The 72,089-nt window shown below is 36.9% G+C and overlaps 4 protein-coding genes across 5 annotated transcripts; 3 read left to right on the top strand and 1 right to left on the bottom strand.

The window, feature by feature from the left end:
- Nucleotides 1-37,711: 37,711 nt before the first annotated feature.
- Nucleotides 37,712-47,437, bottom strand: LOC121174005 (uncharacterized). Its single transcript, XM_041011931.1, has 4 exons — nucleotides 46,776-47,437; nucleotides 42,058-44,018; nucleotides 41,573-41,650; nucleotides 37,712-38,141 (listed from the first exon to the last, which is right to left on the bottom strand). The coding sequence occupies exon 2, from the start codon at nucleotides 43,995-43,997 to the stop codon at nucleotides 42,999-43,001; it is 999 nt and encodes a 332-aa protein (XP_040867865.1). The 5' UTR covers nucleotides 43,998-44,018; nucleotides 46,776-47,437; the 3' UTR covers nucleotides 37,712-38,141; nucleotides 41,573-41,650; nucleotides 42,058-42,998.
- Nucleotides 47,438-48,613: 1,176 nt separating this feature from the next.
- Nucleotides 48,614-52,966, top strand: LOC100817824 (pre-rRNA-processing protein TSR2). 2 transcript variants are annotated; one of them, XM_003552038.5, is made up of 5 exons: nucleotides 48,614-48,745; nucleotides 50,395-50,641; nucleotides 50,786-50,874; nucleotides 51,497-51,610; nucleotides 52,617-52,966. In XM_003552038.5, the coding sequence occupies exons 2-5, from the start codon at nucleotides 50,458-50,460 to the stop codon at nucleotides 52,839-52,841; spliced, it is 612 nt and encodes a 203-aa protein (XP_003552086.1). In that variant the 5' UTR covers nucleotides 48,614-48,745; nucleotides 50,395-50,457; the 3' UTR covers nucleotides 52,842-52,966. The 2 variants fall into 2 exon arrangements, with proteins under 2 accessions (XP_003552086.1, XP_006602450.1); XM_006602387.4 differs by having other exon boundaries at nucleotides 48,653-48,745; nucleotides 50,379-50,641.
- A 7,892-nt stretch (nucleotides 52,967-60,858) lies between these two features.
- Nucleotides 60,859-64,986, top strand: LOC100803244 (uncharacterized protein At4g38062). The gene is made up of 2 exons (XM_006602388.4): nucleotides 60,859-60,980; nucleotides 61,738-64,986. Exon 2 carries the CDS (start codon nucleotides 61,770-61,772, stop codon nucleotides 64,854-64,856), a length of 3,087 nt encoding a protein of 1,028 aa, XP_006602451.1. The 5' UTR covers nucleotides 60,859-60,980; nucleotides 61,738-61,769; the 3' UTR covers nucleotides 64,857-64,986.
- Nucleotides 64,987-65,782: 796 nt separating this feature from the next.
- LOC100818356 (very-long-chain (3R)-3-hydroxyacyl-CoA dehydratase PASTICCINO 2A) lies at nucleotides 65,783-69,229 on the top strand. Its single transcript, XM_003552039.5, has 9 exons — nucleotides 65,783-66,048; nucleotides 66,129-66,240; nucleotides 66,391-66,409; nucleotides 66,525-66,613; nucleotides 66,724-66,777; nucleotides 68,190-68,260; nucleotides 68,354-68,435; nucleotides 68,753-68,849; nucleotides 68,956-69,229. Exons 1-9 carry the CDS (start codon nucleotides 65,978-65,980, stop codon nucleotides 69,024-69,026), a joined length of 666 nt encoding a protein of 221 aa, XP_003552087.1. The 5' UTR covers nucleotides 65,783-65,977; the 3' UTR covers nucleotides 69,027-69,229.
- Nucleotides 69,230-72,089: the final 2,860 nt, after the last annotated feature.

Genomic DNA, 72,089 nt, shown 5'->3' with positions numbered 1-72,089 from the left:
TACGGTTTTAAAAGCTCTATAGTTGGGCCTAGGCTTTAGAGTTTTTCCTTTTGTTAAGGCTTTGTGTCTTTTGTTTTTGAATTTATAATACAAGGATCTTTCTTCATCTGTTCCTGGTCTCTACCCATTCTCATTCATTTGCATGTTTACTTCTTTTTCTGAAACGGCAGATCCGATGACGAGTCCCCCGAAGGTACTAATACCTGGGACCCGCCTATCGACTTCGAGCGAGAAATGAATCAAACGGAAGATGAAGGAAATGAGGATGTGGGACTTCCCCCAGAACTAGAAAGAATGGTCGCCCATGAGGACCAAGAAACGGGGCCTCATCAAGAAGAAACAGAGCTAGTAGACTTAGGAATTGGCAGTGGAAAGAGGGAAGTAAAGATAGGTACAGGTATTACCGCACCTATCCGTGAAGAATTAATAATCCTGCTAAAAGACTACCAAGACATCTTTGCTTGGTCATACCAAGATATGCCCGGTTTGAGTTCTGACATTGTACAGCATCGATTACCTCTAAATCCCGAGTGTTCCCCGGTAAAACAGAAACTGAGAAGGATGAAGCCCGAAACCTCCTTGAAAATAAAAGAAGAAGTGAAGAAGCAATTTGACGCTGGATTTCTGGCCGTCGCTCGGTATCCAGAATGGGTTGCCAACATCGTACCAGTTCCTAAGAAAGATGGAAAAGTACGAATGTGTGTGGATTATCGGGACCTGAATCGGGCCAGTCCCAAGGACAATTTTCCTTTACCACACATCGATATCCTCGTGGATAACACGGCCAATTTCGCTTTATTTTCCTTCATGGACGGTTTCTCTGGTTACAATCAGATAAAGATGGCGCCCGAGGATATGGAAAAGACTACTTTCGTCACCCTGTGGGGAACGTTCTGTTACAAGGTGATGTCCTTTGGACTCAAGAATGCCGGGGCAACTTATCAACGGGCCATGGTAGCTTTGTTCCATGATATGATGCATCAAGAGATCGAGGTCTACGTGGACGACATAATTGCTAGATCTAAATCCGAGGAAGAACACCTTGTCAACCTGCGGAAATTGTTCGAAAGGCTTAAAAAATATCAATTAAGGTTGAACCCCGCTAAGTGTACCTTCGGGGTCAAATCAGGGAAATTGCTTGGTTTCATTGTAAGCCAGAAAGGGATAGAGGTAGACCCCGAAAAAGTGAAGGCTATCCTTGAGATGCCAGAACCCCGTACAGAGAGGCAAGTCCGAGGTTTCCTGGGGCGCTTGAATTATATTGCCAGATTCATATCGCAGCTCACCGCCATTTGTGAGCCGTTGTTTAAACTCTTGCGCAAAAACCAAACTGATCGGTGGAATGAGGATTGCCAAGAGGCTTTTGGAAGGATCAAAAAGTGCCTAATGAATCCTCCCGTGCTTATGCCACCAGTACCTGGAAGGCCTCTCATTTTGTACATGACAATCTTGGACGAGTCAATGGGGTGTATGCTGGGGCAACATGACGAATCCGGGAAGAAAGAGCGCGCTGTTTACTACCTAAGTAAGAAGTTCACGACTTGTGAGATGAATTACTCCTTGCTCGAAAGAACGTGTTGTGCTTTAGTATGGGCATCCCATCGCCTAAGGCAGTACATGCTGAGCCATACTACCTGGTTGATATCCAAAATGGACCCGGTTAAGTACATCTTTGAAAAGCCAGCTCTCACAGGACGAATCGCCCGGTGGCAAGTCTTGCTATCTGAGTTTGATATAGTCTACGTCACCCAAAAGGCGATAAAAGGAAGCGCTTTGGCAGATTATTTGGCTCAACAGCCTCTTAACGACTACCAGCCCATGCATCCGGAATTCCCGGATGAGGACATCATGGCCTTGTTCGAGGAAAAGTTGGACGAAGATCGGGACAAATGGACTGTATGGTTTGACGGAGCGTCAAACATTCTAGGTCATGGCGTTGGGGCGGTGTTGGTCTCTCCGGACAATCAATGTGTACCTTTCACAGCCAGGCTAGGATTCGACTGCACCAACAACATGGCCGAATATGAAGCATGTGCCCTAGCCGTCCAGGCAGCAATTGACTCCAATGTCAAACTACTCAAGGTGTACGGCGACTCAGCGTTGGTAATCCATCAGCTGAGAGGGGAATGGGAAACTAGAGATCCCAAGCTGATACCCTACAAAGCCTATATCAAGGAATTGGCTAAGACTTTCGATGAGATCTCCTTCCATCATGTTCCCCGCGAGGAAAATCAAATGGCGGATGCACTTGCTACGTTGGCGTCTATGTTCCAGCTAACACCGCACGGGGATCTACCCTACATTGAATTTTGGTGCCGTGGCAAACCCGCACATTGTTGCCAAGTGGAAGAGGAACGGGACGGAAAGCCTTGGTATTTCGACATCAAGCGATATGTCGTAAGCAAAGAATACCCGCCAGAGATTGCCGACAACGATAAAAGGACATTGAGGAGGTTGGCAACCGGTTTCTTCATGAGCGGAAACATACTGTATAAAAGAAATCACGACATGACACTCCTGCGGTGTGTGGATGCCAAAGAGGCAAATCACATGATCGAAGAAGTCCATGAGGGCTCATTTGGAACGCACGCCAACGGACATGCTATGGCCAGGAAGATCCTAAGAGCAGGTTATTACTGGCTTACCATGGAAAGTGATTGTTGTGTCCATGTGAGGAAATGCCACAAATGTCAAGCATTCAAAGATAATGTCAATGCCCCACCACACCCTCTGAATGTCATGTCCGCCCCTTGGCCTTTCTCCATGTGGGGAATAGATGTCATCGGGGCCATCGAGCCCAAGGCCTCGAATGGTCATCGCTTCATCCTCGTAGCGATAGATTATTTCACCAAGTGGGTCGAGGCGGCTTCATATACCAATGTCACGAGGAATGTGGTGGTCAGGTTCATTAAGAAAGAGATCATCTGCCGATATGGTTTGCCAAGGAAGATTATCACGGACAACGGCACCAACCTGAATAATAAGATGATGGCGGAAATGTGCGAGGAGTTTAAAATCCAGCATCACAATTCCACGCCCTACCGGCCAAAGATGAATGGAGCCGTGGAAGCGGCCAATAAGAATATCAAAAAGATTATCCAAAAGATGACTGTGTCATACAAGGATTGGCACGAGATGCTCCCATTCGCGTTACACGGTTACCGGACTTCAGTGCGAACGTCAACTGGGGCAACGCCGTTCTCATTGGTATATGGGATGGAGGCTGTGTTACCGTTTGAGGTAGAAGTCCCGTCATTAAGGATCTTGGCAGAATCCGGATTAAAGGAATCAGAGTGGGCTCAAACACGCTACGATCAGCTCAACCTCATTGAGGGTAAGCGCTTAACGGCCATGAGTCATGGGCGCTTATACCAGCAAAGAATGAAGAGTGCATTCGACAAGAAAGTACGCTTACGCAAGTTCCATGAGGGAGACCTTGTGCTAAAGAAAATGTCCCATGCTGTCAAGGACCATCGAGGGAAATGGGCCCCGAACTACGAAGGGCCTTTTGTTGTGAAGAGGGCTTTTTCCGGAGGAGCCCTGGTGCTTACCAACATGGATGGCGAAGAGCTACCTTCACCCGTGAACTCTGATGTCGTCAAACAATATTATGCTTAGAAGCTGGGGCAATTAAGGATGTCGCTGCATGTTCTTTATCTTTATGCGTTTTCTGGATTTCCCCCAGGGATTTCCTGTCTGTTGTATCTCTCGTTACAATCTTTCAAAGAAATGAACGTGGATTCGAGGCTTTTAGTCCTCACGTTAGTTTCACACCTTGCGTTAATCTGTGATCACCTGAGCCCTTCCGCTCAGTTCATGGGATCCCCCAAGCGCTTAATTAGAATTGAACCTGAACCAACTTTCCCTAAATTTGCTGCGTTTGAAAACATTCATACATACGCATACGCATGCATATTGTTGTGGTAAAAAAAAACAGGGGCAGGATCATCTTAGGCTACCTTCTGGGGGTAGAGACAAAACATGAACGGCAGAAACCAATCAAGGTAAGATAATGACGCTGTCAAGATTGGCCATACCTGGTTGTTTATTACTTGCAGGTACTTAAGGACGGATGCAAGTAGGGATGGGGTCACGACCGACCGATCGTTGCCCCTTCTCTGCGCGAGATAAGCAGAGAATGTCGCTGCGAGGCAGCCCCGTATCCTTTGTATTTTGCAGCTTTCTTTTACTATTTGTAAGAATAAGTAATCAACGCCTAATTCTAACCTAAGTAAGTTCAAGTTAGGCAAGATGCTAATCCATGAGAAGGGAGGGGACATGGTTAATGTTCCCCTCAAAAAAAAAAAAATGTAGGTTAGCTCGCCTGGGCGAGCCACCCCTGCACCAAATTATAAGAATGACGAAAGGGGGGGCGTTTTTACATTCAAAAACTTCTTTTCCCCCCTTTCAAAAGCCATACCCACGGGTTTGACGAGTTTGCAGCCCTAGGGTCATCCTTTTTCGCATTTTTTGATTCCGTTTTGCGCTTTTGTTCATCACCACCAAGTAAGTGTTCCATCCCTAAGCTTTCTAGCTTTTCATTGGTGTATGTTGATCTCCTTTTGGTGCTCTAAATTGTGGGAGTGTGCTCAAATATATGGGGCAATTTTGGTTTGTTTTCTTGCTTGATTAGGTTGAATTAGGGGTTGGTATGGGATGGCCCTAGGCCTATAATGCATTTTGAAACAATGGGACATGCCACATTGTCCCCGTTCTCTTGCTATTGACGCCTAAACGCGCGCCCACCAAGTGTTCGGTGAAATGCCTCAATGGCATTAGCGCGTGACTTTTGTAAGGAAACAACCCATGGGGCATTTTGGTTTGTACATATTTTCTATTTTTGGAATATGTATTCATTCCCGAAAAAGGCTAGAGTAATTGCCCCACATATATCCTAGGCCTAGAAACTAAAATTTTATGCAAAAAGAACACAAAAGGAGGTGCATATTGGGTAAAGTTACCCTTCTTGGCCAGCAATCAGCTATGGGCCACACTACAATATTTTCCCTACGCCTAGATGTTTAGGAATTTTGCTCGTCATGAATGTGTAGGTTTAGAATAGGTAGCAAGATACCTTTGGCAATTTACACTTTGGGTATGATAGCAAAATAATTGGATGTATGTATATATAATTTTTGGTAGTCAAAATGTCTCACAAAAAATATATATAAATATGTTGCATGTTATGTGAAGAAAACATATTACAAAAAAATATATACCTTCTAATTTGAATACAATTTTAGTCAGCAAAGGAAAATATGCTTGAATTTGCATGTGGCTTTAGGTAGCAAAAACTTGAAAAAAAGCATGAAAGGTAGCACCTTATTGTGTAGGTAGTCAAGATTCATCGTGAAGTTTGTATATGTATGGGTATTAGAAATACCAAGATGAGCGCATGTGCAGTTTTTGGTACCCCAAAATGCTTTGAGTATGCATGTATGTAAATTCAGCCAAGGAGGCGTGTGTGATGTAAATAACAAATACACCTTGGAAGTACATAATCTAGGTAATGAAGCTACCTTGATTGTATATGGGTGCATTTTTCTTAGTTGATAGGATGTCTTATGCAAGTGAACGTTCGTAAGGAAATATGCGCATAAGCTTGCTCTAAATTTACATTGATGTTTGTATTTATGGGAGGAGGTTGTACGCCATTTTTGTTTTAAGAGTAGTGTCCCACTGGTAAAACTAACTTTCCAAATTTTTGCCTTCGCAGGAAATGGCCCCGAGGAAGCTTGCCTCAAAGAGGTCCAGGAAGGACAAGGCAGCCGAAGGAACTAGTTCCGCTCCGGAGTATGACAGTCACCGCTTTAGGAGCGCTGTACACCAGCAGCGCTTCGAGGCCATCAAGGGATGGTCGTTTCTCCGGGAGCGACGCGTCCAGCTCAGGGACGACGAGTATACTGATTTCCAGGAGGAAATAGGGCGCCGGCGGTGGGCATCACTGGTTACTCCCATGGCCAAGTTTGATCCAGAAATAGTCCTTGAGTTTTATGCCAATGCTTGGCCAACAGAGGAGGGCGTGCGTGACATGAGATCCTGGGTAAGGGGTCAGTGGATCCCGTTTGATGCCGACGCTATCGGCCAACTCCTAGGATATCCGTTGGTGTTGGAAGAGGGCCAGGAATGTGAGTATGGTCAGAGGAGGAACCGGTCTGATGGGTTCGATGAGGAGGCCATCGCCCAGCTGCTATGTATACCGGGGCAGGATTTTGCCCGGATTGCTGCAGGGAGGCGGGTGCGAATCATGCGCACCAACATGACCACCCTGACCCAGATATGGATGACGTTGCTCCTCAGCAACATCCTGCCCACCGATCATAATTCCGACCTTCCCATGCCAAAGTGTCAGCTGGTGTACGCCATCCTGACACGGATGAGCATCCATGTGGCTCAGTTGATCGCTGATGCCAACTATATTTTTGCAGGTATGGCGCCCACTAGGCACCCTTTGGACCCAGATAAGTCCAACAGGGCCCTGGGATTCCCCGCACTGATCACAGGACTCTGCCAGTCGTTCGGGGTCCCCGTTGCACCTACCAAGGTGATTCGGCCGCCCATCACCCGGGCTTTTATTGAGAAGTACTGTACCCAGAGACAGGCTCAGGGTGATGCTCCACAGGCCGCGGGCGCGCCCCCACCACCTCATCAGGCTGGCCAGGCTGGGGCATTTGACATGGAGCAGTATTTACGGCATTTGGTTCGCCAGCAGGCGGCCAACCACCGAGCACATGTACGGACCCATGATTGTCTGTACCAGATGAGCCTTAGCATGCAGAGCCAGGGCTTCGCTTCTTTTTCATGCCCTACTCCAGACCAGTTCAGGGCAGAGGTTGCATGGCCCGGAGATTGGCCCGAGGCCCAAGCAGGAGAGGCACCCCCAGAAGCTCCCGGCGACGGAGAAGAGGCCCACGAGGATGAGGAGATGGCCGATTTGCTTGACTTCTTGGGAGGGAGTGGAGATACGTGACTGGGAGATCCCCAGATTCATGTTTTCTTTCATATTTCTTTTGTCATTTTTAATCTATGTTATTGTTTTGACTTGAGAGACTAATGTTTGTTTTTGTTGTTTCGATTGTCATTTGTACAGCGCATACGTTTTTGTTTAGATTGTTGCGTTAGTGTTTATATATCATTACTATTGATGATGTTTGGAATTCTGGAGCCGTGTAGAGTTCTTCGTTTAGGAACATCGTCCAAAGAATATATGTGTAAAACAAAAAAAAATCATGATAAAAATAAAAATAGAAAAGAGAAAATGAAATGAATGAAATGGAAAAGAGAACAAAAAGGAAAAGAAGAAAGCAAGTAAGGAAAAAGGTGGAAAAAGAGAAAATAAGTTGTCGAGCTGAAAGACCAACATGCTTTTGAAAAGAGACGATTTCCAACTTTTCTTTTAAAAAAAATTCATTCATCGATCATAACCGATTTTTGAAAGAAAAAAACGTGTCTACACCTGAAGGGTGAATGCTGTGAAAATTTCCCCGGACGCCCAAAATGACTTGGAGGAATGCACAAATTGATAAAAGAACATATTTTGGAAACATTGGGTTGACTAAAATAGAGGAAATGAATCCTGAGCCCTAGCATCACATGACCATAAAAATTTGACACTTGAGTGTCCGCATAGGTGCATGCATGACCAGTTTTGCATAAAGTTTCTAAATCATCATTTTTGCATTTGTGTCATGGAAATAATGTGGGGCATCCCTTTTATCCTTGAACCAAACCAAACCCCGACATGTATCATGTCTAGCCATTCTACAAACCTTGAGCCAAAATCCTGACTCACCATAAACCTTGACCTAGGGTGAGAATGTCAATCCTTACCCTCGGAAGCAAAAAAGAAAAGAAGGAAAATTTCCAATCAAAGAGAAAGCAAAAAAAGAAAAGAAAGGAAATTCCCAATCAAAGAGTGGGAGAAAGCAAAAAGAAAAGAAAGAAAATTCCCAATCAAAGAATGGGAGAAAGTAAAAAAAAAAAAAAAAGAAGAAGAAGAAGAAGGAAAGAAAGCCCCTGATCGGGGATCGAAGGAAAAAAAACAGAAGAAATGTGCAGAGAGGTCTTTGGACCGGACAATATCTGAACAATACAGAATTGTCACCAAATGAACGAAAAAAGAAGGAAAGGGAACCACGACCTAAAATAGTCTTCTCCCTTTGATTACCAACCAAAATCCCGTGCGCTAGTGACTTTTTTTTCTCGCCCCGCACTAAACAAAAAAACAGAAAAAGAAAAAGCCAGAAAAATCAAAAGCCAAAAACACACAAAAAGCCGAAAGAAGAAACCACCAAAAGAACCCATTCCCAAGGGAAGTCCTATTTGATCCATGATCACGCATGTAATTTTTGATTTGATAGGAAATAATTTGCAAAGTCAAGTCATGACATATCTATGGTTCGGAATTAGGATGAAACACTTACCTGTGCGAAATTGATACACTTTGAGTGGATTTCTTCTATTTTTGTCGAACCCAGTGTTTCCTCTAAATGGTCATTTAGAAACGAAATGCTAACATCCAAAATCTCATTTATGGTTATGGGAGATTTCATCAGCAGACTCTCCTTCCCCGGTAGACGCATTGTTTTTCACTCAAAAAAGCATATGCTGCTCTAAATCAGTTGGAATATTTGTCTCTTTGCTAAAGCATCTTTGCATTTTAGTGGAGAAAACACCGAGACTTTTTCCAGTCTCACAAGTTATCTAGAACTACGTAGGTCTGAGTTCCTCGTTGGGGGATACGTAGGAGCAAGAGCCTCGCTTTTGTCGGCCACACCGCCTTTTGTTGCCATGACCCAAGAGCTGGTAGCCCGCGGAGACACCTTACGGTTATCTGCACCCTTTTGTCATCCAGAGGCGGCGGGCCCGATGGCAAGCAGAGACCAAGTTTGGTCATTCTGCACCCTTGTATCATCCAGAGGCGGCGGGCCCGATGATACACGGAGATACCTTACGGTTATCCGCACCCTTTTGTCATCCAGAGGCGGCGGGCCCGATGGCAAGCAGAGACCAAGTTTGGTCATTCTGCACCCTTGTACCATCCAGAGGCGGCGGGCCCGATGATACGCGGAGATACCTTACGGTTATCCGCACCCTTTTGTCATCCAGAGGCGGCGGGCCCGATGACAAGCAGAGACCAAGTTTGGTCATTCTGCACCCTTGTATCATCCAGAGGCGGCGGGCCCGATGATACGCGGAGATACCTTACGGTTATCCGCACCCTTTTGTCATCCAGAGGCGGCGGGCCCGATGATACGCGGAGATACCGTACGGTTATCCGCACCCTTTTGTCATCCAGAGGCGGCGGGCCCGATGGCAAGCAGAGACCAAGTTTGGTCATTCTGCACCCTTGTATCATCCAGAGGCGGCGGGCCCGATGATACGCGGAGATACCTTACGGTTATCCGCACCCTTTTGTCATCCAGAGGCGGCGGGCCCGATGGCAAGCAGAGACCAAGTTTGGTCATTCTGCACCCTTGTATCATCCAGAGGCGGCAGGCCCGATGATACGCGGAGATACCTTACGGTTATCCGCACCCTTTTGTCATCCAGAGGCGGCGGGCCCGATGACAAGCAGAGACCAAGTTTGGTCATTCTGCACCCTTGTATCATCCAGAGGCGGCGGGCCCGATGACAAGCAGAGACCAAGTTTGGTCATTCTGCACCCTTGTATCATCCAGAGGCGGCGGGCCCGATGATACGCGGAGATACCTTACGGTTATCCGCACCCTTTTGTCATCCAGAGGCGGCGGGCCCGATGACAAGCAGAGATCAAGTTTGGTCATTCTGCACCCTTGTATCATCCAGAGGCGGTGGGCCCGATGATACGCGGAGATACCTTACGGTTATCCACACCCTTTTGTCATCCAGAGGCGGCGGGCCCGATGACAAGCAGAGACCAAATTTGGTCATTCTACACCCTTGTATCATCCAGAGGCGGCGGGCCCGATGATACGCGGAAATACCCGAGTGGTTATCCGTATAAACATTCTTTTGCTATCTGTAAGACAGAACGCTTGATAGCATGTAGAGGCTGACACAGTCTTCTGCACCTTTTGTTCCTCCGGGAACAACAAGTCATTTACATGCGGAAATTTCATGGTCACCCGCGACTCTCGTCAACCGAGAGGAGCGAAATTAGTGTCATACACTGATTTTCGTCCGGGGACCTTTGCTTGATGACATGCGACCATTCTTTGGTCCTTGTGAGGTGTTTGGCATCCATCATTAGGCAATTTGTGAAATTCTAGGAACGACAAGTCATGGTCACCCGCGACTCTCGTCAATCGAGAGGAACGAAATTAGTGTCTTATCTTTACTTTCCTTTTATCTCCAATAAAAGGCAAGTAAAGAGGGGCAACTGTCATACCCTAATTTCGTCCGGGGACCTTTGCTTGATGACATGCGACCTTTCTTTGGTCCTTGTGAGGTGCTTGACACCCATCATTAGGCAATTTGTGAAATTCCAGGACATGCCGGAAAACCAAAAAAAATATAGGTGCACAATCCGTGAGTTTCCGTGTCACACCGGAAATCAAATGGAAGCATCGTTGCATAATTAAGTGAGGTTCCGTAACATTCCGTAAGTCAAAAAGGGGATGATTATGTAATCCGCAAGGTTCCGTAACATTACGGAAAGAAAACAAGTATCGTTACGGAATTCGTAAGTTTCCGTGACTTTACGGAAAAAGAATCACCAAAAAAGCAGAGGGGGGTGTACTTAGTAAAAATGGGGGTGCAAATAGCACCCAGGCCCACTTGGGCCCTCCAGAATATTCCTCCAGAAGGCTGTTGCTTCTGGAGGAAGCAACCTGGCTCGCCTGGGCGAGCTGAGCTCGCCTGGGCGAGCTGGGCGGCAACCACCTCCCCTATTTTGCTATAAATAGGGGAGGAAGTGAAGAAGAAAGGGGTTCAGCCCCTTTGGCACTTCTCTCTCTTTCGAATTTGCTTGGAAAAATTGTTTGTGTGAAGAAAATCTAAGCCGAGGCGCTTCCGAAACGTTTCCGTAACGTTTTCCGTGAGGAATTTCGCAAAGGTTTCAACCGTTCTTCGACATTCTTCATTCGTTCTTCATCGTTCTTCGATCTTCAACGGGTAAGTACCTCGAACCAAGCTTTTCGATTCATTCTATGCACCCATGGTGGTCCACATTGTGTTTCGTGCATTTTTATTCTCATTTTGTTTACTTTTTATACCCCCTGTTGACGTGCTTAAGTCATTTTACTTAAGTCATTTCTCGCTTAACTTAAAAATAAAATCAATTTCCACCGAACGTTTGAATTGTATTATCCGTTAACTTCGGTTAAAATGAATTCCGACCGTTCGGTCGTGCCGTAACCACGTTGGAAATCAAAAAGAGGTAAAAAATAATATAATAATAAAAAAAAACATCTTTTAGTAAAATAAAGCGGAAAATCAATCAGGCGTTTTTTTTCTTTGGGATTTCTCATTCTTAATCGAATTGATTAATAACTAAAGTGAAACTAAGGCTAAAATCAACTCGCCTAGTCAAGCTCGTCCACAAAAATAGGCTTTTGAAGTTTGTCATTTCAATTCCTCACTAAGTAAAATGGATCATTTTTAAGGTCCAACGCCTTAAAATGATCACCACTTAAGTAAAAAAGAATCACTTGATAAGAAAGAACTACGTAGGTCTGATTTCCTCATCACAAATTGAGGAATACGTAGGAGCAAAGGGAAACACCCTTGTCGACCACAAAAAAGAGAAAAATATAAAAAGGGTATAAAGGATATAAGGACATAAAAGGGAACGTAAAAATCAAAGTCATGTTTGCACATTCGATTAAAGGCTGTCGTCCCTTGGGACGGACGTGTGGGGTGCTAATACCTTCCCCGTGCGTAAATACAACTCCCGAACCTTTCACTTAAAAGTTCGTAGATCGCGTCTTTTCCGGTTTTTTCGACGTTTTCCTCGAATAAACGTTGGTGGCGACTCCGCGCGTATTCCTTTCGTGGAACACGCATCCCGCGAGTCTCGCGTCGCCCTCCCGCCGAAGGGTAGGTTGCGACACCTTAGCTGATAGGGAGTCAACTTTGGTTGTAATTCTTTCGCTGGACACGAGAGAGGTATACTTCCACGGAACGGCCTTATTACTTTGATATGCAAATGGTGTTGGCTTGGGTGCCGTTCGGGGGTATATGGGTGTGGAGCCGATCCCCTTCCTAGTAAAACATATCACTAGGGCCTTGGGGGTTAGAGGAATCTTCTTCTCTTCCGACTGCATGCAAATTTGTGGTTCTTCCTTCCCTCCTATGGACACTTCAAGCTGCCCGCAATCCATGAGCCGCTGAAGCAATTCTTCCACCACGGGACAGGTTTCCATGTCATGCGACTCCCCGAGGTGAAACAAACATCCATCCCTTTCGTCTCCACCTCGGGAGACCATGCACGCCGCTTGCAATGATTGATAGATGAAGCGTCTAGAAGTAGCCACCTCTCCTAACCTCTTTGTCCGTGATGGCCCGTCCTCTTCAACGGCGTTCACGCTAGCCCCTCCATGACTAGCTAGCAGGTTGGTTTTAACATTTGGGCCTTCCTCCTGAAACGATAGCCAGCCGGCACTAATCAGGTGCTGCACCTTATACTTGAACGGGATGCAGGAGTCAATATTGTGTTCGGGAGCTCCACTATGGTACACACACTTGGCACCCGGGTCGTACCACTTGGGGTAGGGCGGCTGGAAGACCTTCCCGGGTATGGCCACCACCAAGTGATTCTCCAATAATGAAGGCCATAACTCGGAGTATGCCATGGGAATAGGAGAGAAGTTATCTTTCGGGGGCGGGTGCTGTGCATATTTATAGCTCGCGCCCGGGGCTGTATTATTAACTGGTCGAGGAGCGGTTGGCGCTGTGCGTTGGGCCGGCGCTCTTTCTGCTGCGGGTGGTCCTTTTACTTGTGTCGGGAGGGAATTCCCGGCTCGGATTAAAAAATTTGGGGGATTGGGCTGGTACGAGCTTTGGATATTTTGGGGTGCTTTCATCCACGTCGGGGCGGTGGTGACGCGTGGGCGTCTCCTTCCTTTTTCCTCGTGCCCACTACTGGGGCTCTTCTGTTGTTGTTGGGGGCCACATTGGAAGCATATTCGAACTTGCCTTTCCGTGGTCCAGATTCAATCCTTTCTCCGGCGAAGACGAGATAAGCAAAGTTAGCTGGCATGTAGCCTATCAGCTTTTCATAGTAGAACGTGGGTAATGTATCTACCATAATTGTGATCATCTCCCTTTCCGTCATGGGTGGTACGACTTAGGCTGCGAGATCTCTCCATCTTTGGGCATATTCCTTAATGGACTCATGCTCTCGCTTAGTCATACTCTGAAGCTGGTTCCGATCGGGAGCCATGTCCGTATTGTACTGGTACTGCCTAATGAAGTCAGTTGCCAAGTCCTTCCATGATCGGATCTGGGAAGCTTCCAGATTGGTATACCATGCTACAGCTGCCCCGGCCAAGCTGTCTTGAAAGAAATGGACCAACAATTTTTCGTGCGCAGAATACGCCCCCATCTTTCGGCAATACATCCGAAGATGCCCCTTCGTACATGTCGTCCCTTTGTACTTATCAAAGTCCGGTACTTTGAACTTGGGAGGAATGACGATATTGGGCACGAGACATGAATCCGCTAAGTCCGAGAATGGGTAATTGCCAAGGCCCTCGACTGCTCTTAACCTCTCTTCAAGCGCCTCAATCTTTCCCTTATCTTCCGCGAAGGGAACAGATTCTTTTACGGGTGTGGGTGAGGCCGGGATATGGCGGACTATGTTCGGCTGGGGTAGTTCATGTGGGGACGGATCTTTGAGGTGGAGCAGGGGGCCAAGATGGGTATCTCCTTCCTCATCGTCTTGCCCGGGATAGTCGTCATAAGGCGGGAGTTGCCCCTCAAAAGTAGGGGCTTGGCTTAAATCTTCCGGGGCGGCATGGGGAGTGAAATCCGGAGGCAAGCCATAAGGACAAGCTTGCGGACTATACCTTCGACCAAACACGGCCGTGTTTCTGTCTCGGCCCGGAGTTAAAGTGGGTTGCAGTACCGGCTCCGCTTCCCTAACCGTACTGGAGGCGGTTGCCGTGGCTTTATCCTCTATGGTTTTCTGGAGTTTTAACATGACCTCCGAGATGGAAGCCATTTGATCTTTTAAGGCCGATAGATCGGCCTTCATCTGTTCCTGCACGCCCTCTTCATTATCCATTTTTCTGGATCGAGTGTTATAGGGGTGCCTTGGTGTTTTCTTAGTGTCATACCCTAATTTCGTCCGGGGATTATTACTTGATGACATGCAATAAATGAAGTCCCGAGACGTCTCAGAAATCAAAAGGAAGCAGGCTTGCGCAATTCGTGAAATTTCGTAATGTGGCGGAAATCGAAAAGAGGTGTTTTTGCGCAATCCGTGAGTTTCCGTAACTTCTTCGAAAGTTAAAAAAAGAGTAAATACATAATCCGTAAGGATTCGTAACCTTGCGGAAGGAAAATAAGTATCGTTACGAAATTCGTAAAGTTTCATAACGTTACGGAAAAAGAATTACAAAAAAAATAGAAAAGGGGGGTGCATTTAGTAAACAGGGGGGTGCAAATAGCAACCAGGCCCACTTGGGCTCTCCAGAAGATTCCTCCAGAAGGCTGTTGCTTCTGGAGGAAGCAACCTTGCTCGCCTGGGCGAGCTGGGCGGCAAGCTTCTCCCCTATTTTGCTATAAATAGGGGAAGAAGTGAAGAAGAAAAGGGTTCAGCCCCTTAGGCACTTCTCTCTCTTTCGAATTTGCTCAGGAAAATTATTTCCGTGAAGAAAATCCAAGCCGAGGCGCTTCCGTAACGTTTCCGTGAGTAATTACGCGAAGATTCTCGACCGTTCTTCAAGATCCATCGTTCGTTCTTCGTTTTCTTCAGTCTTCAACGGGTAAGTACCTCAAACCAAGCTTTTCAATTCATTATATGTACCCGTGGTGGTCCACATTGTGTTTCATGTATTTTCATTCTCGTTTTCATTTACTTTTTATACCCCCTTTTGACGTGCTTAAGCCATTTATTTAAGTCGTTTCTCGCCTAATCTAAAAATAAAATAAATTTCCACCGATCGTTTGAATTGTGTCATCCGTTAATTTTGGTTAAAATGGATTCTGACCGTTCGGTCGTGCCGTAACCACGTTGGAAATCAAAAAAGAGGTAAAATAATAATATAATAAACAAAAATACCTTTTAGTAAAATAAAATCAAAAAATCAATTGGACGTTTTCTCTTTGGGATTTCTCATTCTTAATTGAATTGACTAATAACTAAAGTGAAACTAAGGCTAAAATCAAACTCGCCTAGTCAAGCTCGTCCACAAAAATAGGTTTTTGGAAGTTTATCATTTCAGTTTCTTACTAAGTAAAAAAGGATCATTTTTAAGGTCCAACGCCTTAAAATGATCACCCCTCAAGTAAAAAGAATCACTTGATTCACGCATAAGGAAGAACTACGTAGGTCTGATTTCCTCTCCAAAGAAGGGTACGTAGGAGCAAAAGCCCCGCTTTTGTCGACCTCAAAAAATAAAAAGAAATAAAAGTTAAGATAATACAATTCCACAATTCTAAAAAATAGGTTGTTGTCTTTCGAGACAAACGTAAGAGGTGCTAATACCTTCCTTAAGCGTAAATACAACTCCCGAACTTAGAATTTTCATTTTGACCGGTTTCCTTCGGTTTTCCCGACGTTTTCCACAAATAAACGTTGGTGGCGACTCCGCGCATCTTTCCTCCTTTGGAAAGCGCACCCGTGAGCCTCGCCTTCGCTCGCCCGCGAAGGGCACGTTGCGACACTTAGTTATGATGAAATTCCTAAAGAAATAAACAACGGTGAATATGCCACCAAAACATGAGTATGCAAATGGATGATCGGAGCACTTGGATCCACCCCAAGGTTTTTAGATAACGTAATGAGTCCAGAACTTCTCATTTTATAAAAAGAACAAAGCTTTCATCTTGCCAAGATTATACAAAGGTGTTAGAAGAGAACCTAACGATTCCTAATTATATGGGCCATCAAATCTATCATGTGTTGACAGTAATTGATTAGCCCATGAATCTCCTCGGGGGCCGTACACACTTCGGCCATGGCTTTTGCTTTGGCTAATAGACGCGGGAGGTCTTGACTTCCATTCAAGGTCAAGGTGAACCTATCTATCCATATAGTCGCTTCTTGATGCAATGCATCAATCACCCTCCCTCTTGCTTCTTTTTCGGCGTATACTTGTGCAAAATCTTCCACTAGCTTTTGTTCATAGGCCACATACTGGTTCAACTCTTCCTTGTATTGCCCTATGATAGCTAACATGCTTTGCTCCGTAGCTTCCAAGTGTTGAGCCAAACTCCTTTTGGACCTCGCCCAAGCAACTAACTCTTCCTTTAAGATCAAGCCATGCACCCGTGACCGATCTCTCTCCTCTCTTCGGAGCTTGAGCTCATTGTTACTACCCCACAATGCTCCTCGGAATTTCTCTCGGCCATATTCCTCCTTGCGGGCCCTTTTGGTTTCTTGTTCAAGGGCTTTTGCAGTGGCCGCGTTTTCCTCTTGTAACTCAGTGCACTCCTTCCGGATGTGTGTAGCAGCTGATTTGAACTTCTTGGCAAGTCTTGCCTTCCCTAGCTCTAATTTTAGAGCTTAGACTTCTTCATCTTCCTTCGGGGCTTCGAAGTTCTCCTCATCGATAACTTTCAATTTGGAGAGCCAATCTAACCCTTGCGCATGAATTCTCAGCCATCCATGATAACCTCCGATGACGCCATTTTGGATGCCCCTAAGCTCCTTGTCTTTCTTCAACGGACTCCTCCACGCCTTGTGGATTCTTTGTATAACCTTGAGACCTTGCGCGCCTAGATCCCTCACAAGGAAAGGCGAGAGACTTTCTTCGGTTGGCGCTCCCCTCATGGGATACCCTAGCTGTCTTATGGCGAGTGCGGGATTATAATTAATACAACCCCTAGTCCCTATCAGTGGAACATTAGGGTAGTCCCCACACGAGAAAAGAACTCCTTCCTTGCCTTCCTTCCAACGAGGAAACCAATTGATCGCGCTGCCCCCTATCCCAGCCAAATGTTGGTCCCAATCGACTCCTCCTTTTTCAGTGCATGAGCGATAGCTTTAAAGCGGACACGGGTGTCTCGTGTCTTGTCGGAATAGGTGTGAAATCAACCACACACAAAGAGCAGGTAAACAACAGACAATCCGTGCACTATTTTTCTCACACCTCCGGTCAAAGGTGTCAAACAAATCTGCGAAGATAGCCACCACTGGACTTTCCTTGCTATGGTGATATGCGAGGAAAGCATCAATGGCGGCTAAGTCTACCAAACCGTCAACGTTCGGAAAGAGGACAACCCCAAAAATCAGCAAAGCTAAAATATCCGCAAACGGGCCCCACTTCTCTTGGCTCGCCATATCCCTTGCTTTGCCTTCCAAGTATCTCCGTGGCAGGCCCACTATTCCATTACGAGTTTGTTTCATGCGATCCAACTCTTTTGCTGAATCTCCAATCACAGCTGCAATCTTGCTCAAGGAAGGAAGAAAGCCGGAGAAAAGATACGGTTTTCTCCCCCCAAGAGGGCATCCTAATATTTCCTCAAACTCTTCAATAGTTGGTACCATTTGGAAGTCCCCAAACGTGAAACACCTCAACGGCTGGTCATAGTATTGGGCGAGGGATACAACAGCTTCCGTAAATACCTCCGCTGCGGCCAAATCTAGAATCTTCCCGTACACTTTGCGAAAGGCTTGCCTTTGGAGAGGTCCCATCAATCGTCCTAATTCCTTGAGGCTAGTGACATCTAGACCTTTAACCTTGACTTGATAAAACCTTTTGCGGTTTGGATTTGTCCCCATCATTTACCTAAAAAAGGGGTGGATCAAGACTCCGACATGAATGATGCGATGCGTATGCATGAAACGGAAAGAAAACAAGAAAAAGGGGTAATTCATACATACGAGACCGCAGAGACCCAATTTTAATGCTACGTTTTGGGCATGATGGCGCCCCAACGTAGCATTAAAAAGGTTACGTATTACTCTAAAGAAACCAAGCATCACTAGCAAAAACTATAAACCAAAAATGCATGAGAACGAATGGCACAGGAGCGTGTTTGCTCTTTGCCCCTATTTGGGGACCTATAGGATAATATCTAGGGGTCTCTAATAACTACTTCCCAACAAATTTATAACTCACACGGCCGTTCTCTAGAGGTATTATCACTCAAGATAATAATGTTGTGGCGGTATGGAATACCAGCGACAACACATTATAAAGAGAGAAAGCTCTAGACTAGGTTTCACTATTATCAAGCAAGTCGGAGACCTAGCATGATGATAGATTCACCTCCACTCCTTAAATTCCCATGAACCCGGGTATAGGGCCCCCTTTTTTACTCAAACCCGTGGGTGCTTAGAATGCAGTGTAAAGAATGCGAAATAGACAACAGTTATTTACATTTTACACAGTTCAACAAATGCACACACGAAGTTTCACAAATCCACAATTCCTTAAAATAGGCCTAACTCACAAGAATAGTTCCCACTGGAGTCGCCAACTGTCGCAACGTGCCCTTTTGCGGGCGAGCGAAGGCGAGGCTCACGGGTGCGCTTTCCAAAGGAGGAAAGATGCGCGGAGTTGCCACCAACGTTTATTTGTGGAAAACGTCAGGAAAACCGAAAGAAACCGGTCAAAATGAAAATTCTAAGTTCGGGAGTTGTATTTACGCTTGAGGAAGGTATTAGCACCTCTCACGTTTGTCTCAAAGGACAACAACCTATTTTTTAGAATTTGTGGAAATTGTGTTACCTTAACTTTTATTTCTTTTTATTTTTTGAGGTCGACAAAAGCGGGGCTTTTGCTCCTACGTACCCTCCGTCAAAGAGGAAATTAGACCTACGTAGTTCTTCCTTATGCGTGAATCAAGTGATTCTTTTTACTTGAAAGGTGATCATTTTAAGGCGTTGGACCTTAGAAATGATCCATTTTACTTGGTAAGAAACTGAAATGATAAAATTCCAAAACCCTATTTTTTGTGGACGAGCTTGACTAGACGAGTTGATTTTAGCCTTAGTTTCACTTTAGTTTTTAGACAATTCAACTAAGAATAAGAAATCTCAGAGAAAACGTCCGATTGATTTTTTTCGCTTTATTTTACTAAAAGGGTATTTTTTTATTATTATATTATTATTTTACCTCTTTTTTTTATTTCCAACGTGGTTACAGCACGACCGAACGGTGGAAATTTATTTTATTTTTAGATTAGGCGAGAAACGACTTAAATAAATGACTGAAGCACGTCAAAAGGGGGTATAGAAAGCAAATGAAAACGAGAATAAAAATACACAAAACAAATGGGGACCACCACGGGTACATAGAATGAATTGAAAAGCTCGGTTTTAGGTACTTACCCGTTGAAGACTGAAGAAAACGAAGAACGAACGATGAATGTTGAAGAACGGTCGAGAATCTTCGCGTAATTACTCACGGAAACGTTACGGAAGCGCCTCGGCTTGGATTTTCTTCACGGAAACAATTTTTTTTCACCCAAAACAACTGAAATACCTCACCAGGGGCATCCGGGATCCTTAGAACAGCCCCCTTCAACCTATTTATAGGAAAAACGGGGAGGAGATTGCCGCCCAGCTAGCCCAGGCGAGCTCAGCTCGTCCAGGCGAGCTGGGTTGCTTCCTCTAGAAGCAACCAAGCTTCAAAAAAACATTTTGGAAGGCCCAATTCATAATTTCGAAATTGCTATTTGCACCCCCCCAATTTTGATAAGTTCACCCCCCCTTCTTTCGCAATTTACGGAAAAGTTACGGAAGCCTTACGGAAGCATATAGGACTTGATTTTATTCTTTTTTTCTCTTCCCTCTCACTCTTATTAAGTTAAATATGCTTATTTAGGATTATGGGAATTTTACGAAAGCATTACGGGTGTCCCGGAAGCCCCAGAATCCCATTTTTCGACAAAACGGGGGGTGTGGTGGCCACCTAGTTCGCCCAGGCGAGCGAGGTTGCTTCAACCTTAAGCAAGAAATTGCCCAGAAACCTCTAGAAGGGCCCAGTTTCGAAAATTACTATTTGCACCCCCCATTTTACTAAATACACCCCCTTTACCTTTTTTTGGTAATTCTTTTTCCGTAACGTTACGAAAATTTACAAATTTCGTAACGATACTTATTTTCCTTCCGCAAGATTACGAGTCCTTACGGATTATGTATTTACTCTTTTTTAGCTTTCGAAGAAGTTACGAAAACTCACGGATTGCGAAAAATACCTCCTTTCGATTTCCGTCACATCACGGAATTTTCACGGATCGCGTAAGCCTGCTTCCTTTTGATTTTCGGCACGTCTCGGGACTTCACATATTGTGCAACAAAGGGTGCCAAATATCTCGAAGCGGCCAATCAATGGTTGTATATCATCAAATTATAATCCCCGGACAAAATTAGGGTATGACAGTAGCTACAACTAATTCTGTAAAAGTTCTGTTCTTTCTTTCAGCTTTACCGTTCATTTCAGGTGAATATGGAGCAGTCGTTTCATGTATGATTCCATGCAAATTATAAAACTCATTAAACAAACTGGAATCATACTCTGTGCCTCTATCACTTCGAAGTTTCTTAATTTTCTTATTGAATTGATTTTCAATTTCTGTTACAAATAACTTAAACGTGTCAAGTGCTTCACTTTTATTTTTCATAAGATATACATATGTATAATCAGAGCAGTCATCAATAAAAATGATAAAATATCGTTTTCCATTTCTGGTCAACGTTCCATCAAATTCACATATATCAGAATGTATTAAATCCAATGGCTCAGATTCTTTAACTACTGATTTATGTGATTTCTTAGTTATTTTAGATTGACTGCAAAAAACACATTTTTCAAAGTGATTTGAAGATAGCTTTGGAATAAAACCTAAGTTACTCATATTAGATATGCAACGACTATTTATATGACAAAGTCTAGAATGCCAGATATTAAAATCACACAGCATGTAAGCAGAAGGAGAAACTTTATTAATATCAAGATTCAATTTGAACATGCCATCAGTGGCGTACCCTTTCCCTACAAATACCCCATTCTTGGTCAAAGTAAATAAATTTGCACCTATGGTCTGAGTAAACCCAGCCTTGTTTAAAAGAAAACCAGAAACTAGATTCTTTCTCATCTCTGGAGTATACATCACATCTTTGAGAATTAAAGTCTTTCCAGAGGTAAACTTCAGTTCAACATCTCCAGTTCCAGCAACAGTAGTGGTGTGGGAATCACCCAGCAACACTTTCTTATTTTCAACATTCGTGTATGTTTTAAACATAGCACGATCATAACAGACATGGCGGGAGGCGCCAGTGTCTACCCACCATCCATCTGATCCTCCAATCATATTGATTTCTGTTATCACAGCTATGTATGGCTCTTGAGTCATGTTAGCCTGGGGAGCACCTGTCATTGAAGGATTTCTGCATTTACGTGCCATATGTCCCGGTTTGCCACAATTGTAGTAGAGGAATGACTCATCGGGATTATTCTTGGCAGGTGGATGTTGTCTAGCATGTTGGACCCTTGGGGGGTTCTTGTTGCGGTTGGAGGTATTGCTCACATTGCAGTTCTGATTCTTAAAGTTTTTGCCAATAGGCTTCAGAACTGCACCTGTGTTCTTCCTTTTAGTGTTGTTGTGAGACACAACCAACACTTCATCTTTCTGATCTTGTCTGCGTGCCTCTTCCTCAATGCGTAGATGTGTGATCAGAGACTCCAAAGAGAATTCTTTGGTCTTGTGTCTGAGAAGGTTTTTGAAATCCTTCCAGCCAGGAGGCAATTTGTCTATGATGACAGCAACCTGAAATTGCTCATCCAATGTCATACCCTTTGATATGATATCATGAGCAATTTTCTGTATCTCATGGGATTGAGACTCTACTGATTTATCATCAGTCATTTGATACTTGAGGTAGCGGCTAACAGCATACTTTTTAGTCCCAGCTTCCTCAGTATCATACTTCTTTTCCAAAGCCAGCCAAACTAATTTGGCAGACTTATATGGGCTGTAATAATCATAGAGATCATCAGCTAACCCATTCAGAATGAAATTCTTGCATAGGTAATCATTTTCATTCCAGAGAGCTAATTCCATATTCATTTTATCCTTCACTTCCTTCTCAGCATCCTCAAGTACCACCGGAATATCAGTGTTCAAAACATAGGCAACTTTTCTCATAGTTAAATAAAACATCATCTTTTGTTGCCAACGTTTGAAATGATACCCTTCAAACCTAAAAGGTTTGTTGAGGTCATTGCTGTTCGAGCCAGTAATATCTACGGTAGCCATAGCAGAACCGAAACCGTCTTAAAATTTTTGTAACAATAGTTTATGGCAAACCGAAAAAATTACTGGCTGAGTCACGGACAATGTCGCTTTCTTTAAGACGTTTCGTGGCACTGCCAAAAATTGTGCAAGCAGACTATCAACCACGACGTCCCCAGGATAAAACAGCCCAGATCACTGTATAAGATTCCCACTGCACTGAGGGAACCTTTTCTAGAATTACACCCTCTTGTATGACTTGAAAAGTCACTCTAAAAGGCAACCGAGAAATGTGACTTAAAAAGTCACTCTTAAAACCAACCGAAAAATATGACTTACAAAGTCACTCTTAAAGGCAACCGAAAAATATGACTTACAAAGTCTCTCTTAAAGGCAACCAAAATATTAGAGCGACAGAAAGAAAGAGGGAGAAGTTTGCCGGAAATGCATCGGCTGAAATATGGGAGGGAGAAAGAAAAGTTGAGGAAATGCTTCTCAACTGGGGCAAGGAAAAAAGAAGAAATGAGCTCTCTATATATAGGGAGTGAAACACTATTCAAGTGTTTATTCTGAGCGATGTGGGACTTGAATCTTTTTTTCTTTTTTTTCCTTTCTTTTTTTTTTCAAACTTTCATATGTTCTAACAGGGGACACCACACCCCCCAACAAATTTTTTTTTTTGAAAATGGATGGGATTCTCATTTCTAGTGTGGTGTGATGGCTCATTCCTCCAACAAAGATGCATTGCATGCCCAATAGCTTCCGTTTCCATATTTAACGGATCCTAGGCGGTGTTGTCCTTGCTGAGGTGTTGTTGGATGAGCCACGATTCACTCGACCGGATATGGGTTTTCACCCAACAAAACTCAATTTCGTGCCTAGTGATGTGGATGAGGTGTCACTCGATATTTCCATTTGCCTGCATGCCTTTGGTATTGTGGGGTGTGATTCGTTTAATGGTGTCAAGTCTTGCGGACGTGTGTAAATTGGGAATTAAATTGTAAAGTGGTGTACATTGGGAAAAAACAGGAGAGAGAGTGTATTCAAGAAAAAAAAACCTACAAATGTTTCCAATAATTGTACTGAAAAAATTATATCTATTTTACATGCAAGATATATAACAATAATAAATAGAGTTGTGTACTTGGATACGCATTCTTGAAACAATAAATTCTTCTACCGTGAAGACCTATCCACATCAAAGTCAATCACCGTTGAAAATTAAAGAGATATAGATTTGGGCTTTTTTCAAAAAGGAGAGGTTTTATGGAAAATAATTTCATATCTCTTTATCTTTATATTTAAAAATAAGAATGATCTTAAGAAGTTTCCTGATATAAGACAAAGAGGTAATTTCCAACTAATCACATGATCTAATCTGATATGTAGTAATAGAATCTTATTTTGTGGACAACTTTCACGTTTATAAAATTATATTCTTTGTTTATATTAATTGTATTATTGCTGCTAGAAAAAAAATATTTCACTAAAATATTCATTTGATTAAATTAAATTCTCTAATTTAATTATCAAATAATTTTTTTTCAAAAATTGGAATACTCATTTTTGTGATATCATAGGTTCAATACTAAATTCATGGTAAATTAATTATAATTAATTCACTAATCAAGATAGGCGTCTAGTAACACTCCTTAATGTCTCGATAGCACGACATATAATTTTTTACCTTCTAAGAACCCATAGAAGAATAATGTAATATTTCATTCCATCATTTACAACTCAAGGTTAACTCTAAAGTATAATATTATTGCCAAACCCTAATAAGTTAACACATTAGATTTAATCAATCAATGAATTACTTAAGAAACTCTTTTCTTTTTTCATTCAATTGTCATGGCCAAGGTCTTAATTTTATCATAGAACTCAAACTCATTACCTAAAGTTGATGGATTATTTCTTGATTAATCATTAATTCCACAAGTATTTAATCATATCCAATATTCATTCAACTAGTGTCATAAGGCATTAGGTGTCTGAAATTAAAATATAACAAATAATTTATTAATTACTATGATAATCTCATGTCAAAGGAAACTATTAGATTTCTTCTTGAGAACTTTCTATTGACATATCAAGGCAATATTAACTATTAGGAATTCTCAACTGAGTCAGTTCAATGATGACATCCACATATACATCATCTATATATGCAATTTAATAAATGAGATCTATTAATCTTTATCTAGTAAATACCATTACATATATATTGATCTATTCGAATTATTGATGTCTTATTCACAATAATCTTATGATTAAGAATAATTTATATTAAAATTATAAAAGAACTTGTTTCTCATTATCATAATCTCTATCATGATAACAAGTATTTGATTTTAATCAAGGACTTGTCAAATTAACAATTTAATAAAATAATAAATATTATGATAAAATAAAGAATAATTATTTACTAAAATTGATAACATGATAGATTGGATTTTGGGTATACATATTTATCCCCAACAGCAACAACATAACCAATTAGAGGGGTTGAGAATGGGATCCTGTGGGAGTCTCCAAAACATGAAACAACTACATGAGGAGTGGTTCAAGGATTAAATGGATAAATGAAAAAATAACTAAGAAAAATTAATCAAGTACCCAAAATGCCATATTAGAAGTTTATTGTTACACAATGCTTTTCTTTTATTGTTCACTTTAGCGTTGAATTCTTCTTTGAATGGGGGCTTAAGAACCCTTCTTTTGAAGCACTTTATTCCATAAGAGATCAAAAGAGAGTAGGTGGGAGCATGCAGGTTCTGAAAGAAAGAAAAAAATCAGAATTCAGAATGCAAAAGTGTGTTAACTGAAATAGTAGTTCCCACAAAGTGTATGAAGTGAAAAATTTATGTGTAGTAAACAATGTAAACTGTGAATTGGACTGTTGCAGAGATGTAGAAGGTGCAGTGGTAGATAAAAGTGAAGAAAGAAGTGATTATCAATATTATGAGAAGAAGCATGGGGTGAAAGTTATAGAGCAGTAGCCCATGACCATGAACAATTTTTCCTAAAGCAGTTTAAGAAAAATATTTATGTGGAGCACAATTCTCTATCAGCACGTTCAGTGGTTAATATGTTATCTATTTGTCACTTATGTTTAGTTTAAGGGGATAATACCAACAACAAAAAATGAAGATAGGTTAAACTTAAAGTCTATAATTGAAAAAATTGTACTCCTTCGGGTCCTTATGATAAGGCACCTTCTAGAAGACCTTGCCAGTCCTTTTTATAAGACATTTTATACTTTCCATGACACATTTATTCTTTTTACTTATTTGCCCTTACTAAATGCTTTTAGTCTATCTGGTTGAGGCTGTTCTTTAACGAGGAGAGATAAAATGTTGAGCCATAATTTACAAATTTCCAATGAAATGCACACTCTTTTTTGCACCTTTTCAACTCCCAAACATTCCACTCACTAACAAAGCCATATTCCACCAATTCATTAAACTAACAATCCTTTATAGGTCGTTCATCTCATTGACAAAGCCATACTTGACTCTTGCTTTGCAACACTGCCTAGTTCACTATCGATGGAAACAATTGTTGAAGATTCATTTGAAGTTGTTAAAGATTCATATGAAGGTGTTGAAAAAATCAAGTTATTGAAGATTCATATGAAGGGGATGAATCAATTATACAAATTGATTCAAATGAAGATCTTGAAGATGGAGAAGTAGAATCTACAAAACATGAAGACTCAAATGCCCAAGTTCCTACAATTTTATTTAAGAACAAAGGGATTGCAAAATTTGATCTCAACAAGTTTCCTATAGAAAACGAAAATTATGAGAATGATGAAAGAGAAGTTGTTGAAGACTAATATTAAGGTGTTGAAACAAATCTACAAATTAAAGATAAGGAAATACAATATGCAGAACATAAAGATCTGAATGCTCGGGCTCCTGCAGCTATATTAGAAAACAATAAGATTGCAAATTTTGATCTCAACAAGTTTCCATTTCCTTTTGAAGATGAAAATGATGATGATAAGGGAAAGAAATAATTTGTTAGGAGTATGTAACAAACTTATTTTGATAACATTTTTAGGAGCATGGTTTGTTTGGGACTATGCTTTGTTTGATAGGTGATTGGTTTATTGTAGGGTGTTTTGATGTTTTTCTATGAAGCCTAGTGAGAATTTGACAAAACATGAAAGGAGTAATTTTAATGCAATTTTTTCTTATAAAAAGTATTTTCCCTATTCTTACGTTACTTAGATTGACCAAGGATATTTTCCTGTGGCTTCTTTAAATGGCTCTATTTGGACATTAAGAGATGGATTTATTTTCATATCAAGTAACGATTCTCACTCACAGTAGTCAAACTCTCACCAAAAGAAAAAGTTGCAAACTTGTAATGAGATAATGGCCATTTTCCAAAGTTAGTTCATGCATTGTTACACACTTTTTACAATTTTTCCATCTTTTACATGCTCTATATGATCTCCACTTACAAAAGAAAATTTATCATGTCTAACCATAAATTTGTTCAAGACAATGCTTGTGTATTGAATTTTATTCCAAAATAGGACTCGTGATCCTAACTCCAATCTAGAAAATGAGTTTTTTTTTCTTTTTTTTATTAGATTCAATTTATAGACCCCTTCTTACATTTCAATTCCTATACTTGATGAGTAAAAAGATTATTTTTACAAGTAAAGATATGAGTAAAAAATATTGTTTTTGCAAGAAACCTCTTATATGCTAGTGTTATTGACTTGGTGGTAACCTCCTATTCCAATCAAACGATATACATAGATTTTTCTAAAATTCATGATATGTATGTTGTTTCCAATTCAATAAAATTTATATTGCATAAGTCATCCATAATCATTCTTAATTCTAGAATTAGTTGAAAATCTGAGTCACAATGCACATAAATACTCTGAAGTGTTGAAAATTCCCCAAGTTTGGATAATAGGTTACCCAAGTTATTTTCCTATATATCCATAGAGACTACATATGTTGACATGCTCTGAAGTTTCTAAAATTAAACAATTTGATTTTGTTGTAATTTTTTCCTATCTTAAACTCTATACTAAAATATTTGGAATCATTCAACCAGATTAAGTTTAACAGAAAATCATTTATACCAAGTTTCAAGGGAAAAGTTCCCTAAGGCACCTAGATAGTCCCTATAGTGAGCATAACATAAAAATTAGTCCTCCATACTACAATAATACCACAAACAATTTTAAAAATTTACTCTTATAAAATCACAAGAATGGAAAATCAAGATGAACAGACATGCCAATACAAAAGTTCTACCCATGATAAACTAGAAACAGAGAATAACACGAAACTCAAAATCAACTTGAGCCATGAACATCTCTCAAGTAGTGAATGACTTCTTCCACTAATGAAGGATCGCATTTTAGTTGAGCTGACATATACCTTTCCTTTGCATCACTTCCTTTTTAATATGTGGAATTTTATAATTGTTGCAGCCTTTTGCCTTCATGATTTCCATCAAGCATGATTGTAGTGTCAAGAAAACCTTGTTACATTTAGAAGTTGGAAATTCTTCGAATGTTTTAACCACTACACCAAGAAGGTCATCAATAGTCTTAGGTGCTTCTTTGTGTTACAATGCTTGAATGGCATTGAAAAACCCAAGGTCCAACCCATTTAAATCTAGAGAATTAGCAAGTTGACACATCAAACAGATGTCAAATCCATCTTCTTTAGCCGCTCAACAAAACTCAACATCATTAGGATCAATGGGAGCTTTTGCGTTATCTTGTTAAATGTAAATTACATCTTGTAACTTCTCTCTTTGCCATTTTGCTTTGATGGCTAGTAAAACTTTTTCAATCATAAATTCACTAACCAACTTCTTGTTAATTAAAGTGACAGGTTTTGTTTGTAATGTACTTGCAACTCAATTTTTGTTGGTTCTTTAATCACAAATGGAAATATGCCCATTTTTCCATAAAAGATTTCATTCCCTTGCACACCAAATCTTGGGTGTGCTTGAGCAGTTGAAAACATTACCTTTGTAATATAATTGTTGTTCTTACAAGTGTGATATGACTCTTTCTCATCAGGCAAAATGTAATACCAGATAGATTTCTTAGATATGTAGAACCACTTTTCATCAATATAAACTATGTTATGCATAGTTTTAAAAGTTGGATCTTGAGGAATGCTAGCTATTTCAAGCATTGACAAGCATAACTTCAATCGAGCCAATTTGTTTTCTTCTTTCAAAAATGGCTTAATGGCACTTGAGTGACGACATATGGCTCCATCCTTTTTAAGTCTAATAAGTGATGTCTTGTTTATGTTCATTGCAAATGCTAATGATTGAAGGCAAGTCTGCTTTGATAATGGAATCTAACAAAAGCGATCAGGGTCAAACTGAATTCTCTTGCGTCCACAATTCTTGGTCTTTTTATGAAGCACATTTCCTTCTTGCCTTACTTGTTGCTAGATTCACTAAACTGCCCTAGTTGACAGTGAGTATAATGAAGCCACCATTTTTGTTGTGACTTTTTTCAATCTTCCATGATGTGTGGATTGCAACAAAATACAACATATTGCAATTGTTGAGGAACTTACGGCACTTGCGATTTTCATGAGTTGATGCATCGTTTATTTGCTCTGTTAAACGTAAATACATATAAATCTAGAACAAAACAAGTATAGTAAAGAAGAATGAACAAGATATATAAATGGAGTATCTGCTATATTTGTAATTGTTTCATATTCTTCTATGCTATATTTTGAATTCCCTTCACTTGTTTCAAATTCTACTTCGATGTTATTTCTAAGCCCCCTTCATCACTTGTTTCTTATTCTACTTGAATGTTTGCCAAACCCCCTTCGCTGGTTTGTTCTATTCTTATACAATTGATAGAGAAAAAAAAGTTAAAAAAAACTCAGAACATAAATATAGTGAAAGAGAATTAATGAGGTTTATAAATGAAATACCTGCAATATCGACATTGTTGTCATTTTCCGAATCCACATGATCAAGATGCAAAACTAGTTCATCCAATTGGTTGTCCTCATCCTCATTGTATGAATGATGGGATTGATGTTTAAATCAATATCAATTGGCATAGCTTACTCTAAGCAAAATATTTTAGATTTGGTTCATACAGTAGGTGGGTTTCAGTTTCAATTAACAATATTGATTTGCAGATTTTTATTTATGGTTACCTTGTGTGTTTTTTAAAATACTAAATCGCCAGTATTTTACTTTTATATTTTAATCTGGCGGGAAATTAAATTTTGATTGCAAATTTAAAATTTTCAATCTGGTGGGAGTACTAGTTCATTTGTGTTTCACAGTCTCAAGGTGTAAATGTATTAGTAAAAAATCCTATAAATTTGGAGTGAATATATGGCATGATACTCCTACCAAAATCGGTTAAGCTTCCCATGAATTAACAACAATGTCTCCACTTAAAATATTGGAACAATTTTTTTAATAAAAAAGTATATATGTTTGTTGATAGTGGTGTGCTCCACTAACACTACCAAATGCATGCCTCATAGCAACACGTGTACAATGATTATGCTAATTAATGCTTTTATCTCACACACAAAAATTAAAGGTCGGTTAATAAAGGCAAAATGGGTAGATTGGTACCTTTTTTTAAAAAAAAAATCAATAGAAATTAACTAGCTTACCTATTTTTTGTTGTTTACGTAATTCGATTAGAAATGTCTTATAATAAGGACCAAATGGAGTAATGTTTTTCTTATAAAACCAAATTGAATCAACGTGCATATACTTAATACTTCTAACATTATCTAAGTCATGATTCAATTTTTATCTATAAAGGGAATATGTTTAGGTAACTATTTTATGGTGTACACATTTTTAATATCATTTTATCCTTGAGTAACAACGTAGTTTTTCACTTGATTTGTACAGTTATCCCTCATATAACACAAGTAAAATTGGAACACCTCCATCCATCAATTCCTATAACCTCCACATTCATCCATTGCTCTCAAACCTTTATGCATAGGAAAAGTAAAACTATACAATGTCCCCCTTTTCTTTCCCCCTATGTTTCAGTTACAAATTCATCCATCAAATTAAATCATATTTATGATGTGGATGCAACCAAACTCAAAGCCTTACTCCTCTTCTTCTGCCATAGAACAAACCTTTCTCTCATTCAATTAGTTGTAGTCATTGCGGAGAAAGCTGTGTTTAAAAAGCAATATCTAAAGTTTATAATCCTTATTATTTGAGTTCTTGCACTTTCATTGATCAATCATTTGACTCTTTTTTAATCATTAACAATGATTGCATGAATTGGGTGAGGTGGAATCACTGTCCAAAGTACTATGTAAATTAGTGAAGAAATAATATGAACCTCTTCACACATGTAGTGGTTAAATATGTTTAGAAAAAGAAAGAAAAATGTGTAAAGTACTTTATAATTAATAATTTGGTTAGAAAAAGAAAGAAAGCATATAGTTAAATATGATTACAAACAAACTAAGTAACTTCCATAACTTAGTTACTTAAGTTTCATAAACTAGAAACCAACTTACATGGGTGGAATTTGTAGAAGGATGTCAAAAAAATGTGTAAAAAAAGAGTTAATTATTATATTGGTACAAATTAAAAAAAAAATAGTTTAAGTAAACATGTATTCCTTTTTATATAATGGTATAAATTATGTGTCGAAATGTCCACTTTTCTACTATTATTGTTGCATTTTCATTGTGTTAAACATGATATGTTATTACAATTTTTATTACGTTAAAATTAATATACTATTTATTCTAATTGATGTATATATTAATTATTTTAATATATTATTTTGAATACTTGTCTATCTATATGCATTAAAATTGATATACCACTTATTTTAATTGATGTATATATTTTTTTTAGCTTAACTTTTCTTCAATTAAATAAAAAGGCATTGTTGTCCGTGTTTTTTTTCTATGACCCAAAGAAATCATTTGTGTATATTGGAAAGTTAAATAAATAAATATTTCTTAGACATACAAAGTGTTTGATATTCAAAGTTGAGTTACATTTTTTGAATAATGAAACATGAAAGAATTTAATTTAAATATATATTTGTCATCAAATCAAAGACCCGTGTGTAACAAAATAAAATCAAAAACTCATGTATGTTGAATAAGTGGCCTAAATAACTTAAGATGGGGTTGAATTAAGTTTCACAATTCCCCCCCCCCCCCCCCCGGCTTTTAAATGATAAGCTAAGAATGTAGAAGAAAAAGAAAAATTTTCTCTCTTTAAGAGAAAGATATTACAATTGAAGATCGATCAAGATTCCTTAATGAATTTGCAAGTGTTTTGGCCAAGGAATATTTTGAGAGTGATAAGACAATTTTATTTTGAGAGGATAAGACAATGTTGTTCAGAAATACTCTAAGGAATTTTGTATCCCAAATCACCTATTTATAGGCCTTTGATGGCCATTCAAAAACTTCTTGAACAGTTGTGACACTTGGGAGTTATTTTAAAAAATTCTTTATTGGTAATCGATTACATAAATGTGGTAATCGATTACACAGTTAATTTCTGAAGAGTTATGACTCTTCAGACTTGAAATTTGAACTTTTTTGTGTATGGTAATCAATTACACAAATGATGTAATCGATTACAAGCTTTTAAAATTTAAATTCAAATTTCTAAAAGTTGTTACAAATAGTTTAAACTCTTGGTAATCGATTACATACCTTACAGGCTTTTAAATTCAAATTCGAAATTTTCAAATTGTTTCAGAAATCAATTTAGTCATTGGTAATCGATTACCAGAGAGGAAATATCATATTTTTGAAAAGATAATTGTTCTTAAAAAACTTTTGTAAAATATTTCCTTTAGCCAAACCTGTGCAGCATCAATTAAGGAATTCTTTCAAAGATCCTAACTAAGTACATCGTTCTTCTTGCATTTCTGAATTCTTGACTTGAATCGCCCTCATCTTTGGCATCATCAAAACTTCATATCACATATGCTTCTACAATCTCCCCCTTTTTTGATGATGACAATAATCTGAAATCAAGATAAACGATATACTAGTGATAATGCATGCACAACCCTTAATCCCCCTTAAGATTGGAATTTATGCCTAAGTTCATGATAAATTCTACCCTTAAGTTCTCTCCCCCTTTGGCAACATAAAAAAGCCAAAGGGGGCAACATCAAGGGAAATTTCATTGTTTGGCTATAGCAATTACAGTCTACTGCATCTGGCTGTCTAGGAACAAACTGATTTTTTAAGATTATCAATTTTCTATAATAGAGGTTATTAGCAAGATTAAGTTTCTTATGTATAGACAATCGCACCTGTTGCATTTGTTTTAACATCTTGATATAGGTCTTCTTGTATTAGAGAGACTTTTGATTTTCTCTAGCTGCGGGGTATGCCTCGTTTATTGTTGTATCATTTTGGGTTTAATATAATTTACATTTTTCCCAAAAAAAAAAGCCAAAAATGTCTGGAGAAAGGAACTAAGACAACAGTAAAATCATAGCACAATTTATCCATAAACTGATTCAATCCATAGAATAAACCAAAAAAGTCTTAATCATCCAAATCAAAGTCTAAAATAACCAAACACAAACCAAAACATAATGGTAAACATCCAAGACAACCATAACAAAAGTACTAAGCAATAAAAGCCAAAATACAAGGCGAAAGAAATAACCATAAAGCTTAAGGACATAAAACATAAGAAGGATAACTAAGAGTCGGCCGAGGGATCGAAGCAACGCCGGATGAAGCTCATATCATCTTCAAGCCTAGTGATACAAGTATCCATCCCATCAAAGCGAGTATCCATCGCATCAAAATGCTCACCCACAAATGCTCGAAGATCGTGGAGCTCTGTGAGGACTTCAGTCAGCAGAGAAGAAGAAGCATCCCTTTGTGGTGGAGGAGATGGGGTACGTTCGTCAGGAATAGGCGGTGGCAAGTCTTATTTGCGAACCCACTAACCATCAACATCCTTCCGGTAACCAAAGGAGGTAACAACATCGACACCAATGGAGAAAGACCTTTTAACCTTGACATATGGTTCATCATCCAAAGGAACATTGAAATGATGAAGAAAAAGAGTAACAAGGTGGGGATACGGGAGAGGTGCATTGGCCCGTAATGCCATATGCATCCGGTACTGAACTAGATGGGCCTAGTCGATCTAATAACCAGTTTGAAGGGCCCACAATAGAATCAAATCCTCCTCAGAGGCTTGGGCAAGATTTGAAGACCGAGAAAGCAAAATACGAACAATGATATAGTGCATGATGCGACAATCGAAAGTAAATGACCTAGCGAGTAATCTGTCGGTCATGTCAGCCTGGTCATTGCAGACCATTCTGCGAGCATCATGACTTGAATAATCAAATTTCTAGTCATCCACAAGAGTGCCCTCAAAAGGAACACCTTGGCTGGGCAGTTTAGTCAACAAATAAAACAAGGACTGATCAACAATGATGGGAATATTATGCACCTCAGAATGAAGAACACCATCCTGAATTTTCAAATTATTATAGAAAACTTTAACTAATTCAAGAAAGTAGGGAAGTTTGAGAGACATGAAATCAACCAAAGTAGAGTTTTGAAACACTTGGTAACAATCAAATGTTTCTCCATCAAAAAATTCAAGGTCAAGGTACTTAGGGTCTAGAATGACTCTATTACAGAATTGAGAGTAGTACCTCTGACACTGATCATCAGAGGAAAATAATATGGATGATCAAGGAGATGAAAGAGAGGGAGGAACTGGTGCTGGTGGGTCTCCAGAGGTTCCATGGCGGCGGTGGCCAACAATGGTGGTGGTGGAGGAAGATCCCTTTTGTTTCTTTGATGATTCAGCCATTTGAAGTTGTTTCAGCTGATTTTAATTGGTGGAGTTTGAAGAGAATTGAAAAAGATGAAGATTGGGCTTTTTTTGAAGCGATTTGGTTAAGAAATGAGAAAGATATGACGATTTGAAGATTTGGGGAGGGTTTGCGCCGTCACATGAAAGGGGAGAGTGAGAGTTCTGTGAAAACGCAGATATTTATAGATAGAGACGTCTTGTAATCCATTACAAACCATTGTAATCAATTACAGGAGTAACCTCTAACTATTGGAGCCTACTGATAATCGATTACAGACTTCTGTAATCGATTACAACCTTGTTGTTCTAAGGTAATCGATTACAGGGAATGGTAATCGATTACCAGACCCTTAAATAAGGCTTTTTCAACTAAAAACTAACTATTCTTAGGTCATATACATACTTAACTATAATAATCAAGCACAAGCAAATATAGTCAATCAACAAGCACAATCAAACATATTCAATCAACAATCATCAAACACAAACAAATCAAAATAATCTAGCAGTCAATTAACTACACACAATAAATTATATTACTATTAAAAATTCAAACAAAGATAATCAAGGACAAATATTAAAAGACAAACAACAGTTAATATGACTATTAATAACACAAACAAATATAATCAAAGACAATCATTTGAACATAAGGAAGATAAAACTCAATTTGAGTTACCTATTTGTCTAAATCATTGATATCTAAAAGACCTAATTCTCTCCTAATTGCAAAAAATGTTTCTTTAGGGAGAGGTTTTGTATAGATATCAGCTAATTGATTCTTTGTATCAATAAATTCTAGTACACAATCTCCCTTTTGAACATGATCTCTCAAGAAATGATGTCTTATCTCTATATGATTGGTTCTTGAGTGCTGAACAAGATTCTTAGATAGATTTATAGTACTCGTGTTATCACATCTTATAGGAATATGATCAAGAAATATTTCATAATCAGAAATTTGTTGTTTCATCCAAAGTATTTGAGCACAACAACTGCCAGCAGAAATATATTCTGCCTCAACAGTGGATAAAGCAACACTATTTTGTTTCTTACTGTAGCAAAAGCTTAAGAAAAAGCTTAACAAACTTAGATCCACTTGTGCTCTTTCTATCAGTTTTAGAACCGACAAAATCAGAATCAGAATATCCTATTAAGAGAACTTCATTGCTTGAATCTTGATTTCAGGTATTGTATTGTCATCATCAAAAAGGGGGAGATTGTAGATGCAATTGGCTTTGATGTTTTGATGATGATCATGATGATGTGTTGCAATTGATGCAAATGGGCTTTTCAAGATTAAAATTCAAGACAATACTTCAAGATTACAAGTCACAACATCAAGATGATCACTAGAATATTAGGAAGGGGATTCCTAATTGAATTAGCAAAGGTTTGGCCAAGGGATTTAAAATAAGAAGTGTTTTTCAAAGGTTTTACTCTCTGGTAATCGATTACCAGAGGATGTAATCGATTACCAGTGGCCAAATACGTTTTATAACAGCTATAAAAATTTGAATTCAAAATTTTAGACTGTGTAATCGATTACAGAATTTTGGTAATCGATTACCAGCAGTTAGTAAACGTTTTAATTCAAATTTTAAAAGCTGTAATCGATTACACAATTACTGTAATCGATTACCAGACAGGAATTTCAGAAAAATAATTTCAAGAGTCACAACTTTTTAAAGGCTTTACTCATGACCACCAATGGTCTATATATATGTGACTTAAACACGAAATTGCTTAGAGATTTTCAGTACAACAAAGTGTTTATCCTCTCAAAGAGCAAATTCATTTATCCTCTTAAGAATTCCTTGGCCAATTCAATTGCAATTCATTAAGGAATTAATTGAGTGCTCAATCTGTAAAATCCATCTCTTTCTAGAGAGATTTGTTCCTCTTCTTCTTCTCATTCTCTAAGGGATTAAGAGACTGTAAGTCTCTTGTTGTAAAGGATCTCTAAACACAAAGGAAGGATTGTCCTTGTGTGTTTAGAACTTGTAAAAGGAATTTACAAGATAGTGGAACTCTCAAGCGGGTTGCTTGGGGACTGGACGTAGGCACAAGGGTGTGGCCAAACCAGTATAAAACTGAGTTTGCATTTTCTCTTCCCTTAATCTCCTTTATTTATTATTGCTTTATATTCATATTCAAGTTGCTTCGTTTGAATTAATATTTAAGAAGATTGTCATTAAGGGAATTCATAACTTAAGTAAAAAGTGAAATAGATTTTTAATTAGGGGAAACAGTTTGGAATATCTTAATTCAACCCCCCCTTCTTAAGATATCTGAGGCCACTTGTCTAACAGAGAGTTCATCAATGAACTTCAAATTGTATTATCCACTCAAAAAGAGAGAAATCTTTCTGTTCTTCTCAGAAAGTCAATTGTAATAAAGAGATTGGTTGTTTCTTGAATTGTGAGTTTCCTTAACACAAGGGAAAGGGATTCCTTGGGTGTTCAGAAGTTGTAAAAAGGATTTTTATAAAGATAGTGGAAAATCTCAAGTGGGTTGCTTGAGGACTGGATGTAGGCACATGGCGTGGCCAAACCAGTATAAACCAAGTTTGCATTTCTCTCTTCCCTTATCTCATTTATTTTATTGCAATCAATTTTTACTTGCACATTTAAAAGAACATTGTTAAATTGATTGCTTCTTATTCTTCTTATTCATTCTAAGCCTATCTTTTAAAAAAGGGGTTAAAAGTTTGTTAGTGGAAATTGTAAGACTTAATTCACCCCCCTATCTTAAGTTATTGAGGCCACTTGTCCAACAATGTATAGTGTAACCAAAAATTATACTTAGAATTTTTTTTTAATTGGTTTGAGGTATGTAAGATCTATACCTCAGTTTATGCCTTTGTGGTATACAATTGCACTTTTTTCTTGTTCCATTATAAATTGTACACAACAATCTGTTTTATCCATTGTTCCATCTTCTCCCACTTTTTCTCATATAGCAAGTGATGTAAACCCATTTTCACAAGGGTTGAGGATGGGTATTCAAAGGGTTTTTTTTATTACTTGTATGAAAATTCAGAAAATGGAATGGAGAAGGAGAGAGAAAGTGACGAGTTTATAAAGGGCTAAATGGAAGGGATTTGGTTCAAAGCCTAAATGTGTTTGGATGGAGAATGATGAAGAATGAAAATGAAGAAGGTGGTTGGAAGAATCACTCCTCCGGAATTGGTGTCACACACAAGATGGTGTTCCTTGATAAACCAATTTCTTGAATCACTCAAGTAACTAAGGAGATTCACTCTCACACTTTAGAAGGTGATTAAAACTCAAATTCAAGGTTTGTCTTTTTATTAGAAAATGCGCAGCCCATAAATAGGAATGACATTAAGTTGGTTACAAAAGTGAGAAGATGAAATTATCACAATTAACTACAATTGATGATGTCATTATACCTAATTAAAACTAGAATTAAGACAAATGATAACCAATAACAACAATTGATGGTGCCATTATACCTAATTAAAACTAGAATTAAGACACAAAACATGTGAAAAAATGCGCAACTCCTGGTCGGCCAAGAGGCAGCCACAAGCCTAGAGTTTCCACCTTATTAAATCTTAATTTCTTCAAATTAAAACAAGCACATAGGTGGTGCAAATCCAAAAGGTGGTGCAAATCCAAAGAGAATTGACAGCCACTTTAACACAAGTTTGGGCCTTTATTTCAACTAACAAAATGCTAATAAAACCACTCAACAAAGGTGGCGCCCTCTACTCTTCTTGGAACATGGTGCAATTGACAATCCGAAGCTTCTCCACTTGTAACTTGGGCTTAAATTCAAATAGCATGGTTAACACTTGTTGAAGAGCTTCCTTGGCCTTCTTTGTTCTAGCCCTTGACATAGGTCCCCTTCTAAAGGTTCCTTGACCTTATTCATTGCCATGTCCTCATCACTCTCTCCCTCTTCAAAAGGATTTGTCTTCAAATCGGCTTCTCCATCTGCATCAAAAAGAGTTAAGTTAGACACATTAAATGTAGTACTCACATTATACTCACCGGGCAATTCAATCTTGTATGCATTGTCATTTATCCTTTCAAGTACTTGAAATGGACCATCCCCTCTTGGTTGAAGCTTGGATTTCCTTTGCTCCGGAAACCTCTCCTTTCTCATGTGAACCCAAACCCAATCTCCGGGTTGGAAAACAACCTTTTTGTGCCCCTTGTTTGCTTGTCTAGTATAGCTCTCATTCTTCTTTTCAATTTGGACCTTGACTCTTTCATGGAGCTTTTTCACATAGTCCACTTTGGCTTATCCTTCCTTATGCTTAAAAACTAAAATATTAGGCATTGACAACAAATCAAGAGGAGTTAGTGGATTGAAACCACAAACAACCTCAATAGGAGAACAACTAGTGGTGTTATACACAACCCTATTATAAGCAAATTCAATGTGAGGTAAGCAAACTTCCCAATTTTTAAGATCCTTTTTCAAAAAGGCCCTTAGCAAGGTACCCAAAGTCCTATTCATGACCTCCGTTTGTCCATCCGTTTGAGGGTGACAAGTAGTAGAAAATAGTAACTTAGTACCCAACTTTCCCCATAAGGTCCTCCAACAATGGCTTAGGAACTTGGAGTCCCTATCACTAACAATGCTTCTTGGTAATCCATGGAGTTTCACCACTTCTTTGAAGAACAAATCCACCACATGATTAGCATCATCAAATTTCCTACAACGAATAAACTAAGTCATTTTAGAAAACCTATCAACAACAAAAAATATGGAATCCTTACCACTACTTGTTCTAGGCAGCCCTAAAACAAAGTCCATTGATAAATCAATCCATGGAGAATCTGGAATTGGTAAAGAGGTATACAAACCATGAGGCATTACCTTTGACTTGGCCTTTTTGCAAACAATACAACACTCACAAAATTTCTGCACGTCTTTCTTCATGTTAGGCCAATAAAAATGCTCTTTCAATGTATCTAAGGTCTTTTGGACCCCAAAATGCCCCATCAACCCACCTTCATGGGCTTCACACACAAGCAAGTTTCTAGTAGAACACTTGGGCACACATAATTTATTTTCTTTGAAAAGGTAGCCCTCATATCTATAAAAACCATCTTTAGAAAATTTTTCACAATTTTTTAAGATTTCACCAAAGGTGTCATCTCCTTCATACATTTCGTGCTCTTCTTTTCCTCTCCCTTCATTCATCTTCTTCTTCCTCCAAGCTCTTATCCATGGCCTCCTATGGTGGTGAACTTCTTCTAGACTCATCTTCTCCTTGAAGTGGCGTCTCCTCTCTCTCTTCTTTCGCCATTCCGCTGCCATTCATCTTCCAAGAAGCAAAGGAATCCATTGATGAAGAAGATCCTAGGCCTACAAGCTCAAATGGAGTTTACATCATGTGGTATCAAGAGCATCTTCATCTAGGTGATGTTCTTTTGCTTCCTCTATCTTTTTGTTCGGCGAATTCTCTTTAATTCATTGTTCTTCATCTTATTCTCCATGTATATCCTCCATTGTCTTGTGGTTTGGTGTTGTTTAGAGTAGATTAAAAAAAATGAACCGATTAAATCTTAGATCTACACTTGTTCTTGCATTTCTATGGTTCAAATTTTGTAGATCTACTCTTGAATCTTGTTTTTGTGTTGATTTTAGGTTCTATCAATTTTCATTCATAATATTCTTGTGATGAACCTTTAGATCTAAATTTTATTCCAAAATATTGATTAGAAAAAAAAACACAAAAATCTAAGTGTAAATCACTTAATCCATGTTGTCTTAGAGTCATGTTTAGTCATAGTAATTGTCACATTATGTTCTAAGTTTGTGTTGAATTTTTATTTTGTTGATTGAATTCTAGATACATTTGTTCATGTATTCTTGTCATTCTTAGCCTATCTTTTGAATTTTGAGTCTAATTCATGCATGTTATTTAGTTCATAACATGTTCTAAATCAATTCCTAGAAGTAGTCTTGTTGTTGAACTCTTTTTTTTTTGTTTTCTAAGTTTCCTACATGATGCCTATGATGAAGTTGAGTTGTGGTGCTGAGTTGTGGCTGGATTTGTGAATCAAATAAGTCTTAAGCTCTCTTTAATTGTGTTATTCAAGATAATTGAGCATAAGCAAACATAAATTGTAACTATCCAAGCCTTAAGCAACATAAACACTACTCTTGATTTCTAGGTTGAAATCGCTGGTGCTGACAGCTTGAACATACGAACTTGTATAAATTACTGGGAATTGGTCACTACGTGTTTTGATACTGAATTTTCTAGACATCTGGAAAAAAATATAAAAAAAAAAAAAGAACCAAGTGATTTGGATTAAAGGAAAAAATAATAAAAATCACACAAGTTGGCGGAAAAATCAGTGTCCAGGAAAAAAAAAAGTGAAAGGAAAGTGTGCTTGTTGTTTTGGCTCAAAATTTGTTCTATAATTGGTGCCTATTTTATACCAATCCTAGTTCTGAAATTTCAATTGAAAATTAATGTGAAAACAAGTTCCAAAACTAGAGGTTTCTTGAGTCTTTTTTTTTTAGTTTTTTTTACTCTACTCTAGAGCCATTCTAAGTTTCTCTTTGAGTCCTAGCTTACTTTTATGTGTTTTTCATTGCTTTAATTGTTGAATAATCGTTGAAAATTTGTCTTGTTAAAACTCTATTGGTTTAGCTTTCATTTCATTTTTTTGGTCTTTGGTTATTGCTTGTCTCTTTGTTTCCTTGTTTGTGAGTTGCCATATAGGGAATTGGAAAGGAGGATTGATGTCATCCCTTGAAGAATTTGAGTCAAGAAGCAAGGGAAAATCACCTTAAGAGCTATTGGACTAAGAAGCACTCCAAATTGAGTGAATCACCAAAGAGAGAACAACCACCAAAATTGAGGACCTTTTTGTAATTTTGTAATTGACAATTTACTTACTTTCATTGCTTTCAAATTTTGTAACAAAAAGACCTTTCATTGGAAGTAAGTTGGGAGCCTCTAGTAGGTCACCCTACTTCCATTTGTGTGTAATAATTTAAGGCAATTTTCCCTTAGGATTGTGAATGTTTTGTTGGGAACCTTAAATGTGGTCATCCAAATACTCTTAGGATTCGCCTAGTTTACATTTCTTGCTTACTTTCATAGCTTATTTCCTTTACCTTCCATTGTTAAACCGCCTAGATAGCTTGCCTTTTACCAATTAGTTTTTACCAATATTTGAAGCATCACATTCAATTTCAAAATATTTTGAAAAATTTGGCAAAGCAAGTATGGAGGCATTGGTTAACTTTTGCTTAAGAGTATTGAAAGCTTCTTCTTGTTTCTCCCCCCATTTGAAAACAACATTTTTTTAATTACCTCATTCAAAGGTTCTGCCAATGAACTAAAACCCTTCACAAATTGCCTATAAAAACTTGCTAGGCCATGAAAACTTCTCACCTCGATCACTTTTTGGTGTAGACCACTCTTGGATAGCCTTGACCTTTTCTTCATCAACTTGAACCCCTTTGGAACTCACTACAAAACCAAGAAACACAACATGATCTTTGCAAAAAGTGCATTTTTCAAGGTTAGCATACAATTGTTCCTTCCTAAGCACACATAACACCAATTTTAAGTGTGCAACATGCAAATCAAGGGTTGTGCTATAAACAAGGATATCATCAAAGTACACCACTACAAATTTACCAATGAATTCTCTCAAAACATGGTTCATTAATCTCATAAAAGTGCTTGGTGCATTAGTCAAACTGAAAGGCATAACTAACCATTCATATAATCTATATTTAGTTTTGAAAGCGGTTTTCCATTCATCTCCTTCTTTAATCCTTATTTAATTGTAACCACTTTTCAAATTAATTTTGGAAAAGAAACAAGCACCATGAAATTCATCAAAAAAATCATTAAGTCTAGGTATTGGATACCTATATTTAATGGTAATATTGTTTAAAGCTCTACAATCGAATCACATCCTCCAAGAACCATCTTTTTTTGGAACCAAAATTACTGAGACAGCACATGGACTCATGCTATCTCTTATCCATCCTTTACCAATGAGTTCTTCCACTTGTCTTTGGATCTCCTTGGTCTCTTGAGGGTTACTCCTATAAGCTGGCCTGTTAGGCAAAGAAGCTCCCAACATGAGATCAATTTGATGCTCAATTCCCCTCAATGGTGGCAACCTACTTGGAACACTTGATGGAAACATATCCTCAAATTCCTGTAAAAGAGTTTTCACACTAGAAGGCAATTCAAAGTTGTCAAAAGTGTTAGTGGTCAAAACATAATTTTTACAAATCAACAAGTATAGGGGCTGTTTTGAATGAAACAACCCTTTGACCTCTCCTTTTGTAGCTAGAAAATTCTCCCTCACTTCAAGTGTTTCACTCATCTTTTTCCTCTCTTGTGTTTCCTTTTTTTTGTCCTCACTTTTTGAACTCTCAAGTGTTTGGCTCTCTTTTTCTTTTTCTCTCTTTTCTTGAAGAATTTTCTCTCTCATTTTTCTTTGATCCTCACACACTTCTTGTGGACTCAATGGTTTGAGCACTATCTTTTTGCCTTGATACGTGAAAGAGATCTTGTTGGTGAAACCATCATGATTAGCCTTCTTATCAAATTTCCATGGTCTCCCCAAGAGTAAGTGGCTGGCCTCCATAGGAACAACATCACAAAACACCTTATCATTGTACTTTCCAATGGAAATATCCAACTCCACTTGCTTCCTTACTTGCACCTCTCCATCCTTACTAAGCCATTAAAGCTTATACGGCCTAGGATGTGGTCTTGTGACTAAATTCAATTTAGACACAAGTCTTGCACTTGCCACATTGGTACAACTCCCTCCATCAATGATCACCATGCAAACTTAGCCATTGATCAAACATCTAGTGTGGAAAATGTTTTCTCTTTGACTTTCCTCCATAGACTTCAATTGATGGCCAAGTAACCACCTAATCATCAACAATTCTCCCTCCGGTGTTTTCTCTACTTCCTCCTCATCATACTCACTCTCTTCTCCCTTTTCAACTTCGGACTCACTAATGTAATCTCCATCTCTAAGAATCATGGCTTTCTTGTTAGGGCACTCATATACATAATGTCCCAAGCCTTGGCACCGAAAACACTTCACATCCCGGCTCTTTTTTGAGGATTGTTCTTGGAATTTTGGAGGAGTTTTTGATGGTATAGGTACTGCATTAGAGGTGGCAGCCCCTTTACTCTTGTCCTTCCAACTAGAAGAACCATAATTAGTGGAACTCCTTTTGGCCACACCTTTCCTCTTCAATTGTTGCTCTACTCGGATTGTTTTGTGAAGCAAATCCTCCATTTCAATAAATTCTTGTAGCTCAACAACATCACAGATATCACTATTTAAACCACTAAGAAATCTAACCATAGTTACCTCTTCATCCTCTTCTATCTTGGCTTGAATCATGAGCACCTCCATTTCTTTATAGTATTCCTCAATGCCTTTGCTACCTTGGGACAACTTTTGAAGTTTGAATTTTAAGTTCCTAGTATAGCTTGCCGGCACATACCGCTTCCTCATGATCCTTTTCATCTCAACCCAAGTTTCCACCAAAGGCTCCTCATTTCTAGCTCTCTCCCTTTGCAATTTGTTCCACCACACAAGAGCATAATCCGAGAATTTTGTAACTGCTAGCTTCAATTTTTGGGCCCCCTCATAGGTGTTACATGAGAAGATATGCTCTATCTTGAGTTCCCACTCTAAATATGCCTCTGGATCACTTTTCCCTTTAAAGGGTGGAATGTTGAGCTTAACTCCTTCAATTCGGTTTGGCCTTGGACCACCACTATTTCCTCCTTTCCTTTCTTTCTCATGACAAAAATCTTTGTGCCCCATCCAATTGATGTTCACCACCACCTGACATATTCAAAATAAAAATAATAATAGTTATAAAGAAAATAAAACCTCACCACACTCAAGTGTATCTCTCAAATATGGTTTTTTTTTTATTTTGTGCAGACTTGCCTTTTCGACTCTAGAATTCTCCTTGAGTTCTAAAGCAATTCAAGAGAAAGTTTACACAAAGTTCTACCACCAATTTGTGACAAGGAAAAGGCTTAGGGTTAGGCTAACAAAGACTTAGAACAAGGACAAAATTCCAGCAACTACACAATGAGATTTTTTTGAAGGAATTAAACTTCAAAATTTGGTAATTCAAACCTTCTAACAATCATTTATATTACCTTCAAAAAAATTTGAAAGCTATTATAGCATGAACCATTTAGCCCAAATAATTTTTTTTAAAATAAGTTTCTGCCCCCTTTTTTTTAACAAGAAATTAAAGGCCTAATTTTTGCAATGGTTCAGCCTCAATAAAAAAAAAATAGCATGAACAAGGTAATATAAAATGGCAAAGAAGAAATTAGAAGGATGTTACCAAGAAATTTCAGCCCAAACAATCTTGAAAAACCCTTGAACCGGAGCTCTGATAACCAAAATGATGTAAACCCATTTGCACAAGGGTTGAGGATGGATCTTCAAAGGGTTTTTTTTATTACTTGTATGAAAATTCAGAAAATGGAATGGACAAGGAGAAGAAAGTGCCGAGTTTATGGAGGGCTAAATGGAAGGGATTTGGTTCAAAGTCTAAATGTGTTTGGATGGAAAATGATGAAGAATGAGAATGAAGAAGGTGGTTGGAAGAATCACTCCTCCGGAATTAGTGTCACACACAAGATGGTGTTCCTTGATAAACCAATTTCTTGAATCACTCAAATAACTAAAGAGATTCACTCTCACACTCTAAAAGGTGATTAAAACTCAAATTCAAGGTTTGTCCTTTTATTAGAAAATGTGCAGCCCATAAATAGGAATGACATTAAGTTGGTTACAAAAGTGAGAAGATGAAATGATCACAATTAACAACAATTGATGGTGTCATTATACCTAATTAAAACTAGAATTAAGACACAAAACATGTGAAAAAATGCACAACTTTTGGTCAGCCAAAAGGCAGCCACAAGCCTAGAGTTTCCACCTTATTAAATCTTAATTTCTTCAAATTAAAACAAGCATATAGGTGGTGCAAAGCCAAAGAGAATTGACAGCCACTTTAACACAAGTTTGGGCCTTTATTTCAACTAACAAAATACTAATAAAACCACTCATCAAAGGTGGCGCCCTCTACTCTTCTTGGAACATGGTGCAATTGACAATTTGAAGCTTCTCCACTTATAACTTGGGCCTAAATTCAAATAGCATGGTTAACACTTGTTGAAGAGCTTCTTTGGTCTTCTTTGTTCTAGTCCTTGATATAGGTCCTCCAAGTCCTTCTAAAAGTTCCTTATCCTTAGTCCTTGCCATGTCCTCATCAGCAAGTCAACCCAACTTTTGTTTATATTAGATTCTATTTTATATGGCAAGTTATTGTTGCAGAGAAGGAAAACAAAGGGATTCAAATGAAAAACTAATTATGATTGTTGCCGTGGTGAAGGGATTGTAAAGAAGGTGCATTGGAAATGAACTTTTTCCTTCTACACTTTGTATATAAACTTGTTTCTCTATTGTATCTCTGTACATGTACAAAAAATTATTGTCATGACTCATGACACAATCGAATTACTTATATTCCATTTTCGGCCACAATAGATATGTATTCTAGTCCCTGAAAGTTGTTGTTTATGGTACTAGGTAAAGGTCCAGGCTTTCTTTGTCTAAATTTAGTAAATGTGCAACCAATGCCTGAAGGCAAACAATGGAGTAAATTATTAGATTGGGATTAAAAAGTAAAAATAAAATAAAATTTAGACTTGTGGTATCACAATGAAAAAATCAACTTCTTTGCAATTCTAATTGTCTAGTTCAAAGAAAGAATCAAAAGTTTTGCATTTCAGAAACAACGGATAAAAATAACATTAAGAAAAAAATATATTTCAGACAAAAATAAAGGTAACATAGAAAATAAAGAAATTATAAAAGTTCATTACTAATGCCTACATAAAAGAAAAGAAAAAACAAAGGGTTTTAGAGTTTAAATCTAGGGAATCAATAATTGTTCCCAAGGCTCCGCTAACCTTGAACACCATAAGCTTGTCTAAAGACTATTTATATTTGAAGAGACCGCAAAAATTTAGTTTCACATGTTGGTTCGTTACTATTAGAAGTTGGCCATCAAACTTTGATAAGCCACAACCACTCCATATGACATATTGTGATTTGCCACTAACACATTGAAAAGGATGAAGATAATTAGAATGGGGGAAAATAAATCACAAGGATTTAATCAAATAGATTAAGAAAAAGAAAAGAAAACCTGAAAACTAAAAATTCATTTCAACCCTTGTTCAATGTGATAATAATAGGTTGAGATTAGAAAGCTTAGAAGTAGAAGTGTTGGTAATTAGGTTCTAAACAGTGTGTCCATCTCCAAGAGTGTATTTATTCATTTCTCAAAAAAAAGTATTTACCACTCACATGATATTATTTGTTTTTGGAACAAATTCATTCTATTTAAAAAGTAAAGTAACCCCCTTAAACATATTATATACACAAAACAAACATAAATGGTTAAAGAACACACACGTATCTCTAAAAAAAAACAAGCACACAAACATAGACACTTGTGAGATCTTTCAACAAAAACAACACACAATTATGTTTCATGAAGAATCAAACCTCAATTGGACCTAGAGCCCTTAAAACTTTAATGCAGACAACATTCGGTGTAACCGTGTAGAATGGATCAATCTCCACCCTGCAACTTTTGTAGAAAGAAAAAAAATTGAGAAATAAAATGCAAAAATATAAAATTTGATAAATAAACAATACGTAATAAAACTTATGGCTACCGTCGGAGAGAAAACAAAAACTTGCCTGGGTTAGAACTTAGAACCAAGGAAGGAAACCAAAATGGATTTAGAGACAATGAAACTGAAAAATAAAGAAAGATAAATTGAAGGAGAAGAAGGAAAAAGGAAGAGATTATAGAAACTTCAGAAACACAAATTAGATGGAATCAGATAATCATAACCTTTGATAGCGTGAGAAAGAAAGAAAGCAATGATCGTGAACTGAGAGCCAAAGTTAAAGCCATAAAGGATAGTGATGTTTGTATATTGTTATATATTATAGAATATTTTATGAGATTAAATTAATCTTAATGTTAAATGATATTACATAAAACATACACATGACATGAAACACAAAAGAAAAAAAAAAAAGAAAAGGAGAGAATTCACTTGAATGTGATAGAATGAATAAAGGATTCCCTAGACTTACCATGTTGAAGAGGTTCATATTATTTCTTCATTGATTTTCAGAGCACTTTTGACGGTGATTCCACCTCACCCAAATCATACAATTATAAACTTTAGATATTACTTTTTAAATACATAACTTTCTCCTCAACGACTACAACTAATTGAATGAGAGAAAAGTTTGTTCTATGGCAGAAGAAGAGGAGCAAGGCTTTGAGCTTGGTTGCGTCCACATCGTAAATGTGATTTGATTTGATGAATTTGTATTTGAAACGAAGAGGGAGAGAAAAGGGGGTCATTGTATACTTTTACTTTCCCTATCCATAAAGATTTGAGGGCAATAGATGAATGTGGAGGTTATAAGGATGTGTTACAATTTTACTTGTGTTATATAAGGAATAATTTTACAAATCAAGTGAAAAATTATGTTGTTACTCAAGGATAAAATGGTATTAAAAAATGTGTACACAAACAAATAGTTACCTGAACATATTCCATTTATATAATGGTATAAATGAAGGATAAATAAGGAATTTGAATTGTGTGCACTAAATGAGATAATTCTCCTTATTAATAGTTATAGATTAATATTGGCTTTGTCACTAATAAGAATCTTTCAACTAATTTATGTCCCTTAAAAAAATCATTAATTTAGTTAATCACATTAGCTCTGTCAATTAATTATACTATCATTCCAAAATTACCATTTTCTTATCTGTTTATTCACTTATTTGTTTCTCATCAATTTTTGGAGAGAGAATAATTAAGTAAAGATATATAGAAAAAAATAATTAATACATTTAGAAATTAGATAAGACCTACACTAAAATGGTTTAAGATCTCAAAACGAGATTTATTATTGAAGTAAAGAATGAAAAAGATTTTAACCATTGCAAAGAGATTTTAGTCTCAAGATCTCATCTTGCTAAGATCCATTATTGGAATAGGATGTTAAATCTCTTCCTATATGAAGATCTAGTTCTTGTATAAGAAGTCTCCCTAATGCTGCATCCATTTAAAAAAAAATTGATTTCTTACTTTCTCTCCATAAAATTAATTTGCATAACGAGATCTTCTATTGAAGATAGTCTAAAGATCTCAAAATAAAATCTTCTAGTTGAAACAATTTTTTTAAAAAAAGTTTTATGATTAGGAATAGAAGGAGCAACTCTATATTATGTTTATCTTTCGTCCATTTATTGCTTTTTTGGTATTTTAAATTTTAATGATCAAATGATAAAAATTCCTAGTTTACACCCCCAATAAAGATAAAAAAAAAAAACCCTCAATTACACACTCGCTTACACCCTTTGTTCTCCGCTAGGTTCGTCATTCACTTGCATTGCACGCCGCCACCTCTGCGGCTTCGCTGTAGTCAGTGAACCAGAGGTACGTTCCTCATCTTCTTCTCCCTCCCGCTTTCTGTCTGTATGTAGGTGCAATTTTGGAATCAACGGCCTTCCAAAAAAAAAACGATTGGAAACAATAAGTGGCTGTTTGGTGCGTTTGAGTTCAATTCACTTTTTTGATTCAATTCACTTGTTTGATTCAAAACCAAGTGTCACATAGCACGTATTCCTTTCATTTCTTTTATCATATCATGTCTGCCAGTGATCCCAATTCTGCAATATATGTGACTTATTCTATATAGAAATATAGGCAATTAGGGGCAAATCTTGAGGTAGATATACCAATCAAATACCTTACTTTGTTGATTTCCTAGAAGATGATGATGAACTTGAACACATAAAAGAAGGAATATGGAGAAGGGGGAATGCTAACTGGTGAGGTAAAGCAGCGCCTAATTGAAGTTTTGACTGAACTAGTGGAGAGGCATCGTAGGGCTCGGTCAGTCGGGCTTCTGTGACTGAAGAGATGGATTGGTGGATGCATTTTATTAGGCACTGCTTTACCTCACCAGTTAGCATTCCCTCTTCTCCACATTCCTTCTTTTATGTGTTCAAGTTCATCATCATCTTCTAGGAAATTAACATGGTAAGGTATTTGATTGGTATATCTACCTCAAGATTTGCCCCTAATTTATACAACAATTTTGTTATATAGACTTACTATCATCAAAATGTGTACCTTACTTTTTTACCACCACTTGATAATTCAAAGGGCAAAAAACTTAGTTCGTCTGGAAAAAAAAAAAAAGAAACTAACTGTCATGTCGCTTAACATATGGAGTTTTCAAATGTTATTTTCCTTAAGTTTGCGCAGCCATTTTGGGTACACTGCATGTAGTTTGTTTCTTGGCTTCCTTTTTCAACTTTTCTTTTTTTCTCTTATTTCATATTTGATATGATTTTGTTATCAGAAATCTTCAACTTGGTTCATTCATTATTCCTCAATAATGTTAATTGCCACTTTCTATACCTTCCCAATTCAAGGACTTTCTCTGTTCTGAAGGCAATACTGTCACCTGATGTGAAACTCAATACCTCTTGTTTTGGATTTGATCAATTATGCAATAAATAATGTATTGGTATAAAAGATGCTACCTTTTAATCATGGATCAAATTGTTGTTATCACAAAACAAAGCCAAGAGTGTTTGATTAACCTACCACTCATTTATGTTGCTCTCTGCTGGAGTAGATGACTGTCTGCTCACATCTGCAGTTACAGTGATACTCTAATTTGCTTTTAATTTTTATATTGAACAACTTGTGGAAGAAGATATATATTCTATTTTCTCTTTAAATAATTTTGTACTGTATACTTTAATCTTATCTGTAGAAAAACAGTACCAGGCAGTGTGCTGATACACACAATAGTTTCACATATACGTGGGTTTTCATATTCACTATATAAGTACATGACTTTATCTATAGGGCATGCTTGATGCAGGTCCCTCTGTAAAAAGGGTTTATTGTGTTTTGGTGATACAATAGTTTTGTATTGTAAACTTTAATCTTATCTGTAGAAAAACAGTACCAGGCAGTGTGCTGATATACACAATAGTTTCACATATATGTGGGTTTTCATATTCACTATATAAGTACATGACTTCATCAATAGGGCATGCTTGATGCAGGTCCCTCTGTAAAAAGGGTTTATTGTGTTTTGGTGACACATTGAAGCTGAGATAGAAAGAGGGATGGAGGGTTCGCGACGGCTACGGGGACATTCTATAGGAGTTTTCAGTGAAGGGATTGGTTTAGTTTTATTTCGCTGGTCGACTCTTCTAACGGCTGTTGAGAATGAATGGGGTGGCCACGAGTCCCGTGTCAAAGCCGATCAACTTGCCAGTGACATTCTTTCCTGGTTCACTCAATCCAAAGGTATTTAAATTAACACAAGTCACTTTCGGTTAATCTTCTCCACTCTTGCTTAGAACACCATGTGATACAAAAGGTAATTGTGTGGATTGGAAACTCTTTTTTGATTTATTTATTTAATTTATTCTTTTGATTGTTGCTACCCAGAGCCACTTTATATTGATGACTTAGAAGACATACTGGATCAAGGTATGCTTTCTCTCAATGTAGAGGTGGAGGATGGCAGCATTGAAGAGGTATGAATTTTCTTTTTGTATTTGTTGGCCTCAAATTGTTGCATTAGTGATTATTTGTTGTTAAACTATGCTAATAATTTTTCTAATAAGTATATGGGTAAAAGGTTTGAGAAATCATTCTTTACTATATTCCGATCAGGCTGAAGGAGATAATATTGTTTATGTTGACATTACACTCACCCCTCCCCATCTTAAGCATAATTCATGGCGCTATTTTTTTTCTGCCTTGGAAAAGAAGATACCATTGTATGCTAATTTTTGTATGCATATCATTATCATTTATTACTATTTTATTGTTAAAAGTCTGCCCTCCATACCTGTATTCTATTATTCTATATTTTTCTTTTGAAGGATTTTTGTATCCCTAAACTCTACTACTGCTTTGGATGCATTTATTGAAAAAGAAGCAGCTTTAAATACTTTTTCATGGTATCCATATGATGCTACATAGACTAAAATTATGTCCCAAGTGATGAATCAAATTAATTTTCTTGGGACTCAAGTAAAATATTTTGAGCTTTGTATATTCCTTTGCTAGTCACTTGTTTTATATGTGTGTGTGTGTGTGTTTTGCTATGTCCACTTGTTCTTATTCTTCATATCCATGTTCATGATTATGTAGGTAGCTGAAAAACTAATGGTTATGCACGAAGAATTCTTAGAAGACAATTTTAGTTCTTTCGAAAATCTCAGGAAAGCCAATCTTGAGCATGCTGCTCGTCCTCCTGTACCACAGGTAAATTACAGGCACAATATGCTCAGAAACAAACCTTACTGTTTTTATAATTAGATTAGATTCATAATATCAAATTTACAAGGTTATATATATATATATATATATATATATATATATATATATATATATATATATATATATATATATATATATTATAGTATTAATTTAGGTTTTTCATTTTCTACATGATGTGATATTTTGGGGGGATGAACGGTAAGTTATTTGGCATGACCTGATTTTGGTATCTCCTATTTATAATATGTGCAACAAGATCTTATGAAGTAATGTAGTCATTGGATTGAAAGGGAATATGGTCCTTACAACTCTATGATACTTTAATCTTATATGTTGCGCTCCTGAATGCAGAATATCATCTACTGCCTCTCTTCTTTCCTCTCAAACTACATATCAATTTTAAGTCTTGAAAACTTTGCTATGGTTACTTAACACTACCTATGATTTTTGCATTTATTTGGGTACTTCTAGTATTTCTGTTTCATTCCTTGTTCTATGGCATAGAAGTTGGAATAATGGAATATGCTCCCAAAACACAAATAAGTCCAGAATCATTATATTTCTCTATACTTGAAATAAGGCAAATATTACCATGCTTCTTGTTTGTGACTAGTGATGTTAATAAATACGATGAAAGTTTTGATTTTTTTTTTAAACATGATCATTATGTTATGAAATAATATAAACAGGGACTGCTTCATCCCTGGACTTAAGCCCACTTCCTTTTTGCCTACAATTTCCTTCCTACTCTATACACCAGTTCTTAAACCTCCTTTGCTAGCCCCCAAAATGTGAACTGCCTTTCTGATGATGCTAACATGGACTGGAACTAGATGATGGCAATTGTCAATTGGTTACATATGTTTACTGAGCTTGTTTGGTTGATGTACATTTCTCCTTGTTTACATATGGCTAAAGTAACAATTGGATGATCTTCTACTTCCCTTGAATTTGAATGTAGTAATGATGTTACACATTTATGATGTTCTAGATTGTAAATGATGATGAAGACGATACAGATGAAGATGTTGGTAATGATGAAAACATGATTGTGGATGATAATTCTTCAAACATGAATCCGGAGACTTCAACATCTGTTGCAAACACGAATTCAGTGAACAGGTCAGTTAATGGACCTCTGCCAAAGGTTTCAGGTGAAGCAGATGATGGATGGGTTGTAGTTTCAAACAGAAGAAATAAGGGTAGAAAAAATTAGATAAATATATTTAAATTTTTGTTTTATGATGTGCTGTTGTCTTTCTCTGTTTTCTTGTGCTTCTTGATGTACTACAAACCTTCTTGAGGGGTGTAACTATGTATACGAATTTTTTGTTTTACTCATTTTAGGTCTCCTCCATTTGAGGTCTTTAGGAAAAAAAGTGGATGAGCATATATTCTGGGAATTCCTACATTACTTTTTTTTGTCTCTTGAGACATTTTGTTTGTAGTTTATGGTATTGAAAGCTTTGTCATATCTTGCAGTAGAGTGATCCAATTATCCAGTAAAGTTGGTCACCTTGCTTGTTCCCAAGCACACTTTTCCACGCCAAACTTATATGACTCACCAGTCACCATCATCAATAACCGATCTTCATTCAATCTTTACATCCATGCAGGTTTTCACTCGATCACCTACACTTCGATCTTGGTTCTTATTCACAAACACATCCTAAGCTTCAGGATTTCGCAACACCAAGACCTTTTCTTATTCACACATCACTAATTATTCTATCATCGTCCATACAGTAAACACACGGGAAAAGGGAGAGTACAAAAAATGGCATCACTATTTCCTTTTTTCTTTTTCCTTTTATCAAACATTGTGTGCCTGTCAGACATTTTTCTTTCCTCGGTCATGTCTAAGTCCTCACTTCTCATTCCATTGATATGCATCCAATTGAACTGAAGTGATTTAACAAAAAAATGCAACGGTCAACTCAACATTTGTTAAAACTTTTTCCAGTACAAAATAAAATGTATTCATAATACTCCTTCGAAGTTAATAGAGCAGTTACCAATAAATTTCAGTAGATAAAACTTCTAGATTCAGTACTTTGGGTCTCTTGCTAGTTCCTAGTGTTGGCAAAACCTTACTTTTGCTTGGTATATTCTGATGACTCATTCTTGTCCACATTCTCTTGGAAGTAAAAGAAACGAGCTGAAAGGTGTAACCACGGTCGCTCTTGGTAAATGGATTGATATTTTTACATCAGAAATAAAAAAAAATGATTATATATTTGGGTTTCATTGATGTAAATTATTACATCAACCATTTATTTCATATTAAATAAAATACATATCCCACCTCAACTAGTGCTCCTTTCATTTTTCAAGACTCGCGAGTCTCTTGTATTTTTGTGATTCCCCAAATTATGATGATTGCTTAATGCTTATGTCTTGACTCCAGAACCAAAGATGGATGTCCTAAAAATAAGGTTAAGCAACTTAAGCTTATGCTAGGATATCCAAAGCGACAACTAATAGAAAAAATCAATTAAACGGCATGCTACACTACGTACATGGCAAATTCCATGCAAATTCAAAGAGCTAACGTGTAAATTTTCATCTAAGTTCTTACGCAAGGAGCACGTTACTTCATAAAAAAATTTGCAAGATGCTATCGTCCATACTAGCAAGGTTATAAAATTCGAAAAGGGTTAGAAAGACCTGAACACACCTTTTTTTTATAAGCACCTGAAGACACTTTGTATCTCCAGTATACGACTAATATATTTTTTTTCACGTAAATCTTATATGAGCAATTTCACACACTTAATTAAAACTTATGCATACTAGCAAGTTTATAAAATTCGAAAAGGTACTTAAAAGACCTAAAGACACTTTGTATCTCTATATGACTAATATATTGTATTTCTTTATTATGTAAATCTTATATGAGCAATTTCATACACTTAATTAAAACTCATGCCTTTGTATATTCAATTTGTTGGGTTTTTTGGGCTCTCTTCCTATGTGTAGTAAAGACCCAAATAAAAAGATCCATTTTGTCAAGTAGAGAGGGGTCAAATTAGAGAGAGAGATATACATACAGACTCATTTGAGAGGAAAAAATAGTTACAAATCATTGAGAGAGAAAGAAAGAGAGGGAAAATCATTGTGATTCTCGCATACCCGCTAGAGACCATTTTTTAGAATGCAACTGCGAATTTGTTCACCATTGGATCAAGCTGATTTTTGAACAGCAGGTTTTACGTGCGTGATACTTCAAATTGTCTGGCTGGATCAGGAAAAAGATATTTGTAGAGAAAGATAAGTGTTTCACATTATCTGCTCTATATTTTGGGATTTTATCTTCTTGTCTCTATTATACCAATTAGGGGTTTATTTTGATTTGACTATTTATAACACGTTTTATTACACTTGTTGGAGGTTCTCTTGTATCTTCATTGATCATAGTATTTCTTTGGTCTTAACGATTCGTGATTTTTACCCTTACATTGAGGGATTTTTCACATTAAACAAATTTTGTCTCTATTTTCATCTATTTTGTGCTCTATACCTTATTGGTACTCCTCACAGGTTCTTGCAAGTTTTGGGGAATTTGTTTCCGCTGCTTATTACTCTTTGATAGAGTTTGTTATTGTGTTAGCCTATTTCTCCCATCAGAGTATTGTTGGAGTATAAGTGTAAGGTGAAGTCCCACATCGGGTAGAAGTGAAAAAGTTGAGCACCATATAAGTGAGGAGAAAACTCATAAACTTGAGCTTTAAGGTTTTGGGTTAAAATGTGGTGTCAAGTTTCCTTATGTGATGTCTCATGGCCCATTGGTGGAAATCTCCACGACGTTTACTCCCCTCGATTTTTCCCAACATATTTTACATTTTTTTTATGTTTGCTTTTTTTTATTTTATCATATAAGTATATCTCAAGACTTTGCAATACCACTCATATATATGGGTAAGATGCTAATATTAAAAAAAGGCTTTATTAATGAAAAAAAGACAATATTCACTTTATATCTCTAACATACAACTTATATATTTTTTAGTATACAACTTACATATTTTCCATAAGTCATACTATATACGATGACACAAACTTTTTGTTTTTTTTATTAAAGAAATCATTATGCAAGTCGTATATTAGATATGCAAGTTCTATTAAAAGAATTACTTCGATAACTTGTATTTTGAAAATACGGCTTACCTTTATATAAGTCGAACACTCCATGTATGAAAAAAGGTTTGAAAAAATGGCATGCTAATCGCTAAATTAATAGTTTTAAAATAAAATTACACTGCTTTGATTTAAGAACAACCTGGCTAAGAAGAAAAAAAGAACGTACCACTACGCTTACGCATTGCATATCGTGATTGAACAATTATTTAACATCCCATTTTTTGATTGCCGCAGTCCCAAAATATGTAAAGTTTCCACCTTACCCTTTTCATCTCACTCACACTTTCTTGTCTCCATCTTCCTCTTCATCGAGGGAAGCACTTGTGCGGATCCTCTTGATTGGGATGGTGGCGGCTCCAATCTAGTGAGGTGATGATTTCCAGCTAGTGATGGTGCTATTAAAGCATGGAGTGGTGTCTATTACGAATTACTAAATCCATAATATATTTTTTTGCATTACCGATTGAACAACATGTAACTATATTATGGTGGTGCGGTTGTGCAGAGGTGACAAGGTGAAATCATGCACACGCAACGTGGATCTGGTGTGCAGGTCACATGCGCAGATCTAAGAGGTGCAGAGGTGACTGCGGTGTGCAACTTATGGTGTCATGGTTGGGTGGTGCACGTTTCGATCTTGAGAAAGGAGGTGGCGATGTGATAAGGAGGGAAGAGGGGGTGAGTGGTGGACCGTGGTGGTTGCACAGAGATGGTGCACCAAGCAAAAAAATGGGATGCTTTTGCTTTGTGTACAAAGTTTGAGATCAACTAACTGATGGGTGTAGGAGAAATGATGGGCCAAAATTCATGGTCTCATGCAATTGCTGCCTTATTAGATATGAGTGAAGAATTATGGTCTTTGGTTCGTAACCATTTGCTTAGAGAACTAACAAAATGGTCTGATGAGTATATCAACCTGCTTGGTGATATAGACAAATTTGAAAAATTAAAGCAGTCCCTACTTGTGGATGGATTATCCATGGTATATAAGTTTTTTGTTACATTTTGATGGTTTAATTTTGCTTTAAATAAATGTAATTAAAACTATTACATGCAAATTACCATGAATAAGTGGATGAATATAACCAACATAAGATATGTGATTGCATCAAGTTATAATGTCATCCTTGTTTCTCTTTCTCTCCAACAAAGCATAATGTTTTTTCCTCTTAAAAGTCAACCATCAAGAGATTGTTTTGTACATCGCGTTATATGTATCGGTCATGTGTATGACAATCATCTTGTTTGTGTACTTTATGTAATAAAATATGTTCTAATAATTTGAATGTGTATGTCCCTATGTAACAGGTATTTCTAAGAGATCATTGTCCCTTACCGCCAGTATCTTTGTTATAATATACAAATTGTCATTATCAAACAAAGTAGTGGCTTACATCAAATATTAGTAGAATGCAACAGTATACAAATTTGATGAGGTGGAAAATAGACTTTGTTGATTTAAGGAAAGATTGACCATTTAGTTACAGTTAAGCCAATATTTGTAACATACATAGTTGTGACATACTTATGGGGTTGTCCTGTAATATGATAATTAATGTGTGTTTCATTAGACGTTCATATAAGTATTTATTTTACATAATTATCGATTGTGCAAATAATCATATTAGAAAAAAAAACAAAACATCAAACAATATATAATTATTTATGTTTTAGGGTTTTTATTTAGGGTTATTTAACTAATTAAATTGAATTATGGTTTAGGGTTTCAGTGTTGATGAATTATGTATTTAGGGATGAGGGATTAAATAATTAGGTTTAAGGTTTAACATAATAATCTACTTAGGTCAATAATTTAATATTCACATATTGCATAAACGAAAATAAATAAAAAAAACTTATCAAATAACAGTAAATAATAAACTTAGTTCAGTCATATTGCATACATAATTCATATAAAACCTAAAAAATCCTAACAATCTTCATGCATCTGGCATACACCATTTTCGTCTCGATCGAACATATACATTTCCTTGCATAGTCACACTGCTAGCGATCCTTGGGCACTCCTCGGTCACAGTGTATGCGTATGTTCCTTCAGTGACTACCCTCAGGTTAATCAGGAGTTTTAACCTTTCTATTATTGCTTGGCAAACCTCCTACGACATTGACAATAAGGTAAAAAGTAAACATTTAATGCATGACACATAAAATGACTAACAGTGAGAAATCAAAATATATTATACATGTGCATGTCGAGGCATGTCTACATCAGCAGGTGCAGCTGCAGGTGGTTCTGGCATAGCCACTGTGGAGACCGGATACTGAGGAGGATCTAGTTCAATAAATGTATCATCATGCACCATGGATGGATGTCTAGGAGGATCCTCAAGCTGTGTCGGACTCATGAATGGGTGAGATATGAAGTAGAACCAGTTCATGTAGTCCAATGCACACTATCAAGGAACAACACAAATCTGACCCACTAGTGCAAGATATTCAAAAAATTGAATCCATCTATCATCAATATCCTCTATAGGTAAAGATGGAGCAGAGTGATGTGGAGGAATGGTCTGCACATAACCAAACTGGTGTACAACCCTCTCTGTGTATGACAATAGATGGACCCCATCTGATATGTCTGGAAAATAATGAGATCAACTCAAACTCTCTGAATTCATGGTGATCACCATAAGGAATCCAGCACACAACATCAGACGTCAATCTATCCAACCGCTTCCGATATGTCGACACTGGTAATGCCTTCCCAGACTTCCAACGGCAAGCACGTGGTTTCCTCTCATGATAATCTTCAGCAACAATAGAAGAAGTAATAGTAGGAAAATGTTCATAGATCCAACACTGCACATATTTAAAAAACAACAAAAATTCAAAACAATACTCAATATAAACTACAAAACTAAAAATTAAATTTAAAATAAATTATAAATACCTATAAAAGTGTGATATATCCTGTAAGTTATCTAGTGCTTCTCTTTGACGCATCATTCAAGTTCTCATATGAACAAGTGCAACAAATCCCCATGCGTAGCTTCCAGTTTGGCTGAGGTCACGAAATGCATCCAAGAATACCACATGCATGTGTGTGACACTCTTGTTAGCAAAGAGTGTGCAACCTACTAGATGCAAAAGATATGCTCGAGCTGCTACAGTCCATTGTCCTACATCACATTTGCTATGATAAATGTATCGTAGCCAGGATAGTCAAACATATGTCTCATGACATTGAAATGTCTCTTCTCTTGCTTCTTGTGAATTGACTTCAAGCAAGTCAACTAACAAGTCCACAACTTGGTCTACATGAAGAGCCTCAAAGCTATGGAAGGTGCCTATAACAGGCAGATGAAGCAACGATGTCACATCATCGAGGGTGATAGTGATCGGAAGATGAAAACTACTAGTTTCCTTATGTCACCTCTCCGCAAAAGCATATATAAGTCTCTTGTCACCAACGTCCAAGGAACATGCAATCAGGGGACTTAATCCTGTGGCAGTCATTATGCCTTCAATCTCTGGAGCAGGCCTTCCAAATTTCTCTACCTTCCTTCCATGGGAGGACAATTTCAACTCAGGACATTTCTGAAAATAAAAATTTAAGTCATTTCAACTTGAATTAAAAATAGTTATGACAATATTATATATTTTAGAAAAATAAATAACTCTCCATTTCAAACTGGGACTGCCACATGATGAACATAGTCCATCGAAACTGATGTGTCATGGGGCCTGCCTGAAAAACTTTAGGCATCAACAACTATATCATCAACCTCCTGAGGCTGATATGGATCTTGTCAGCTGCATGATCCACATGCTCAACATCCTCAACAATAAGTGCAACTACTCGTTGCCTACGTGGAGATGTTGTAGGCCTTCACTATTGAGGGACTTCTTCTGCACCACCACTAACTTGTGTCCCTAAGACTCTTCCTATAACCTATTAACCTTGCCTAAAGCTCGACACTATTCTTTGGTTCTAACCATAATCTGCACATTTAAGCAGTAATAACAATTAATATCATTGTTCAAATAATACTTCAATCAATTACTATTTAATAATTCATAAATAAAAAAATTATTATTTTTTAAATAACTTTTTTATTACTTTATATATTCATAAATGAATATAGAAATTCTTTTTTCAAATTTATAGACTTCACATCACTAATTATAGTAAACTTAAATTAATGACCAAAATCTAAGTACAATTTTATTTTTTATTTCTAATAAATGACTATTTCATTTTTTTAACAATTTAGTATCTCAATACCTTTAAATGAATGATTTTTTTTTTAATTTTATACATCCAAACACTATTTATATAAATATTTAATACTATGAGTGTAATAATAATATACGACTATATCAATAAAAATAAATAAATAAATTAATTAGAAAATATAATTAAATTACTTATATTTTAAAAATAAATAAATAACAATAATATTTATACATTCATTTTTAAATAAATAAAATTCTTAAATTATTTATTAAAAACCATCTTCAAAAAATAAATATAATTGATTAAATATAAGCACATAAAAAATATACAACAATATTTATTTATTGAAAAAATATTTTTACAACAAAAATATTAATTTATTTTTAATTATAAAAAATTATACAGATTAACAATCCGTATACAGATTGATACCGTATGAATTATATAGATTGGTAATCCGTATAATCCATATGAATTAACAATCGGTATGAATTATACGGATTGTTAATTCGTATATTTCATACGAATTGTTAATTCGTATGCAATAGCTGACATTCCAATCCTGAAAACAAGTACTCAAACACAACATCAATGAAGAAGAGGAAGACACTCATGGCGATGATGACCACAACAATGGGAGGCACCAATGACGGGGTGAGGGAAAAAAGAAACGATTTTTAAATTTTTAAGTGAATGATATTTTTATCACTTCACATGAATTACTTGGTGCACAAATATTTCTGCTGGATGCATGAAGGGATTGCCTTCACCTGATGGAGCTTAACCCGACACAAACTTTGAGTTTCTTTTTACTTTTTTTTTTTCGATAATAACAAACTTTCAGGTTCAACGGCTAGTTTTTCATTTCGAAAATAAGACTTGACTAACTTCCTTTTTGTTTCTTTATCTCACTTGAAAAGCGGTTGGGGCACCATAACGGTAACTTGCGATTCATTTCTCTCCCTTCCCGATTGCATATCACTCCAACACAACACTTTTCTCTGCTCTTCAAACCAGGTTAGTTTCTGGGTTTCTTATCTTTTATTTTAAAATTAGTTTCCCTTAAAATCTTGGAATTATCGACAAGTTTTTCTATGATTTTGATCTTTCCTCTTTACCCAAAACCAATGCTCACATGTAATTTGATGAATTGAAAAAAAAAACGAAATTAGATGATTTATTAAGGTTAGTAAGGAACGAAAGTTAGTTTTATGTGATTTCTTGTAGTCTGTTTATTTATAATTTTCAGGTATTTTAGTCTTTTGATATATTAATGGAGTTGCTTTCCTTTATATGTTAAAGCGAACTGCAAATCAAGTAGCCAGTGGCGGAGCTTCAACTGAAAATGAGGGGGAGCCACAAAAAGATTTAATCTAATATGTAACATTTTAGTATATATTTCAAACTTAAATTGCAATTTAAACACAAAGTTAATAAAAAAAATAGGATTATAACCAAATTGGTCCCTGAAAGCGTGAGAAATTTGACAAATTAGTCTCTAATAAAAAATTCAAATCCAGTCCTTAAATGTACAAAAAAGTATGATAAAGTAGTCTTACAGATAATTTAATAACAAATTGATCCTAAATTTAGTAATTTAATGTCAAGTTGGTTCTCATAAAATATAACTTATTATCAAAGTGATCCTTATCAGAAATACCAAGTTAGTGTTTTCACTTTTGGTCCATTTTTCTTTTATTTTTTTTCTTGGTATTTGTCGGGGAACATGTGTAATGTAACACTTGTTTAAATTTGTATACTGCTTGCAAAACAGGTTTTTCTTGAATGTCATAAATGTGAAAAGAAATGGACAAGGTTTATGAAGAGCTCGATGAAGCAAAAGCAAAAATTGAGGAACTCAAGGAAGAACTAAGAGCCAAGACAGATTCACTTGAGAACTGGAAAAAATCCCACAATGCACAGATCAATCAGATACAGGAAGCAAAGTTCAAAGCTGAGAAGCTGGATCAAACACTGCTTCAACAAGCAGATGAAATCTCCGAGGCAAAGCTGGTTTGTGAAGATCTCAAAGGGAAGTTGACTAAAAAGGAGTCCATCATCAAACATCTCAGGGCTGCAAATGATAAACTTCGAGTGGATTGTGATGCCAAGTTCAAAAAGTGGGAAGAAGAAAAAAGAGAGTTGGTGTTAGCCTTAGAGGAGGGAAATGAGAAGACACAGGACCATGAACAACAGATTCATCAATACAAACAAGAAATTGAAAGACTGAAAGGTTGTCTTTCAGTTTCAAAGGAGAAGTGTGTGGAGACAGAAAAAAAATTTAAAGCATCCAAAGAACTAAGAGAAAGAGATGACATGTTCCAGAAGTTAGAGGAGGAATGCAGGAAGGCGGAAGATCAATTAAAATGGAAGAAGGAACAGTTTAAGCATCTAGAAGAAGCACATGAAAAACTCCGAGACCAGTTTAAGGCTAGCAAGAAGGAGGCAGAGGTGGAAAAATCTACATTGCTTGATGGGATTTCTTCACTTCAGACTAGGTTAGACTCTCAGATCAGAGTATCAGAGGATTTACAACATCAATTACACACTTGCCACCAAGCTCTTGCTCATGTGGAAAGCCAAAAAAAGTGTCTGGAAGTTGAAGTTTCAAATCTTAAAGTGCAGCTTGATAATGCTAGCAATGAGTACCAGGATGCTAGGTTACAGCTAGATTGCTTAAACACTCACTGCGACAAAGATATTGCAGATTTGAGATATTTGCTAAAGACAAAAGAGGCATATAATAAAGAATCAAAGTACAGGATTGAGAAGCTAGAGCAAGAAAATCAAGAGCTGCGGATGTCCCTCAAAGAACTCCAGGAAGCTCAAATTCAAGAAGCAGGAACTTCATATTCGCAGTCAAAGTTGCGGTCCAAGCTCAGAAATTTGGAACAAACTCATAAAGAGTGTGCCTCTACTTTAAAGACTAAAGAAGCTGAATGGAACTTTAAGATAAAACAGTTGACAGAAAACCTGAATAGATGTCAGTCTGATTTGGAAACTAAAATTGAAGCAGTGGAAGACCTCCAGATGGAGTTAGAAAGGTCTCATTCTTTAGCCATTGAGATGATGTTATTGAATGAGGAGATTTCTGTGATGCTTCTTGTGTTGAAACAGGGAACTTCTGAGGCTCAATTGAAGCTTGCTGGCCATAAAGATGAAATGGATCTTATCAGCAAAGCTAGTGAAGAGAAGATTTTTCAACTAATGAGGCAGTTGGAGATGAAGGATGCTGCTTTGATCAGTGCCCAGAAAAGCATAAATGAAGAACGTGAGATAGCAGCACGTTTGATGAAGCAGGTTGAGTCTTCTGTATCCAACAATGAACTGCATTCACTGCAAAATGAACTTGATAGACACAAGGAAATGCTGGAGGAATCAATAAGAAGTCAGCTGATCCTCAAAGAGAACGTTTTGCAGATGGAATGTAACTTTAAAGAACAGTTGGAGATGAAAGATGTTGTTGTGATCAGTGCACAGAAAAGCATAAATGAAGAACGTGAGGTAGAAGCATGTTTGAGGAGGCAGGTTGAGTCTTATGCATCCAACAATGATGAACTGCAGCAGTCACTGCAAAATGAAGTCGATAGGCACAAGGAAATGCAAGAGGAATCAACGAGTCAGCCGATCCTCAAAGAGAAGGTTTTGCAGTTGGAATGTAACTTTAAAGAACAGCTTAAAGAAATTCATGATGCTTTCGACAGTGTAATCATTGAATTGGATGAAACAATATGTGAAAGAAATGAAATGGAATTTGAATTGCAAATATGGAAGTCAATTGTTGAGCACTTGAAGAATGATCTTGAAGAAAATCATGTGGTGCGTAGAGAACTGGAATCTTCACTTCTTGCACAAGTAGATTTTGGTGAAAGCCTCAAGCATGAGAAAGATAGCTTGGTTTATAAGTTGGAAGAGAAAGAGAGGAGCCTAGATTATCTGCAGCGACATGTTGTGCTATTGGAACGTGAGCTAATAGAAAGGGGAGAATCAGCGGTGTCCTCTGAGTCAGATAATGTCAGATATCTCCAGATCATAGCGGAGAAGGACAAGATTCTAGAAGAGCTTCAGAAAGAGGTTGTATGGCTGGAACAAGAATCATTTAGAAAAGAATTTGAAAGTGCTGTGATTGAGAAAGGCACAATGGAAAGAACCTTTGAGCATGAGAAAGATAATCTTATCCAGATTGTGAAAGGAAAAGACAGGAGAATAGATGAACTCATGCAGCAGGTGACTTCACTGGAGCAACAGTTCACTAACTCATTGACCACCTTTTCTTCACAGCTTGCTGAGAAACAGGCTGAAATTAACCTCATCCAGGAAGCTTGTTACAAGATCACAACATCTCAGATTCTAGCTGCACTTGAAATTGAAGAGAAGAAGTTTATGGTAGTGGAACTTGAGGATGATATTCATGCTATACAGCAGAAACTGAAATTGCAGGAGGAAAAGTGGAGCCCATCAGAGCAACTTGCATTGGATACTGAAGTAGAATTGGGTGCAAAACAGTTAAAGGCAATGGAGTTGAATGATCAAATGGAGTCTAAGCTAAGAAAATCAGATGCTTTGCTTCATAAACTCAAGATGGAGAATAGAAATTTACTTGAAAGTGCCACGAGACTGTCATCGGAAAGGGAAAGCTTGTTGGCAAATGTTCAGGGATTCAGTGATAAAATCTGCGAGTTCTCTACTGCAGACACTATACTAATGGACAAGTTGAGAAGCATGGTGCAGTCTTTTGAGAATGGTTGTCCCGTAATGAAGTTGAAAAAGGATGATGGTTTCCTTGTAAAAGAGAATAATATGTTGATTCAGTCTCCCACGAGGATAAAGAAACTTGAAGCCAATTCTGATACTAGATCACCATTCAAGGAGCTAAATTTGCTAGAAGAATAGGATGTGTGCAGTCTTGTATTTTCAGCAAAAAGGTCATGATGCATTGTGAAACATGACCATTCTTTGGATTGTATATGGCATTTATTTATTATTTGTATTCGCCTATATTTTTTTGTCAATGCAGCTGTTCCACAAATATTTCTTTGTTACTTAAGCAACTAGAAATTAAAATCAAGTCAAATAAAATTACAAGAAACTGGGGGAGAAACTCCTTCCCCCAATACTAGAGAAAAGAAAGTAGAAGAATGAAGGTATTTTTGTCAAATAAAATTATTTTATCATGATAATTGATATAATTGATTGTTTTCTTATTATGTGTATTTTTTTACATTAATGAATAAGGAATCTAGAAAAGGATTAACAGGTTGAAATATTGGAGAGAAAAAAGTAATTAAGACTTTATTATATTCTGAAATAACAAATAAATTGGGACAAAAATATTTTAAACGTAACAAAGAAAATTAGACGAACTGAGCATTTAACAAAGAAAATTCGATAGTTCCAAGGCAGGATTTGTTACGTATTGAAGTTTGTAGACCGGTCACGTCTTTAGTTCCCAAGCCTAAGTTACTTTATTTTCGTTCCTACTCTCAACTTAAAAATGATAAATAAAAGTCATTTTGATTAACTTGAATAAAAAGACAATATAATTCAATTTCAAAAACAAGTTATTTATTTATATATTCCATAAAATTTAATTGTAGACAGTGACAGCGACAGTATAAATAATCAACGGAAATCATTCTAATTATGAGACTCCTATAATTTTTAACTAAATTATGATAAAATTCCATAAATTTACTGTACATCGCAATAGCAATTAAACTCATATTTTTTCTGTTAAAAAAAATTAAAATAATATTTTATTATTCTTGGATCTTGCCAAAGACAACGGTTCCCAGTCCCACCCACATTGGCATCATGTAATTACCATACAAAAGTGGTTGAGGAGTTGAGCTGCCCAACTGAACCGTTTTAAATTCTACAACCAGACTCATGAAATCTCCTCCTCAATAGTTAACTAACACATCCTTAAAATATTCCTCTTCAATCTGCTCAATCTTCCACTCTTGTGTTGTCTTGTGTGTGTTTCTCCGCCTAGTCCTAGATCTGTCTCCCCAATGGCTGGTTTCTTCTCTCTTCTAAGGCGCCTCTATCTCTCCCTTTACAATTGGACCGTTTTGTTTGGATGGTACTCTCACTCATCCCTTCTATTAGTCTTTACTATGAGATATATATCTCAAAACTCTCTCTCTTTCTTAATCTGCATAGGTGTCAAGTTCTGTATTTTGTTCTCAAGACATTGAACGAATCGGGTCATCAACATGTTTACAGTGCAGCAGAAAAACCTTTGCATTATGCTCAAAGCGCTGCTGTGTTAGAGGTACCTGATCCAACAAGTTTTGATTTTTCTGAGCTATGGACACACACCCTTTTGTTTGTTTCAAGGAATATGTTTCTAGTGGGAATTATCTCAAGCTTTTTCTAACTTTTTTGAGTTTTTGGTGCGGCGTTGTATTGAATGGTGTGCTAGATTCTTCATGGTTTGGTAGGTGAGTAATCTTTTGCTCAATATGTTGGGTTATATGCTTAACGAAGATGAAAATTGATGTTGGAGTTGGTTTGTTTATGGAATTCTCTTCGTTTTTTCTTTTTTCAATGGTAAAGGGCTGGTGAGGTCTCCAGTAACAGCAACATTGCCACAGATAAGTTCAAGGCTGTTTCTGGTTTGGGGCATCTTATGGAGTTTTCCTGAGGTGAAGAAAAAATTGAACTTTTTTCTTTTAGGTTGATGCATTTTAATTTGTTTATTCAGCATTCAGTCATATTCTTTTATTGAAAAGTTGCAACATTTTTATAATGCCAGACTCGGTCCCATGTGCTTGTTACCTCCCTACTAATCAGCTGGTCCATCACAGAGGCAAGTCTTTCATGATTGCTCTTTCATGTGACATTAAAATTATCTATCTGGCTTTTTGTTATTCTGTTTGATTGTGTTTTTATTGTCAAATGTTAGCAATTAGTATATTATGTTAGTGGGGGCATTCGAAGCCATGACCTCCTTACTACTCCAACCCTTATGTCCCTCCCCCCAACAACCAAACCACCTTATGACTCCATGTTATTCTGTTTGATGTTAGCTAGCCACAGCAAATACGTTGGCACTGGCTGCTATAGGATGGTTATAAATTATATAGCACTTCCTGCATGATGATATTACAATATTTTTCCCCAAAAAAAATGATTAGGAAATCTTAATGAGTGTTAACAAACCAAGGATTTGTACTTATTCACTTGTTTTTGCATGTCCTATCTGAAATTCGCAATTTCAACTACAATACTTGATGGAAAAAGTACGGCAAAAAGCCACTGTATATTTCTTACCTGACATTCACGATTGAGTGGAGTTTCCATTTCGGAACCCATGGTATAGAAGAAGACAACACATTCTGGGGAAAAATTCTCTTTTAAGAGCTGGCTATTAAAGCGAAGGAAACTAAAGGTTGTAGAGTGTGTGGGATAACATTTTTCTTAAGTCTGAGACACTAGTCCAGCAAGAAAAGAAAACACTGAATTATTGTCACTGCAAATTATCTTCAGCTTGAAACCTTTCTTCATTGACCATTACACAAAGTTACCTCTGTTTTGACTTCTGTTCCTTCACACTTTATAAGACTTTTTTTTCCGTGTGTTCCATTCTTTCTTCTTCCTTTAGACTTCCCACTTCACATTCTGCTACATTTTATCTGATTTGTTATGTTCTTTTTCTATTAATTTCACCATCATCTTTCATTTTTGGTATGTTCTTATTGCTCCTAGATTGATGGTGATTATGTGTCTGAGATTGATAGCTATGGATAGAGATATAATTGCATTAAGTGATTAGAGATATTGAACCGAGTATCGTGGCATATACTATTTTTACATTTGTAAATGCATATATGTTTTCATTTTCTGACTGAAATGGAGTTGGTGGTGCCTGGTGGTCTCTCATTACAATTCACAAATTCCTGTTTCTACTGCCAAAATTGCAAAGGAAATTTTAAGATGTCATAAAAAGCCCTCTCCCAAAGCAGAACAAATGGAAATGGTGCACCTGAAGATTGGCCATGTCAATAATTAGTTACTTGAGTATGTCTGTCTTGCATAAAAATATTGATAATCTGAAATTTTAAGTATTGGCTGGAGTGACAGCAAACTTTTTGGCTTGGTGATTTTCCCCTGTAATTTCTCCTCTGCTTCTGGTATAATATCCTTTGTTTCCATGGTGAAGTCATTAGGAAAGAGAAGGACTAATGAAGATTAATATTCATCTTCTTTGTTGTTGCTTAGATCATTCGCTATTCTTTCTTTGGCTTTAAAGAGACTTTTGGATTTACTCCATCATGGCTTTTGTGGCTTAGGTATGGAATTTGATTGTTTAGCCTTGTTCATGGAGTATAGTACGAGGGAAATCAATTTTTGCTCTTGTATCAACTACAATTCTTCTTTTGCAGATATAGCAGCTTCTTAGTTTTGTATCCAACAGGCATAAGCAGTGAAGTTGGTTTAATATACATTGCCTTACCATTCATTAAGGTAAATTATTTGCATAGCAATGTTCACTAAGCGTTTAGAGTAGTTAGATCTAAAGCTGCTGGCTGTATGTTGTTTTTGTTAATCACTAATATATATCTAGCTCTTCTGCCCTTATTTATTAATTATTTTAAAAGGACAAATCCTCTAAGAGGATTTCCTATTTGGAAACCTTGACCATCGGCAATTTCATAGCATTCCTAAATTGATGGAAGAGAAATGGAGAATAGTCTATTACTTATGATTTACTCAGGTGGAAATATTCGATAATCTGGTTTCTCAATAATTTGGAATTTCAAGCTAATGGAAGTATTTTTCAGGCGTCTGGGAAGTATTGCATAAGGATGCCAAACAAATGGAACTCATCATTTGATTACTTCTATGCTGCGATTGTTGCAATGGGAATCTACGTTCCAGGCATGAGCAAAACATCCTTCTCACTGCTGACAATGATGTCCTTAGGCTAATATTTGTTTCACTGACCTTGTATTTTAACTGGTTGAATGTGGCGCATTCTATGCAGGTAGCCCTCACTTGTACACATACATGCTTGCTCAGAGGAAGAAAGCTCTCTCCAAATCGAAGAGAGAGTAATGCAACATCAGTAGTTTTCATTGATTTTGGGTCAAACGTAGGATATATACACATGTCATATCTTGGTTTGGATTCACATATAGGTATCAGGGAAACGCTGATAAAAAAAAAAAAAGGTATCAGGAAAACTCTTGCTTTACTTGTTAATCATTAAAAGGTAAGATGCCGGAGATTAATAAACTAATTATTTTGTTCTTCTGTAACGTGGTGCGAAACAGCTTATAGTTTATTGTTGGTTCTTATTCAACGTGAAACATAAATCATAGTTCAAACAATATGTTAGAGAATTGGTTGGACATTAACTATTAAGATGCATGAAAAAGTGTAAAGGCGATAAACAAAGTAGGTGAATTTACCTGCAACTACGTAGATACAACTTTGGGTGATAGGAGCATAGAGATTTATAACCATAAAGAGCTCCGCATTTCATGAGATGATGATATGTAATGATTGATTTGGAATCTGTTATAAGTGTGCAAATTAAGGGGAATTAGGGGAGCCCTATTATTAAACTTTGGAAAATGTGAAAAGCTAGGAAAAAAATTCTAAATATGAAACTCTCGAGTAAGAGTGTATCTAGAGTTGATTTAAACTAAAGCATGTCTTAACCTACTTTAATTCAAGAGTGAATACATTTGTGCATTTTTTTTGCGTTCTTACTTTAGAGGAGCCTTATCTGAAAATATGGGTGATATATATATATATATATATATATATATATATATATATATATATATATATATATATATATATATATATATATATATGTAATATGTAAATTCCATGTTCCCCCACTCATCCCCTACTCCAATCCTGCGAGTTTGAGTATGTACAAGGAGACAAGCAATGTCACAAAACTAAAGGTCCTAAACTCTAAAAATAAGTTAGACTCTTAATAGGACATCCTTCGGTGGTAGTGATAGTGACAGAGTTTGACCAATAATTTGGGGGCCAAAGTATTAAATGATATTCATATATTCAAAATTTAAATTTACATATAATTATATTAATATGCACTCATATGTATTATCATTGTCGTTAAACAAAAGTAAACACAAAATGCAATACAATTATTAATATAAAAAAAAAATTCACATCCAAAATGTAATAAACTATCAATATCAAAAGAAACAACCACATCCGCTTTAATAAAGCCCAATCGAATATCAATCACTTCATGGACACTATTGATTGAGTAGCCAACCCCAAAACGAAAGAATCAAGGGGAGCGGAGGCACTAGCTAAGGCTTTTTGGAGATGAGGCATATAGGGCAAGTGTACTAGCATAAGTACCACCCTTGGTTCCTTCAAAGTTATGAATTGATCAACAATAATTGAATAAAAACTAAAATTTTCAGTTTTTTTATTTTCAATGTAAATGATCATATTGTCAGCAAGAAATTCATCTTTCATCTTATTACGCAATCTTGTTTTGATGATCTTCATTGTTAAAAATAATCTTTCTATCGTAGTTATAGAAACGAGAAGAGTTAAGATAAAAGAAAAATTAATTTATCGATCAAATAGTATGTACTTGAGTTTCTTGTTTTTGCCAAAGATTGACATAAGCAACATCACACAACTAAAGGTCCTAAACTCTAAAAATAAGCTAGACTCTTAACGGGACATCCTTCGATGGTAGTGGTAGTGATGGAGCTTGACCAATAATTTGGGGGGCCAAAGTATTAAATGATATTCATATATTCAAAATTTAAATTTACATATAATTATATTAATATGCACTCATATGTACTATCATTGTCGTTAAACAAAAGCGAACAAAAAATGCAATACAATTATTAATATAAAAAAAATTCACATCCAAAATGTAATAAACTATCAATATCAAAAGAAACAACCACATCCGCTTTAATAAAGCCCAATCGAACATCAATCACTTCATGGACACTATTGATTGAGTAGCCAACCCCAAAACGCAAGAATCAAGAGGAGCGGAAAGAAGCACTAGCTAAGGCTTTCTGGAGACGAGGCATATAGGGCAAGTGTACTAGCATAAGTACCACCCTTGGTTCCTTCAAAGTTTTGAATTGATCAACAATAATTGAATAAAAACTAAAATTTTCAGTTATTTTTTTTCAATGTAAATGATCATATTGTCAGCAAGAAATTCATCTTCCATCTTATTACGCAATCTTGTTTTGATGATCTTCATTGTTGAAAATAATCTTTCTATCGTAGTTATAGAAACGGGAAGAGTTAAGATAAAAAAAAATAATTTATCGATCAAATAGTATGTACTTGACTTTCTTGTTTTTGCCAAAGATTGACATAATTCAAGCATGGTGGATAAGTTCAAATCTAGATAGCTAGAAGCATCAACAATAAAATGCCCAAGTTGAAATGTCAAACTAATATCTCTTGCTCACTAAAATCTAAAGGATAGAATTGATTCACAAGAGTACATATATCATCAATGTTAAAGGCTCTATAAGCATCTTTAGAAACTAAAGCAGAACTTAAAATTAAAAATTTCATTGTTTGCTATCTAAGCATGTCATTTAACTCTTGCAACTGCTTATCCATTATAATTAAGAATATTTTCACTCCAAAATGATGTTCAATTGTGATGTGATCTTTTTGATGACGAGAGTGTCCATGGCGTGCTATATAGGTAGCACTAAAATCAAGAATATCAATGTCATGTTGCTCACAAAATGATTTCACATTCTTCATAAATCTTGCCAACCATTATCCCTTAACTTCGGAATCAACATTTTAGTGGGATGGATCAGCTACATAACATAAAGTATATCCTGAGATAGTAGTTGCAATGCTTGACAAAGACAATAAGTGATTCCCATAATTTCTTTCATTATATTTGAAAGCAATATGAACTCAGATGAAGACAAAATATTGTAAGCAGCATCAACATCTCCCCTGAGAATAATTTAATCCATCAACTATAATTTTTTGAAGAACCAAACAAGTTGCATTATACAATTTCATCAAACTACATATTAGAGAATTGAGGTGTGAGCACCAACGAGTATCTCCAACTCGTTTTAAAGTGCCCATTTGATTTTTTCCTTTACGAGTTTCAAG

This window comes from Glycine max, chromosome 18 (genome assembly GCF_000004515.6).
Source record: "Glycine max cultivar Williams 82 chromosome 18, Glycine_max_v4.0, whole genome shotgun sequence".
Classification (NCBI taxonomy): Eukaryota; Viridiplantae; Streptophyta; class Magnoliopsida; order Fabales; family Fabaceae; genus Glycine; species Glycine max.
Note: the sequence above shows the minus strand (reverse complement) of the source record. Positions and strands in the feature narration are given on the sequence as shown.

What these genes read in the sequence shown, in the direction of transcription:
- LOC100803244 (XM_006602388.4), top strand. Translation starts at nt 61,770, where the DNA reads ATGGACAAGGTTTATGAAGAGCTCGATGAAGCAAAAGCAAAAATTGAG.
- LOC100818356 (XM_003552039.5), top strand. Translation starts at nt 65,978, where the DNA reads ATGGCTGGTTTCTTCTCTCTTCTAAGGCGCCTCTATCTCTCCCTTTAC. An exon ending in TTGCCTTACCATTCATTAAG is followed by an intron (nt 68,436 to 68,752) that starts GTAAATTATTTG and finishes AGTATTTTTCAG; the next exon opens with GCGTCTGGGAAGTATTGCAT. An exon ending in AATGGGAATCTACGTTCCAG is followed by an intron (nt 68,850 to 68,955) that starts GCATGAGCAAAA and finishes CATTCTATGCAG; the next exon opens with GTAGCCCTCACTTGTACACA.
- LOC100817824 (XM_003552038.5), top strand. Translation starts at nt 50,458, where the DNA reads ATGGAGGGTTCGCGACGGCTACGGGGACATTCTATAGGAGTTTTCAGT. An exon ending in CTGGTTCACTCAATCCAAAG is followed by an intron (nt 50,642 to 50,785) that starts GTATTTAAATTA and finishes GTTGCTACCCAG; the next exon opens with AGCCACTTTATATTGATGAC. An exon ending in AGGATGGCAGCATTGAAGAG is followed by an intron (nt 50,875 to 51,496) that starts GTATGAATTTTC and finishes ATGATTATGTAG; the next exon opens with GTAGCTGAAAAACTAATGGT.
- LOC121174005 (XM_041011931.1), bottom strand. Translation starts at nt 43,997, where the DNA reads ATGGGGCACAAAGATTTTTGTCATGAGAAAGAAAGGAAAGGAGGAAAT.